At 44.7% G+C, this 70247-nt stretch overlaps 5 protein-coding genes and 1 long non-coding RNA gene across 6 annotated transcripts in view; all 6 read left to right on the top strand.

Annotated features, from left to right (window-relative positions):
- Positions 1-1463, top strand: part of LOC127009746 (pancreatic triacylglycerol lipase-like) — a 5084-nt gene extending 3621 nt beyond the window's left edge. The window contains exons 5-7 of the mRNA XM_050883125.1: positions 287-440; positions 971-1083; positions 1425-1463. Of these exons, the coding sequence (XP_050739082.1) occupies positions 287-440; positions 971-1083; positions 1425-1463 (306 nt within the window). The remainder of the gene's footprint in view (positions 1-286; positions 441-970; positions 1084-1424) is intronic.
- Positions 1464-1626: 163 nt separating this feature from the next.
- LOC127009591 (uncharacterized) lies at positions 1627-4118 on the top strand. Its single transcript, XR_007762088.1, has 5 exons — positions 1627-2091; positions 2251-2343; positions 2503-2568; positions 2728-3045; positions 3364-4118. It is a non-coding gene; the product is annotated as an uncharacterized LOC127009591 (long non-coding RNA).
- A 50-nt stretch (positions 4119-4168) lies between these two features.
- On the top strand, positions 4169-8273 carry LOC127009745 (pancreatic lipase-related protein 3-like). Its single transcript, XM_050883124.1, has 4 exons — positions 4169-4225; positions 6980-7073; positions 7394-7565; positions 8195-8273. The coding sequence occupies exons 1-4, from the start codon at positions 4169-4171 to the stop codon at positions 8250-8252; spliced, it is 381 nt and encodes a 126-aa protein (XP_050739081.1). The 3' UTR covers positions 8253-8273.
- A 7991-nt stretch (positions 8274-16264) lies between these two features.
- On the top strand, positions 16265-23477 carry LOC127009584 (pancreatic lipase-related protein 2-like). Its single transcript, XM_050882790.1, has 9 exons — positions 16265-16389; positions 17968-18052; positions 18864-19012; positions 19628-19725; positions 19871-20024; positions 20463-20575; positions 20832-20940; positions 21746-21908; positions 22774-23477. The coding sequence occupies exons 1-9, from the start codon at positions 16356-16358 to the stop codon at positions 22829-22831; spliced, it is 963 nt and encodes a 320-aa protein (XP_050738747.1). The 5' UTR covers positions 16265-16355; the 3' UTR covers positions 22832-23477.
- Positions 23478-33574: 10097 nt separating this feature from the next.
- Positions 33575-40147, top strand: LOC127009583 (pancreatic lipase-related protein 2-like). Its single transcript, XM_050882789.1, has 9 exons — positions 33575-33735; positions 35316-35400; positions 35984-36132; positions 36716-36813; positions 36981-37134; positions 37605-37717; positions 37968-38076; positions 38747-38906; positions 39637-40147. Exons 1-9 carry the CDS (start codon positions 33702-33704, stop codon positions 39707-39709), a joined length of 975 nt encoding a protein of 324 aa, XP_050738746.1. The 5' UTR covers positions 33575-33701; the 3' UTR covers positions 39710-40147.
- Positions 40148-43122: 2975 nt separating this feature from the next.
- Positions 43123-49284, top strand: LOC127009582 (inactive pancreatic lipase-related protein 1-like). The gene is made up of 9 exons (XM_050882788.1): positions 43123-43290; positions 44138-44234; positions 45158-45306; positions 45793-45890; positions 46048-46201; positions 46617-46729; positions 47271-47379; positions 47695-47857; positions 48399-49284. Exons 1-9 carry the CDS (start codon positions 43257-43259, stop codon positions 48472-48474), a joined length of 993 nt encoding a protein of 330 aa, XP_050738745.1. The 5' UTR covers positions 43123-43256; the 3' UTR covers positions 48475-49284.
- The last annotated feature ends 20963 nt before the right edge of the window (positions 49285-70247 follow it).

The following is a 70247-nucleotide window of genomic DNA, read 5'->3' as shown; positions in this document are numbered from 1 at the left end:
AACTAAAAGTAAAGGGATAACTCATGTGTGACAAATATAATGCAAGTAAAAGGTAGCGAAAACAAGTCTTAGCAGTGGAACCGTGTGACGTCTGCGAGAACTGCCTCACGATTGGACCAGAAGCGGGGCGACAGTGTGTTCCTGGGCTGTGATACAATTTTGTCTGTCCATCCAAGGTGTAAATATTAACTTTTGCAACGGCTCCCAAAGAGTCGATTAATGTGGTGGCTACGGCCGTGCTCTTTGTGAGGTATTAAATATACGAGTCCTCTGTTCTGTCGTGTAGGTCGGGGAGCGCACGGCCCGCCTGCTGGAATGGCTGCAGGAGGAGGCGGGGCTGGACACGACGCTGGTACAGGTAACAGGTCACTCCCTTGGGGCTCATGTGTCCGGGGCCATTGGTCAGCACCTTCAAGGCTTCCGCCTCCAATATATCACGGGCAAGTGTGGCCTCGTTAATACCTTCGTCAGGAGATAGATACATAGATAGATAAAGATATAATGTTGTAGGCTTGTAGCTGTTATTGTTGTTATTGCTGTGGCTGTTTTTTTTTTGTTTTTTTCTACGTCTACACCTATAGCAACGGTAGGCTTTTTTGAGGGGCCTGGATGGTGTTCGGCTCCAGCCCGTCATGGCGCAGGCAAGTGTTTATAGTGGCGCCATCTTCTCTTGGCTCATGCTGCCCCCCGAAACTCGTTCTTGATTCACTTGGACGGTTTCCTCTAGAGTCCGGGTTGATGGGTGGTCTTCAGGACAGCATGTGGGTAGTTTTAAGCCACTCGGCGGTGACTAAAAAATCCGAGGTGGTAGCGTGGGGATTCGAACTCGCTTCGTCCATCACGTGGTGAATGTGGGCCCAGTACGCTACCACTCAGCCACCGCCTACCAATTATTGTTGTTGTTGCTGCTATTGTTGTTAGTATCATTATCATTACTCGCCCCTGACCCCCACCCTGGGTATGGCCGCAGGTCTGGACCCCGCGGGACCGCTCTTCCACAACGTCACCTCGGACTTCCGCCTCGACGCGTCCGATGCTGAGTTCGTGCAAGTGATCCACACCGACGCCTGCTCCATCATCGAGGTGAGTGCGCGCCGCGGCCTGCCGGGGTGGCTCGACGGGAGGGCAGACTATAATGATGTTTGTAGACGTGTACTTAAGTGCAGTCATATTCAACTAGTATGTACCACGTTGTGACTTGCGACAGTTTCTTATTTTATCACTTTAGGTAAAAAAAAAAGGAAAAAAGTGCCTTAAATAACGGCTCCTTGAATCTGGGTGCTGCGGTAACTACATAGGTAAGAGGTAAAGTTGGGGTCTCCGCAATAGCTGCGCGTGGCCTCAGTGCTCACTGGGGAAACCTGCGGAAGGTAAACTGTGGTAAACTGTTAACTAAGGATGCCACTAAATGCTGTAATACTCAGGGCCGGAGACAAACCGGCATTGTGTGTGTACAGTCTTAAAAGAAACATAACTCTCTCGAATCTAAACCGGGGCCGCAATCACCGTGTTCATAAGTGACGTATTTGAATGGTTCACGGTCTCCCAACTTCAATATTTATTTTGATTATGATTTTTTTTCAAAGAAATTGATAAGAGAAACAGCAACACACTATCACTACTCTGTTGTCATTTCCTTCAATACAACAGCAATTCTTGCAACTAATTCTTCTGTTACCACCGCAAGGGTCCTGAACGAGTCACACCTACAAGCTTTCCTTCTCCTAAGCTTTTTAACAACCTTCGGTGGCGTCACAGCAGCTTCCCGTGAAGGTAGTTTTTCTTCTTTCTCTGTTACTGTGATTTCATTCGTTTCATTGGCTGGCAGAATCTCCTTTGTTATCTCTGTTCGTTCTGTTATCAGAGGTCCATCGCCATTTTCGGTAACATTCTTAGTCTCCACAGAAGCCTCCTTAATGGTTTCCTGTGAAGGTAGTTTTTCTTCTTTTTCTGTTACTACAACTTCATTCGTTTTATTGCCGGGCAGGATCTCCTTTGTTATCTCTGTTCGTTCTGTTATCAGAGGTCCATCGACATTTTCTGTAACATTCTTAGTCTCCACAGAAGTCTCCTTAATGGTTTCCTGTGAAGGTAGTCTTTCTTCTTTCTCTGTTACTAAAGTTCCATTCGTTTTATTGCCGGGCAGAATCTCCTTTGTTATCTCTGTTCGTTCTGTTATCAGAGGTCCATCGCCATTTTCTGTAACATTCTTAGTCTCGAGAGAAGTCTCCTTAATGGTTTCCTGTGAAGGTAGTTTTTCTTCTTTTTCTGTTACTACAACTTCATTCGTTTTATTGCCGGGCAGAATCTCCTTTGTTATCTCTGTTCGTTCTGTTATCAGAGGTCCATCGACATTTTCTGTAACATTCTTAGACTCCACAGAAGTCTCCTTAATGGTTTCCTGTGAAGGTAGTTTTTCTTCTTTTTCTGTTACTTCAACTTCATTCGTTTTATTGCCGGGCAGAATCTCCTTTGTTATCTCTGTTCGTTCTGTTATCAGAGGTCCATCGCCATTTTCTGAAACATTCTTAGTCTCGAGAGAAGTCTCCTTAATGGTTTCCTGTGAAGGTAGTTTTTCTTCTTTCTCTGTTACTACAACTTCATTCGTTTTATTGCTGGGCAGAATCTCCTTTGTTATCTCTGTTCGTTCTGTTATCAGAGGTCCATCGCCATTTTCTGTAACATTCTTAGTCTCCACAGAAGTCTCCTTAATGGTTTCCTGTGAAGGTAGTTTTTCTTCTTTTCCTGTTACTACAACTTCATTCGTTTTATTGCCGGGCAGAATCTCCTTTGTTATCTCTGTTCGTTCTGTTATCAGAGGTCCATCGCCATTTTCTGTAACATTCTTAGTCTCCACAGAAGTCTCCTTAATGGTTTCCTGTGAAGGTAGTTTTTCTTCTTTCTCTGTTACTACAACTTCATTCGTTTTATTGCCGGGCAGAATCTCCTTTGTTATCTCTGTTCGTTCTGTTATCAGAGGTCCATCGACATTTTCGGTAACATTCTTAGTCTCGAGAGAAGTCTCCTTAATGGTTTCCTGTGAAGGTAGTTTTTCTTCTTTCTCTGTTACTAAAGTTTCATTCGTTTTATTGCCGGGCAGAATCTCCTTTGTTATCTCTGTTCGTTCTGTTATCAGAGGTCCATCGCCATTTTCTGTAACATTCTTAGTCTCGAGAGAAGTCTCCTTAATGGTTTCCTGTGAAGGTAGTTTTTCTTCTTTTTCTGTTACTTCAACTTCATTCGTTTTATTGCCGGGCAGAATCTCCTTTGTTATCTCTGTTCGTTCTGTTATCAGGGGTCCATCGACATTTTCTGTAACATTCTTAGTCTCGAGAGAAGTCTCCTTAATGGTTTCCTGTGAAGGTAGTTTTTCTTCTTTTTCTGTTACTTCAACTTCATTCGTTTTATTGCCGGGCAGAATCTCCTTTGTTATCTCTGTTCGTTCTGTTATCAGAGGTCCATCGCCATTTTCTGTAACATTCTTAGTCTCCACAGAAGTCTCCTTAATGGTTTCCTGTGAAGGTAGTTTTTCTTCTTTTTCTGTTACTACAACTTCATTCGTTTTATTGCCGGGCAGAATCTCCTTTGTTATCTCTGTTCGTTCTACTTTATGAGGTCCATCGCTCTTTTCTGTTGCGTTCCTCCCCTCCACAAATGTCATCGTAATGCTTTTCTGTGAAGGTAGTCTTTCTTCTTTCTCTGTTACTAAAGTTTCATTCGTTTTATTGCCTGGCAGAATCTCCTTTGTTATCTCTGTTCGTTCTACTTCATGAGATCCATCGCTCTTTTCTGTTGCGTTCCTCCCCTCCACAAATGTCATCGTAATGCTGTTCTGTGAAGGTAGTCTTTCTTCTTTCTCTGTAACGAGAACTTCATTCGTGTTATTCCCTGGCATATTGGGTAAATAGTTGAGTCCCCCCTCGTCAACTTTCTGGCAAGGGTTCATAACGGCCATCTCCACGGTACCGGAGGTCGCCTTGTCGTCCGGGTGCCCTGCGGAGTTCGCTCCGCCGGCCAGCGGCAGGCTGCTGCCGCCCAGATTCCCCAGGCACAAGACGAGCGTGCACACTGCGAAGAGCGTCATAATTGTTGACTGTGAGGATATGAAATTAAAAAGAACTACGGTTTTGTAAAAACCGCTTTCGTCAGCTCAGGGATTGAAAACAGAATGGCCTCCGGGACGCCGACCGACAGAAAGAAAAATCCTCTGGGGTCTTCCTCCGCCGTAGGATGTGTTTTGGTAGAACAGGGAGAGTCGAAGGAAAAGAAAGCACACACACACACACACACACACACACACACACACACACACACACACACACACACACACACACACACACACACACACACACACACACACACACACACACACACACACACACACACACACACACACACACACACACACACACACACACACACACACACAAAACGGCAAGGAATTCTGATGTCAAGTCTGGTGTGTGTGTGTGTGTGTGTGTGTGTGTTTTAAGGAGGATGCGAAGCTCAGGGGTCCGTTACAAGGATGGTTAACGTCACTTCTCTTGGAACTTCCCTCTTTCCCCTTCCCGCTTCATCATTTCATCTCTCTCTCTCTCTCTCTCTCTCTCTCTCTGTTTATTCTCCTTCCTTTCGCTCATTTACTTGCATTTCTTTGCCTTTTTCCTTCTCATAGTTGTGTTTTTATTCATCTTTCACCATTGTTTTACTCATCACACTTACTATATTATTTTTCCCTCTCCTCCCGTCCTACCTATGAAGAGTAATAAAGACAACACATAGGAACAAACGACATAATTGCTCTTCCGCACAAGTACACTGGTAGAGGTTCTGTTCGTCCCAAACTACTTTGTTACCTGGAGTGTTTCAAAGTCCATTTCATAATTTGTGTTCTTCCAATTGCTGCGATTTGCTCTTTGTTTGGAAGCTTCGTGACATGGTCGGAAGGGGAAATGGAAAATCATCTGTATCTACCTATCTATCTATCTGTCTATAACGGGGGCATACGCTGTAGCTGCTCGCTGAAGTTAGGGTTGATTGAAGATCTGGGGTCGCTTCCCGCATCAGGAGGGTCACTACATTGTGCGTGGCGGGTAATGGTGACACGGGGCGCCTTGTATACATGTTCAGACCACTCAGACCCTATGGTCCAGACTACGTAACGTAGTCAGTCCTTGAACCTAAATGAAACTTATAAATGGACACCAAGACTCTGGATTTCTGCCTTAGCGAATATTAAGATGGAGGAAGTGGCGATTGAGTTTGAAAGCGAATCAGTCGTGTTGCACTGAATCAATGAAGGTGAAGTTTGTTCCATTTCCGTATTACGACGTTGGTGAAGAAACAAAATGATGCAGTTTGAGTTTGTTTACATTTAAATGTTGTGCCAGTATGTCTGGCTCGAGAGGTATCGCAGATCATAAACAATTTGGATTTGTCCACAAGTTATTAAGTATTTTGAAACATTCGATCAGTATCCCACTGGAGTGACGTTTCTCTAGCCATAGCATGCATAGAAATGAAAGCCTTTCATCGTATAAGGTTTGATGCGCAATGTAGAGATCATCTCTGTTAACCTATGTGAAACGCCTACTATAGTCTATGTCTTTCGCATAGCGGGGAGACCAACACTATACCGCAAATGGTGAGGTCTGTCTAAACTGTTGGATAATGGTAGTGATATATATATATATATATATATATATATATATATATATATATATATATATATATATATATATATATATATATATATATATATATGTGTTTTTGAATGAAAAAATCCTTTTAATGAAGGCCACCGTTTTTTTTGGGTTTTCGCTGCATCAATGCACAGCTCAAAGAATATGAGAATTTGATACCCAGGTCCTTGTCAAACTATATATACGCTTTTAAGTTTCACACCACACATTTCGTAATCGAACCTACTTTTTTGTCCCACCTTTAAGAATCTAACCTTTATCCAAGTTAAAGGAATTCTCCTTTCCATCAGACCAAGCTGAATTTCTAATTTGAATCATCTTGGAGGCTGTGTCTGTCTAGGTCTGAGAGAACATAGTATTCAGTCTTGTGTCATCAGTAGATTTGTAATGATAGTATTTGTAGTGACACGACTTTCCTGATGGGCGAGCCTCCCATAACCCACTTAGCCAGGGGGGTACCTCTTTGGCCGACTGGTAAAGGAGTGGCTCTCCCGTTACGCTGGTCGCGGGTTCGATCCCCGGCGCCGGTAAACCTTTCCTTGTCTGGATTAATTTATCGTGTGTTTCGTTACACGCAGTGGCTGTGTGGGAGTGTTGTAATGAGAAAAAGTCTGGCATTTCATGTTGAGCCCCACGTCGATGTCACTGATGAATGATTAGGAACAGTATTGGGCCAAGGACTGAACCCTGAGGGACACCATTAGTGAGAGAGAGAGAGAAAGAGAGAGAGAGAGAGAAACACATCGCCGTGATGTCTCAGCACTGGTGGTGTGTCACAAAGCCCAGGCGCAGGGCGTTCCCCACCTCAGCAGCTTGAGGCTCCCTCCCGGTTCACCCGGACTACACTCTCCGGTGACCAGCTCGTGGAGGTGCCTCGATCACACTCCAGGCAGCACCAGCGCACATATACAGCCAGGACCACACGCCTGTGGAACATGTTCACGGCAGCCACTCCCCAAGTGGAGAACATGAGCACGCAGCAGGTGAAGCTGGCTGCTCACAGGTGGCGTGAGGGACACCCAAGTGCGCTAGTGCTATAAACTATAAATATAAAGTGACAAACTGACATTATTCCATATTGTATTTACATGTTTTTCTTTACTTTTTCGTATTTTGTATTTGTATGCGAGGGAGATCATTCACACGCCTTCACCAATGTAAGGGTTACATAAAAAAAAAAAAAAACGATTATTCACTTAATCACTCCAGTTTTATGTCTAAAATATGACACCATCGTGTCGTTCAGGGCCTCCTCGTGAACCCTCTGCTCTCCCTAGAGTTGTCTCGGGCTGGCGGAGCCATGCGGCCACGTGGACTTCTACCCTAACGCTGGAGAATATCAACCAGGCTGCTCTGACCTCTCCAAGCAAGGTATGCGAGTTGTAAACAGGAAAACTCTCCCTACCTACTCAGGGCAGTGACAGTAGCGGCCTTCACTCACCAAATCTTGCCTCATCTTCTCTTGCACAAAAGCTTAAATATATTTGTGAGGATTACTTTTCGTCCGTGTAGTATGACTTACGACGCTGCGGAAATGAAAAACTCCACACAAGTTTTCCAGGAGCATCTTCAGAACACGGCCAAGATGAAGGCAAAATATTGTGGATACATGTGTGTTGTAATAGTCACAGCGGGACAGTCGCGTCAAGCAAACATCAGCAAGTCAGTACTGACATAGTGGTTTCCTGCAGGGGAGACGCGGGGCTGCAGCCACAGCAGAGCTCACGACTACTGGATAGAGAGCATCAACGGCGAGACGCCCTTCCTGGCCCGCCCCTGCAGCGACTGGGACGCCTACGTGGCCGGCGAGTGTGACAGCTGCGGCCAGGGCTGCCTCGAGATGGGCTTCCACGTCCAGAAAGGGTAAGTGCTCCTCACGCCTTGGTAACACTCTCCCCTCCCGTAAAGAAGTGTCGTGATGATTTCTCAGGAGGAGGAGCTGTTCATGTGGAGGCGACAAGGAGAATAAGGCAAATTGATGTGGAAACAGTTCCGAAACATTTTTTTTTAACACGAAGGAAAAGGTACAGGAAAAAAAAAGGTAAATATCCTTGAAGAAGACTGCATGCCCAGTGACATATTGCTCTAGACGAAGACTTATATTACCTTAAAAAAAAAAAACCCAAGGAGCCACTGGCATATGAAAATGTAGTAGTAGTAGTAGTAGTAGTAGTGGTAGTAGTAGTAGTAGCAGTAGCAGCAGCAACAGCATTAGTAAGTAGTAGTTGTATTATTATTATTATTATTATTATTATTATTATTATTATTATTATTATTATTATTATTATTATTATTATTATTAATGATCTACAAAAAAAAGCGAGATATTTTTGTCAAGTGTTAAATGTCGACCACAAATAATGCCTTAGATAAATATATCTGAGTCGCTAAAATTCGGGAAAGGGACAAGTGGGCCTCGGTAAGATGGCCTGATGGTGGAAATATAGGTAAGAACGTTTTCTGATTCCCCTTCTTTTGACTCCTTGTTTCAGCCTCACGGGGAACTACTACCTCAGGACCAACGACGCCCCGCCCTTCGCCATGGGATAGACTGTACAAAAAGAGAGAGAGTCCAAAGTGGGGTCAAAAAGGCAGACCATTAACTTCTAACGTGTCCCTCTGAGTAATGCTGCGTATCTTCATTGGAGCGCGTACCCCACTTTGGACACCCTCTCTCTCTCTCTCTCTCTCTCTCTCTCTCTCTCTTTTCCCATAAAAGTAGGTACAACACGTGCATAACAGAAAACGTCCAAAAGAAAGCAGAAGACTTTAACACCTTTTTTGGAAATGTGGGGAAAAATACACTTATTAAAGTCAATCCAGGAGGAACTGGCGGATCGGGGGGTGAGAGGTGCGGGTCAGCGGACACAGTTCTTGGTGACGGGAATCCCGAGTTGACCGACCTGTTGATGCTTTTCTTAAGAGAGACCTGCTTGATCGACGAGATGTGACCGAAATATATGTATATATTTTTTTGTCTGGATTGATAATTTTCCTTATTATATAAAATAATAAATATTTATCATACAAGGGTACTCTTACCTATAAACTATGTAAACCAATGTATTGTTACTGTTGTGGTCCACGTGATAATCAGCAGGTGATACATATAAAATTGATATATATGTTATCTCATTTTTATATGCGATGTTGGTCTATTGCTGGGCCACACAGCCCCGTGTGTGTGTGTCCCCGCCCACCCCTGCTTAGTTAGCTTTGGTTAGGTACCCCGGATGTAATGAAGAGTGTATGTGCTGAATGAATGACTGTGTGAATGATGATTATAAAAATGACTGTGTGAATGATGATTATAAAAATGACTGTGTGAATGGTGATAATAAAAATGACTGTGTGAATGATGATTATAAAAATGACTGTGTGAATGATGATTATAAAATGACTGTGTGAATGATGATTATAAAATGACTGTGTGAATGATGATTATAAAATGATTGAGTGATTGATGATTATAAAAATGACTGTGTGAATGATGATTATAAAAATGACTGTGTGAATGATGATTGTAAAAATGACTGTGTGAATGATGATTGTAAAAATGACTGTGTGAATGATGATTATAAAAATGACTGTGTGAATGATGATTATAAAAATGACTGTGTGAATGATGATTATAAAAATGACTGTGTGAATGATGATTATAAAAATGACTGTGTGAATGATGATTATAAAAATGACTGTGTGAATGATGATTATAAAAATGACTGTGTGAATGATGATTATAAAAATGATTGAGTGATTGATGATTATAAAAATGACTGTGTGAATGATGATTATAAAAATGACTGTGTGAATGATGATTGTAAAAATGACTGTGTGAATGATGATTGTAAAAATGACTGTGTGAATGATGATTATAAAAATGATTGAGTGATTGATGATTATAAAAATGACTGTGTGAATGATGATTATAAAAATGATTGAGTGATTGATGATTATAAAAATGACTGTGAATGATGATTATAAAAATGACTGTGTGAATGATGATTGTAAAAATGACTGTGTGAATGATGATTGTAAAAATGACTGTGTGAATGATGATTATAAAAATGATTGAGTGATTGATGATTATAAAAATGACTGTGTGAATGATGATTATAAAAATGACTGTGTGAATGATGATTATAAAAATGATTGAGTGATTGATGATTATAAAAATGACTGTGTGAATGATGATTATAAAATGACTGTGAATGATGATTATAAAAATGACTGTGTGAATGATGATTGTAAAAATGACTGTGTGAATGATGATTATAAAAATGACTGTGTGAATGATGATTATAAAAATGACTGTGTGAATGATGATTATAAAAATGACTGTGTGAATGATGATTATAAAAATGACTGTGTGAATGATGATTATAAAAATGACTGTGTGAATGATGATTATAAAAATGACTGTGTGAATGATGATAATAAAAATGACTGTGTGAATGATGATTATAAAAATGACTGTGTGAATGATGATTATAAAAATGACTGTGTGAATGATGATTATAAAAATGACTGTGTGAATGATGATTGTAAAAATGACTGTGTGAATGATGATTATAAAAATGACTGTGTGAATGATGATTATAAAATGATTGAGTGATTGATGATTATAAAATGACTGTGTGAATGATGATTATAAAAATGACTGTGTGAAAGATGATTATAAAAATGACTGTGTGAATGATGATTATAAAAATGACTGTGAATGATGATTATAAAATGACTGTGTGAATGATGATTATAAAAATGACTGTGTGAATGATGATTATAAAAATGACTGTGTGAATGATGATTATAAAAATGACTGTGTGAATGATGATTATAAAAATGACTGTGTGAATGATGATTGTAAAAATGACTGTGTGAATGATGATTATAAAAATGACTGTGTGAATGATGATTATAAAAATGACTGTGTGAATGATGATAATAAAAATGACTGTGTGAATGATGATTATAAAAATGACTGTGTGAATGATGATTATAAAAATGACTGTGTGAATGATGATTATAAAAATGACTGTGTGAATGATGATAATAAAAATAAACAACTACAACAACAAAATAAGCAAAACATACAAAAAAAATAAAAAATGGCCTAATAGCAATATGGAAAAAAAAAAAAAAAAAAAAACCCCCAGGCGCAGGTGACTCGCTCTCGCCCTCCCTCGCCCGTGTGTTTTCCCGACTACTGACCCATGATATAATTCACCCCCGCCCTCCCCCCGCCCCCTCCCGACCCGCCTTCAAAGAGATGACTGGTTAGACAAAGTTCTCCCCATCATAAGTAAGACAAGGAGGAGGTAATGATGATGATGATGATGATGATGATGATGGTGGTGGTGATAATGAGAATAAGAAAAGGGATGATAATGCTGACGGAAATACCGCTAGAAATAAGTTAAAAATATCGTTAAACAAAAACAACAAGAAAAAAATCGACGCCTGCTGCGGGCTCTATTTTTCTACTTTTTACCTGTTTCTTAATTTTGTTTTATTTTTTATTTTTATTGTTTTTTTTGCTATTATTACTGGCATTATTATACCTATCTTGTAATGTTGTCTTGGTATTACTTGCATATAATTAGTGTATTCTATTTTCACGTGAATCGAAAAACAAAACAAAAACGTGTGTGTGTGTGTGTGTGTGTGTGTGTGTGTGTGTGTGACCTTCACCGTAACACCATATCACACCATGTCATCGAGCGGCCTTACGAAACCTTGGGAAATATGTGAGTTTGTTGTTCTCTCTCTCTCTCTCTCTCTCTCTCTCTCTCTCTCTCTCTCTCTCTCTCTCTCTCTCTCTCACAAACACACTCACACACACATCCTCCCTCCCACCCCCAACCCCACACACACACCTACCCACCTCCACCCCCTCATCTACAGTATGATAACCTGCTAATTTTGTAATCTGCATTGCTGTATTTTTCCATTGATATTAATTAACGGGATCCAGAATATACAAGCAATGAAAATTCAAACAACAAAAAAATATGAAGTAACACTCAACATATTTTCTTTTGCATACGGAGCCGAAGATATTTTGAATGTCTTTAATGGTGGAGGGCTTCATTTCGTGCTATATAATGAGGACGTATACATTGTTACATTATAAAAAAAAATCAAAATTATAGTACTTATTTTTGATGCATCAGACTCGGGTTAACCGACTTCTTTTTATAACAGGCTGGGGGTTGCCGAAGAGACCTCCAAGAAAGCCTACCGGCGTTACATACAGCACCTAGACACACACACACACACACACACACACACACACACACACACAAGCTTATCTCTATTGAAGAACTTGAGCTTATCATTTCGTCCCCTACAATAATAAGACAAAAAAAAGAAAAAAAGGGAAATATATCTCAAATTGTATTTCATTTATTATTATTATCATTATTATTATCATTTTTATTGTTATTATTATTATTATTATTATTATTATTATTATTATTATTATTTATAATAATAATAATAATAATAATAATAATAATAATAATAATAATAATAATATCTAGTTTTTTTCTTTTTAACAAACCAAATGCTTTGCTTAAGTTATGAACAACAATCAAAAGAATAAAACATATTGTATGATTCAATAGAATAGATATAAATAAACAAATATAGATAAATGAATAAAGAAATATAGGAATAAATAAGCTTGGATATTAAAGACAAGGGATGTTAATAATAATTTTCTATAACAAAAATAAGCTTTTTTTACGACCTCCAAAAAGGTACGAGTATCTCAACCCCTCAACCTCCTCCTCGGCCCTCACAACCTTCCTCTCGAACTCTACAAACTCCTTTCCCGACCAATAAAGCCTCCAGTTAATCCCCCCTCCAACACCGTTCCGGTAGTTCAGTGGTTAAAGCTCTGTGCTACCAGCCTTCGCGGCCTGGCAGATAGAGGTTCGAGCCCCGCTCAGACCGCGATTTATCCGCTGACAAGGAGAGGTTACTGTTCCCTTTTGGGCAAGGGGGATGTGGTGTGTGGTGTGTGAAGGTCTCGGCAGTACCCAGAAATCGACTAATGAGCTTCGATTTAATCGGCAGGGTACTTGCTGGCGATGACGAGTGCAGCTCGTGACCAAGCTGTAGTGAACTACACACACACACACACACACACAGCCCCACCCCCACGCACGCACTTAATACGTCTCCACATAAAGAGCAGAACAAGAGAAAATCCACGTAAGGAAAACAAAACGTGTGTCGGAGGGGGAACACGCGCGTCGCTATCTTGGCTAAACGAGCAACGCGGCGCGCCCTCCCCCACGTGATAAGCCCAGGAGCAAGTGACTCCCTCTCCCGTGTGTTTTCAAGACGCCTGATCCATGAGGCCATTTACCCCCCCCCCCCGCCCCCCCCGTCCCTACCAAAGCCCAACCACCCGAGACACCCAGCTCCGCCTCGTCCCTTCCCGCCCTCCAAGAGATAACTCGTTTGATAAAGTTCTCCCATCATAAGTAAGATATGGAGTTGTTGATGATAATGAAGATGATGATGATGATGACGACGATGACGAATATGATGATGGTAATGATGATGATGAGGAGGAGGAGAAGGCAGAGAATACTGACGTGGGTGATAATGATGGAATTAATGATAAAAATAATACTTGTAAATTCTATTAAAACAAACAACAAAAGCGACACTTGTTGCAACAATACTATTTTCCCGAATGTTCCTGCGTCTTCACTTTTTATTTTTTTTACCATCACTCCCACAATTATTATTATTATTATTATTATTATTATTATTATTATTATTATTATTATTATTATTATTATTATTATTATTATTATTATTATTGTATATTTTACGATTTCTTTAGCCGCCCGTGCGTGTGTGTGTATGTGTGTGGGAAAGCAAGTGCCCAAGGTGTGTGTGTGTGTGTGTGTGTGTGTGTGTGTGTGTGTGTGTGTGACCTTCACCGTAACATCATAGCTATCGCACCATGTCATAGAACGGCCTTACGCAACCTTGGGAAATATTTGCGTTCGTCTCTCTCTCTCTCTCTCTCTCTCTCTCTCTCTCTCTCTCTCTCTCTCTCTCTCTCTCTCTCTCTCTCTCTCTCAAATCCTCTTAGTGTATGTATGCGGTGGGTGTGAATCGCAGCATTTTGGGGTCGTTGGTGGTTGTTATCAGGTCGTAGGGTCCGTGTGACTCAGGGTAAAGGCATCGACACGTCTCACATAGTCACTGTTCAATGTCCATGTGTCATAGCTATACAGTAAGACAAGGAGCTCCCCTCAACAAGAAATATAACTAAAGTTCAAAGTTTTGCGTGACGCCTCGGACACAAAAATCAAGTGTTTCATGTGGACAGTAGAGGAGAGAAAAAAGAAGCCCTTGGAAATAACAGGACCGGTGAGAAGAAAATAAAACAAAAGAAAAGGTAAACTGTCTTTGATAATAACTGCGCAGTAGTGGGAAGGAAAAATTGGGTAAGCAGTCCTGGGACCACATAGACAAACTGTTTTTTTTATAGTCAGAGTTCCAGGACCCCTTCATATCTTCTAGCGGGCAACAAAAAGTCAATTACTCAGCTTGTCACAAACCAGAAAGACACACGCGTAAAACCACACAAAGGAGATGGGGGGATTCTCTCAATATAAGAAAAGCCATGACCCAGGATGCCACACTTCGCATCACATCCATGACATGCTTGGGGGTTCACACGCGCGTCTTCTGCTCGTCATGCACTTTCAGCAATAGCGTTATCTTCCCGCAGGAGGTACAGCATGCAATGAGGTCATAATTCTAGAATATTATTGATAAACACCAGCTGTGTATCTCCATTTCTGTGCTTGGCTCGGTAGATAAAACGAAGGCACGTATTTCTGTGTTTCATAACATATCTTGTTTATTATTTATGATATCGTAATCTAGAAAATTCTCTCTCTCTCTCTCTCTCTCTCTCTCTCTCTCTCTCTCTCTCTCTCTCTCTCTCTCTCTCTCTCTCTCTCTCTCTCTCTCTCTCTCTCTCTCTCTCTCTCTCTCTCTCTCTCTCTCTCTCTCTCTCTCTCTCTCTCTCTTAGCGCCGTTCAACATCTGAGTAGCTTCCTCAAGACAAACAAAAATGCAGCCCAGGTAAGATACTAACTGGCTAATAAAAAAATAAAAAAATAACCATTGTTCGTTTTTGTTCACTGACACTTAATCATCATCATCATCATCATCATCATCATCAAATAAATAATGTAATAGGTGACATTAAGGACAACCTATGAGGAAAATGCCGCCAGAAATAATGTGCAGAGGCGTTTCCATGAAGCTCGTAATAATTAAGGATACTGCAAAACAAGCACGAGTGGCCGATGAGACTGAACCGTCGATATTAAGGAAGAGAACATATAAATTCCCTACATAAAATGGCACGGCTGAACCTCTTGAATGGTGCCGTCACAACCTCAGAGCTTGAAGGACTCTGCTTGTATTAAAAAAAAAAAAAAAAAAAAAAAAACAGCGGCGCCGACAAGGTGAACCCGAAACCTCCACATTAGAAAGAAAAACAAAGATGGTCTGTTGACGTATGGAAGCGGTGTCTTGGCTTAAAAACACAAGAAATAAGGTCGGGTTTTGAACAGAAACTTTGTGCCCAATGTCTGTGTAACACTGGGGGAGCAGCGCGGTAACGACTTTCCAATTTTTGTTCGTCATTGAGCTTCCTCCTTTACTGTAAAACAACAACTACTACTACTACTAATAATAATAATAATGTTACTACTACTGCAACTACTACTACTACTACTACAACAACTGCTACTACTACTACTACTACTACTACTACTACTACTACTACTACTACTGCAACTACAGAAACCTAGAAACCTTAAGCTAAATACATGTTCCCACTCCACACTGGGTCTGTATGAAGGCTCCAGAGGCGAGTGGTAGCAAAGAAAAAAAATATAAGGTAATACTGCAACATAGGAACACCACGCCCATCACTATTAAGGTTATTATTATCACTATTATTATTATTTTTTTCGTCTTGTTTTTTATGTCCTTGAGCTGCTTCCGATTCTGTAAAAAAACTACCATTGCTACCACTATCATTACTATTGTCATTATTCTTAGCAGTAATTAACCTCGTGCTTTATGAATTGGTAACGAACAACAGAGGCAACAGCAGCAGTATTGTCCTAAAGCCGCTTTCACAGTCACTTTGGTTGTTTTGATCGTTACCAATGGCGGCGATCGACGCTATAGTTTTTTGACGCTATAGTTTTCCACGTGAAACTGGCCTATGGGGTAGTGGCGGCTGCAGAGGAAGCGAGAGGTGGTGAGAGTGTGTGGCAAGGTGCGGGGCTAGGCTAACCCCGCAGCCGCCACTACCCCATCGGCCAGTTTTACGTGAAAATACTATAGCGTCGATCGCCGCCATTGGTAACGATTAAAACAAACAAAACGACTGTGAAAGCGGCCCCTAGGCAGGTTGCAAGGTTCCCAGGTGTCAGATAAGCGGGGCGGGGCCGCGGACAACGCCCAAATTATTTAACGCCGCGGAACACGTCGGGAGCTCACTCAACTCCCCGGGAACACTGGACGAGGCCGAGGAGGTCACCGAGAGGTCGCACTGAATTGTTGACAGTCTCCACACTACCCGAGCCTCGCTTCACCATGGTTCCGTCGACGAGTCTTCTGCTCCTGCTGGGTGGGTGCTGGGGCCGTGTCAAAGGGTGTTTTCCGGGCGAGGGTAACACAGTAAGAGCAGAGCATTAGGGAAGAGAGGAGAGGAATGGGTTGGGTGGGGTGTTCAGCTTAATGAAAGGATTCTTGTCTGCGAGCATTCCGTCCGAGTGCATCCACCCAGTTTTCCCTCAGTAAGAGCAGAGCATTAGGGAAGAGAGGAGTAGGTTGGGTGGGGTGTTCAGCTTAATGAAAGGATTCTTGTCGGCGAGCATTCCGTCCGAGTGCATCCACCCAGTTTTCCCTCAGTAAGAGCAGAGGATTAGGGAAGAGAGGAGAGGAGTGGGTTGGGTGGGGTGTTCAGCTTAATGAAAGGATTCTTGTTTGCAAGCAGTCCGTCTGAGTGCATCCACCCAGTTTTCCCTCAGTAAGAGCAGAGGATTAGGGAAGAGAGGAGAGGAGTGGGTTGGGTGGGGTGTTCAGCTTAATGAAAGGATTCTTGTTTGCGAGCAGTCCGTCTGAGTGCATCCACCCAGTTTTCCCTCAGTAAGAGCAGAGCATTAGGGAAAAGAGGAGAGGAGTGGGTTGGGTGGGGTGTTCAGCTTAATGAGAGGCTTCCTGTCTGCGTGCTTTCCGGCTCAACATGTCCAGTTTTCCCTCTTAAATACTAAACATTCCGTCGCCCAAGTACACATATTTGACAAGGCTTTCGTGGGAGTTTTGGGCATTTCCAAGAGTAGTTTTATGACCCTGGTGGTAGTGTGACCCTTCTTCTGTACCGTGAACCTAAAGAAACACTCATTATAACTCAATCGATCCCCTCTTTGACCTTTAGAAATACTGATGTGAGAAGCGAGTGTATCTTATAATACCGACCATACAATGCAACATGCTGAGATACAATAACGTCTTGATAAGCCAAATTCAACGATACTTTTTCAAATGCACGCAGCTATTTGTCTTTTTCACGTAGAAGGAAATTGATTAAACCGAGACAAAAAATAAAAATCAGCTCTTCCAAAAAGTTGAACAAAAGATGAAAAAAAGAACAAGCCAGATTAACTTACCGCTTTGTGACGAGCAAGAAGAAACAGATGAGTCCAGTTACCGGTAAGAATAATGATAAATAGAACAAAAATGGGGAAGGTTAATTAGGAGATTACGACAAAATGAATGCACCGCGCAAACGCTCCACTAACACACAATTCGGCTTAATGTTACAATAGTTTGAATATTAGTACTTTAATTATTGGTTTTAGTAAATGCAATTCCATATAATACAAAATGCCACGTAATCAAGTATCGCGCCTGAATAATAAAAGAATCACAATTTTGTTCTTCCCTCGATTCTAGATGTGACAGTTTAGGTTTGTGTGTGTGTGTATGTGTGTGTGTGTGTGTGTGTGTGTGTGAAAAGAGAGAGAGAGAGAGAGAGAGAGAGAGAGAGAGAGAGAGAGAGAGAGAGAGAGAGAGAGAGAGAGAGAGAGAGAGAGAGAGAGAGAGAGAGAGAGAGAGAGAGAGAGAGAGAGAGAGAGAAGAGGAGTGGGGGAGAGAGGAGGGATAGGACCAACACCCACCCACACGCCACCTCTATCCTCCACAGTGGGGGTCCTTGGTGCCACGACTGCCGCCCCCCAAGACGCCCCTCGCGCCACCCTGGACGACGTTCGCTTCCTGCTGTGGACGAAGTAAGGACACGCCTACCTCAGCCTATACTAACCTATCATAAACTAACCTGAGCCAACCTAGGGCCGTATTACTAAACATTTCGTCGCCCAAGTACACATATTTGACAAGGCTTTCGTAAGAGTTTTGGGCATTTCCAGGAGTAGTTTTATGGCCCTGGTGGTAGTTTGACCCTTCTTCTGTGCCGTGAATCTAAAGAAACACTCATTAGAACCCGACTGATCCTCTCTTTGACCTTTAGAAACAGCTGATGTGGAAAACGGAAATGTCTTATAATATCGACTTAGTCTTGTCTAGCATGAACTCACTTGGCATCGGAGTAACACATGATCTCACTTTCTTTGTCATAATGTCTCGGATGTTCACAGCGACTTGTAAGTACTGAATATCTCTGAAAAATATCTGCCGTACAAGACAAATGTTGCTTGCCTAAATAAACAACAGTAGCAAAGTGGCGAAATAGCAAGCCCAGTAATACATAGTAACCTCCTGGTACTGTTATTGCCGCTAAAGTAAACAACAATAAGAGAATTAATTATTTTATAACTACCGATAGATAACACCACACGAAGCAACCAGATCGCACGCACCCACCCACCCAGACACACACACACTGAATTACCTAGAAGCCCAGTCATAACAGTAGCTTTCATACCAATGCAATTAACATACTGCCTCTCTCTGGCCAGCACATACACCACAAAGAAACTAACCATGACCACTAAGACCACTCACCACACAACACACGACAACACCTTCTCTCTCACCTTCCGCACCATTCACGCTCCGCCCCAACTTTCGCCCTCCCCGCAGGAGTAACTCAGGGAACAGCCAGTACGTGGAGCTGAAGGAAGGAGACCAAAGCAGCCTGGGCCCCTTCAATAAGGCCAACCCCACGGTGGTGCTCGTGCACGGCTTTGCCAACAGCGGCGATAGCGGCTGGCCGGTGGACGCCAAGACAGGTAAGCGGAGGGGACCTGACTTGATGACTGATTGATTCTTGATATAACATTCGTTTGACAAGGGAATGTGGTACTTCTAAATTCTTTCTGGCCAATTTCGAGCCTTCATTTTGTTAATGCTATCTTTTAAAACTACGGTGTCAACAATAATATTATCACAAGCTACGCGGTGAGCACGCTGTGGTCCCGAGGCAATGAAATGCTGCACGGCAAACAGTCGTCCTCCAACAGACACGTGTGCTGGTTCTCAATTTCGCGTGAGCCCCGAGAACATTATTAGAGGGCAACTTGGAAGTTCTGTGAAATAACATGCACACTTTTTTAATGATTCTGATGATCATAATAATTGATTCAGGTGAAAGAAATGGATCTTAAAGCACCTTTTTTGAGGGGTGGGTGAGGTGGAGGGCATAAAGGCTTGAGAAGCACAGAAGGCGGCACTGTGTACCGGTGGATTCCACGAATTCGCGGAGTTCTTTACTTCAAAATCTGTATATAGCAAATGCTTTTGGGGACGACTATATCACAAAATTCGTGCCTCCTACACTTTTTCCCATCCTTCTCCTCTGCCCAGTCCTTTGTCCCAGCAATAACGCGCCCTCCTTCGCCCCACAGAACTGCTGGCGCACGGCTCCTACAACGTCATCGCGGTGGAGTGGAGCCAGCTGGCCGTGGCGCCCTTGTACCCTGCGGCCGTGGCCTTCGTGCCTCAGGTGAGTGCTGCGCCCTTGTCTGCCGCGGTGGGTGATGATTATAACCGTGACAGGTATTTGGAGTTTCTTCTGTAAGGTTTCATCAGTTTAAGCTGTCCCCCACCACCACATACACACATGGCTCTGACCCCGCCCCCCCCGGCAGGTCGGAGCCCTCACGGCGAGTCTCCTGGACTGGCTGCACAACGCGGCAGGTATGGACGCCTCCGGGGTGCAGGCTGTCGGCCACTCCCTCGGGGCTCATGTCGCGGGAGCCATCGGACAGAACCTGAAGACCTTCCGCCTTCCCTTCCTCACGGGTAAGTCTCCCTTCTCCTTTACCGCCGTAGGGAAGGTCAAGCAGCGCCCCTTCCGTAACTTACCAGTAAGGTCAGCAGTTTCTACTGCCATCATATAACAATTATGTGACCTTAAGACTCCTTAATAAAATTACAGGTTTGTTAAATGGTTGCAATGCGAAATTTCTTTTTCACCACTCATATAGAACAATTACCAATTTGTCACCCCAAAATATATGTAAAAATTTCCACCAACACTTCTGGGTGAAAATACTTTCTCCACCATTGCCACACTTCCATCAGTCACCAACACAAACCCTCCTTCACCCAAAGCTTGTTGCGACATACAACAAGCTTTCTCTGTTACTTCTCTATTAGCCTTCCTGCCCTATGACAGCCACCACATTTCCTCTCTCCTCCCTCTCCCTCACTGTGGCCCCGCTCCCTCCTCCCCTGCAGGCATGGACCCCGCTGGACCGGAGTTCTTCGACGAGCCGGCCTCTAACCGCCTTGACAAGACCGACGCAAACTTTGTCCAGATCATTCACACCAACGGCTGCAATGTTCTGAATGTGAGTGACTTGCGGAGGCCTGGCAGTGAGAGGCGGGGATAAATAGGGAGTGTTGGTGTGGGTGGGTGGCAGGCTGGGTAAATGGACAGTAGGAGGATAGTGCCGATGTAAAAATGATCAGAGATTGTTTTCCATTCTAAAACTATCACGAGGCCACGAGTAGTGTAGGGCTGAATGTTTACTTCCATTGCTTTCGTTACTGTTACGTATAAAAGATTACTCAGATCGTTCATTCCGTTCCCCCGGGCTGCTACAGGCGTGCGTGGGGCTGCCGGACGTGATGGGACACGTGGACTTCTTCCCCAACGGTGGCGAGCACCAGCCGGGCTGTACCATTGGCGGGGACTGGATGGACCTGCTGGTTGGTGAGTTACTGTGCCACATACTACATGACTACTTATCTAGTGTGTATGGTTGTCCACTTGCCTGGCTGTCTAACTCAATGGTCCGTGTTCCTTTGGGCTCTGAGTTTCTGTAACTAAACATAGTCACCAAATTTTCTAACAACTCATTTACCAACAAACCTTTCTTCGCAAGTCAAGCAAGGAAGATAAAGCCCCGTTCACACTGTGCCGACTCTGGGCCACGACAACCCAGCGATTTTTCAATTTGTCAAGTTGGTTGCCACGCTCCAAGAAGGGGGGGGGGGGGGGGGGGGTTTTATTGGGGTCCTGGGTGTCTTGCCGACTGTCTGGGACATTCGGCCAACTAGTTGCCAGCATGTCGTGCTAACCTTCACGACTCCAGACTCCCGTCACGACGTCGGGGCAGCATTCGGCAACAGTCTCAAGACCTCTTTCAAAACATGCCCGACCCTTTCACATCAACACCCAAGACCTCGTGTACCCTAGAGTCGTGGGTAGTCGTGGCCCAGAGTCGGCACAGTGTGAACGGGGCTTAACTCTTGCCTTCATTTTCCTCGTGTTCTTGGGTTTTCCGAAGTCTTGTTGGTGTCAGTGGCGTTTAAAGGAGGATATCCCATTAGCGGGAGGATGGTTAAGTTAACGCCACAGAGTTAAAGACTCTGTGGCTAGGGCCTTGCCCCTGGTGAGGTAATATCATGACACATTAACGTCACAGCACAACAAGGGTACAACCACACCAAACAAACTAACATGAGGAAGGAGGAGGAGGAGGAAGAAAATATTTACATCCGTGTGTTCTCATCAGGTGGGTGCAGTCACGGCAAGTCGATCAAGTACTGGATCGAGAGCATCAACGGGGCGACCCCGTTCAAGTCGCACCCTTGCCAGGACTGGGCATCATATGAAGGCGGCAGCTGCAGCGGCTGTGGGCAGGGATGTCTTAACATGGGCTTCCAAGTGAGCCACAGGTGAGAGTAAGGGAGATACTTTAGTGATCTGGCGAGCATATTCCTGAACTGTAGTTTTGTTAAACATCAGGCCCGATTTAGGTTAGCTTAGTTAAGGTTAGGTTAGGTGAGGCTCAGCGGGTCGGGGAGGTGCCAATCATGCATACGCTTCAGAAACAAGCATCCGGATACGAACGACAGGGGCTGAGGGAGGCAGGGTGGACCAGGGTATTACAGAGGCTGAGGGAGGTAGGGTAGACAAGGGTATTACAGAGGCTGAGGGAGGCAGTCAGAGCTATGGGAGGTGTCGAGGGCCATAAGACACAACAGAGGCTGAACAGGAATCAAGGGGACGAGGCAGCAGCAAGGGATGCGGGGGAAAGTAATGGGACGGTGCAACAGCTTTTCGAGTATGAAAGGAGTGAGACCTGGAGAGGAGGGGGGGTGCCTGGGTGGGAAGGGCACCGATAGTACTAGACATTTTTTTTTTTTGTGTGTGTGGCGGTTGTGGGGAGGGCGGATCATTGAATAAAGGCGATGCTGGGACAGGGCAGGGAATGAAAGTTAGTTTACTCGATATTGCAAATATATATATATATATATATATATATATATATATATATATATATATATATATATATATATATATATATATATATATATATATATATATATATATATCAAGCGAGCTTTATTTCGAGGAGGGGAAACTCATGCCGCTATATGTAAACCACGCAAGATATAAGATAATGTTCCTTTGGCAAACCGAACAAACAAAGATGTCGCTCTAATAAAGTCTATGCCTTAGCTGCAGCAAGAAGTCATGAGCACTGATATACTCCTCTTGGACGAATCACTCACTAATTCTTGTTTCCTCTCTCCGCAGCCTGCAAGGAACTTACTACCTCGAAACTAACACCAATAAGCCGTACGCTCAGGGTTAATTCCGCACACACTCGCACTAAACAACGCTGCAGCGCTGGGAACAAACTCATGTGTTGTGTTTGTCGCCGTCCGCCACGCAACGCCAGTACTCGACACGCCGCCGCCCTGACTGATCGTGCCCCTCCACTCACCACCGTCTACATCTTTTTACGATGCGAAGACACGAGGAGGGCACAGCAAAATGGACCATTTGGTTATATAGAGTGCTTTAGACGGCTCTTTGGAAGGTCTTTTTCCCTCTTCATGTGGGCAGGTGGAGAAGAAGACTTCATCATCCCTTGGAGCGCCTCATTGACTGACTCGAGAAAGCTAATCATCATCATCATCATCATCATCATCATTATCATCATCATCATCATCATTCTGCGAGGATCAACGGGCGACGAAATGACCAGCACGACGGCAATTCTCATTACTCATATTTAGTTAAGTGAAGTCTGCAGCAACAGTTGTAATAAAAAAATAATGCACATGAGTTTTTACTGAATGCCTTGAAACACCACACGCAGACAAACACGGACACAATTGTAATAAAAAGACAATGCACTTGAGTTATTTTTACAGAAGAGTTCGAAACACACCACCAACGCGCGGGCACGCCTCCGTTCACCACCAATTTTGCAGCCGTAGTAGACCCTCTTCCCCCTTCTTACAGCCTCCACCCCTTCAGCGAAATCATCCGGCTGCAGCAACCCCCTCCTCTACTCGCTCTTCTAATGACTTCCCTGCTTGCTCACTTCAAACACAGGTCTCTCTCTCTCTCTCTCTCTCTCTCTCTCTCTCTCTCTCTCTCTCTCTCTCTCTCTCTCTCTCTCTCTCTCTCTCTCTCTCTCTCTCTCTCTCTCTCTCTCTCTCTCTCTCTCTCTCTCTCTCTCTCTCTCTTTCTCAACCAATCCCAAAAGTTTTTCACGTACATCAGAACAAAAAAGAAAGTTAAAACCAACATTGGCCCATTGACGGATGAGACCGGATCACTAACCCAGGACAGTAAACACATGGCCAAAATCCTCAACAGTAACTTTGCGTCCGTATTTACGATTGAAGACAAAGAAGCCATACCCGAATGCCCCGCTCCCCCGAAGGCGATTACGCCCCTGGAAATTGACGCAATATCCGCCCAAGACGTAAAAAAGTACTTGGACAAACTCGACACGAAGAAGTCAACGGGACCTGACAACTTGTCACCGCGGTTGTTGAAAGAACTGAAACAGCAAATACTGCAGCCCCTCACAAGCATATTTAACCGGTCGCTACAACTGAACAAAGTTCCATTCATTCGTCTGTATTTCCTCTTTCCTACAACTCAGGCTTTAAAGAGGGATGCGCCACAAAAAGTAAATTTGAGATGTCTGTTTCTGGAAACCTTTGTCCTTTCTCAAGGAGCAGCACGATGCAAACATGTTTATTCATGACCATTTTTTACAGAGGCCTTGAACGGTATCCAGTTCTCAGAAAATGACAAAGGACATAAAAATATAGTAGTAGTAGTAGTAGTAGTAGTAGTAGTAGTAGTAGTAGTAGCAGCAGCAGCAGCAGCAGCAACAGGAGCAGGATGAGCAGTGGTAGTAGTAGCAATCGAAGTTGTATAGCAGTTATACCAGTATTAATATTTATTATTATTAATCTGTTTAGTGCGCCAGGCAAGGTGCTTGCCCATGCTTGCTCATGCGGATTCGAAACCAGCTCCTGAAGCTGCAGAGACCTGAGCAGTCTGGGTCACGCTTGCGAAGTCGGCAACTGACCGTATCCTAGAGCTTTGCGTACAGGGACGTTCGTTACGTCATTAACGTTGACAGCCATCGTAAAAATAAAATAGAGGGAATCCGGCCTAAACCAGCAACGCGGCGCGCCTCCCTCCCTACCTGCCGACCCCGTGATGAGTCGAGGCGCAGTTGACTCGCCCTTTTATTATTATTATTATTATTATTATTATTATTATTATTATTATTATTATTATTATTATTATTATTATTATTATTATTATTATTATTATTATTATTATTATTATTATCATTACAATTATTACTATTGTTTTTCTTTTTCCTTTTTAACCAACCAAATGCTGTGTTTAGGAGGAGGGAAAATAACAAACATAAGAATATAAAAAAAACGGCTAGATAAAACAGAAGAAAAAAAATAACAATAAATAAATGAATACATGAATTTAATAAACAAATAAACTTGGATAATAAAGACAAGGTATGTGCATTTCATCTATAACCATAAAAAAATCAAAGAGAAGCATCGACATGACCTCCACAACCTTTCCCTAAACCCTCCATAAGCTTTTCTACGACCTCCAAAACCGTAATCTCAACCTCCACAACCTCCTCCCCGACCCTCACACCCTCCCTCTCGAACTCAATAACCTTCTTTCTCGACCTATACAGCTTCAACTTAACCCCCCCCACCCTACCCCCCCCACACACGCAGACACGTACAATAATATATACCAATACACACACACACACACACACACACACACACACACACACACACGAAATAATAATAATACAAATCCATAAAACGAGCAGAATCCTAATACACGTGAGGAAAATAAAACAAAAATACGTGTGTCGATATCTCGCCTAAGCCCCCAATATCTCACGTGACGCCCCTATCTTCCCCCCCTCCCCCCCCACGTGATAAGCTGAGGTGCAGGTGACTCCCCCTCGCCCGTGTGTTTTCCCGACGCCTGATCCATGAGGCCATTCACTCCCCTATCTCCGCGCCGTCTCCCCCCCCCCCCCCGCCCTCAAAGAGATGACTGGTTAGATAAAGCTTTCCCCTCGTGAGTTAGATATGGAGTTGTTGATGATGATTATGATGAAAATACTGAAGGGGTGATATTGATGATGAAAATACTCCATGGGGTGATAAAAATGGTAGTAGGAACAGTGACAAGAGACAATAATAGTTGCATAATTATGTCACTACACACAATAATTCAAACATGGCGTGATAATTTTTTATTCCTTTTTCATTTCTTCTTTTTTCCTTTTTTTTACGATCACCACTATTATTATTATTATTATTATTATTATTATTATTATTATTATTATTATTATTATTATTATTATTATTATTATCATTATTATTATTATTATTATTATTATTATTATTATTATTATTATTATTATTATTATTATTATTATTATTATTATCATTATTATTATGATGATGATGATACTATTTATTTGTCCGCGCGCGTGTGTGTGTGTGTGTGTGTGTGTGTGTGTGACCTTCACCGTGACACCATATCGCACCATGTCATCGAACGGCCTTACGAAACCTTGGGAAATATGTGAGTTTTCTGTTCTCTCTCTCTCTCTCTCTCTCTCTCTCTCTCTCTCTCTCTCTCTCTCTCTCTCTCTCTCTCTCTCTCTCTCTCTCTCTCTCTCTCTCTCTCTCACACACACACACACACACACACACACACACACACACACACACACACACACACACACAAACACACTGTGCAATTTTTTGTTCATTCCTGGGATTTGGATGAAAACAAGTAAATAAAGCATATAAGAATAAAAAAAATATAGTAACCCTGGGATATCGTATGAGTGTGCCCACTTGGAAAACAACTTATAATTCTCAGCTCGTGAATGTTCTTGTACCTTTATCAGCCACATTACGAGCTCTCCCTTTCGACAATACCATTCTGCCAGACCACGTTCCCTGCGAGCTTTTCATGAACCACGCTCAGGGGCTATAACGGCTCTGTCCAAAACAATATTCCTTGGTTAGTAATAGTATGGCGCGAGCATGATGAGAAACAAATCATTGGAAGTGAAGTACTGGGAAATAATTGAAGGCGAAAAGCAGTTTATAAGTTTAGAAGTTTTTTAGAAGTTTAAAAGCTTAGAAGTAGTTTAGAAGTCGTTTATAAGTTGTTTAGAAGTAGTTTATAAGTTATTTAAAAGTTAAGAAGTAGTTTAGAAGTTGTTTAGAAGTAGTTTAGAAGTTTAGAAGTTGTTAAGAAGTTTAGAAGTTGAGAAGTTGTTTAGAAGTTGTTTAGAAGTAGTTTAGAAGTAGTTTAGAAGTAGTTTAGAAGTAGTTTAGAAGTTGTTTAGAAGTTTAGAAGTTGAGAAGTTGTTTAGAAGTAGTTTAGAAGCAGTTTAGAAGTTGTTTAGAAGTTGTTTAGAAGTTGTTTAGAAGTTTAGAAGTTGTTTAGAAGTTTAGAAGTTGTTTAGAAGTTGTTTAGAAGATGTTTAGAAGTTGTTTAGAAGTTTAGAAGTTCTCTAAAAGTAGTTTAGAAATAGTTTAGAAGTTGTTTAGAACTTTAGAAGTTGTTTAGAAGGTTAGAAGTTGTTTAAAAGTAGTTTAGAAGTTGTTTAGAAGTAGTTTAGAAGTTGTTTAGAAGTTTAGAAGTTGTTTAGAAGATGTTTAGAAGTAGTTTAAAAGTTGCCGCTGGTTTCTGAGATGGCAATAACAGACATGTGACATGTGAGCCTGTCTAACTAAGTACGTGCAAAAAATACAGATGTTGGTTGGTGTAGTGGTGGTAATTGTGGCGGCAGCTTCTTAGGAGCTGCCGGGCTTTTTTATTAGCGGGCTTTTTTTATTATTGTAGCGGGCTTTTTATATTATTGTGCCTTTTTTGTGCCCTTGAGCTGTCTCCTTTGTTGTAAAAAATATACAACTTTCGTGATAAAGGTGGACAAGAAAGGCGTGGGAACAGTGTATGGGAGGAAGACACTTGAAAACTTACCAGGAAAAAGTAACAAAAATACCTAAATGGAACTAATTACATTTTCGTGATAAAGAAGGACAGGTGAGGCGTGGGAAAATGTGCTCTAGTCCTCGGCTGTGTGTAGGCCGCGGGGGGCCGGGGAAAGAAGGCAAGGGCGGTGATGTCAACAACTTATATAAAAAAAATGCCCGGCGATAAAGGGTTACGTAAGACAAACAAGTGTCGCAACTAACTCATTACGACGTAGAACGGGCGACACTGGAAGGCGGTCTCAAAAGTCTTATAGGTATTAAAGGTATCAGGACACCTCTCCTCCCGAAATTGACCTCTCTTTCGGCCACATCTTTTGATTCTGTTTTGTAGGAGCAGCGAGTAGCGGGCTTTTTTTTTTATTATTGTTTCCTTTTTTTGTGCCCTTGAGCTGTCTCCTTTGTTGTAAAAAAAAAGTATGAATTTATGTCGAAAGGACGTTATGAGTAGCTTGGTGGCAATGCTTCCAAACCTTCTGTAACTTCATTCTCCTCCTCCTCCTCATCGTCATCATTATCAGCCTTCCCTTCCTTTTCTTAATCAGCATTATCGCCACTCTCCTCCTCCTCCTCATCATCATCATTCGCCTCTTTCTCCTCCTCCTCCTCATCGTCATCATTATCAGCCTTCCCTTCCTTTTCTTAATCAGCATTATCGCCACTCTCCTCCTCCTCCTCATCATCATCATTCGTCTCTTTCTCCTCCTCCTCCTCATCGTCATCATTATCACCCTTCCCCTCCTTTTCTTAAGCAGCATTATCGCCACTCTCCTCCTCCTCCTCATCATTATCATTCGCCTCTTTCTCCTCCTCCTCCTCATCGTCATCATTATCAGCCTTCCCCTCCTTTTCTTAAGCAGCATTATCGCCACTCTCCTCCTCCTCCTCATTATCACCATTCGCCTCTCTCTTCCTCCTCCTCCTTTTCTTCATCATTATCACCGTTCTGCTGCTCCTTCACTTCATCACCATTCTCCTCCTCCTAATCAGTATTATCGCCGTTTTTCTTCTCTTCATTATCATCATTGTACTCCTCCTCCTCCTCATCATCATCATTCTTTTCCCCCCTCTTTATCGGCATCACTACTATTCTTCTCCTCCTCATCATCATCAATTTTCCCCCTCTTTATCAGCATCATTACTATTCTTCTTCTCCTCCTCCTCCTCCTCCTCAACAGCGTCATGGTTTTGGGTAAAGCAAACACTGCGCGGCGTTGTTCTTCATTTCAGTAATTATCTTCTTAGAGACGTTAGGTTTATAAGAACGGCGTCTAGCGGGTACTTTCTTATTTTTCTTTTATATATGTAGTTTGGTCTGTCTTCTGTGACGTCAAAAAATGTTAATTCACGCATGCTTTGCCTGTGGGGGCAGTCACCGTGTAAAAGAAATACCACACATAAAACAAACACCTCTAGAACTCCATCGGCCGTCTTTGACCTATTTAAGTACACGAGAGCGAGACATCCTGAGCGGACTCGCGGTAAAGGAGTAAAAAGAGTTACCTAAGGGAAAGGACCTGTTAAAGAGAGCTGCCACAACGATATTTACCACTCCCTCGGCCGCCTTGAGCCCGTCTATGTACACCAGGAGTGAGGCATCCTGAATGGACTCCCGGTAGAATAAAATTGGTTTTGTTCCCAGGTATAAGGAGATATGGGTGCCCCTTAGAACGAGTCTTGAGGACGTTGGTTATTCTCATCGCCAAGAAATAAAACTCGAGTTAAGGTTTTGCTTGCCGCCTCGGCCACTAAAATCGAGTACGGCAGAGAGGCAGCTGGGAGGTGGTGGCTGAGGGGTCAACGAGCGGACGCGGGATATAGGAAGCCCGTTCGCGTCCCGTCCGGTGCTGCAAATAATTTTTCAGTCATCGCCGAGTGGCCTAAGACTACCCACATGTTGTCCTGAAGGCCATCTATCAGACTGGACTCTAGTCTCTCTCTAAAAGATGATCAAAGATGAGCTTCAGGGGGCAGTATGAGCCAAGCAAGATGGCGCCACTATAACTCCAAATTCACCTCTCTTTTGGCGACTTTACTTTTTTTTAGCAGGAATGTTTAGCGTTTTTGAAAAAAATTGATTTTGCTCTTGAGCTGCTTTTCACGCTGACTGCTCTTCTGAACTTGCTAACTGCATGCCCCTCCCCCTCCCGCGGCCTCACCGCAAGCGACTTTCTACTCAAACTCATCCGTTCACTGTCCAAATTCCTTACGCACAAGTTAACCAGCATTTTCACTCTTTCATCCCTCATGCAGGTAAACTCTGTACCAATCTTCCTTCATCTGTATTTCCTCCTGCCTACAACTTGAACTCTTTCAAGAGGAGGGTATCAGAAGACCTCTCCTCCCGAAGTTGACCTCTTCATCTGTATTTCCTCCTGCCTACAACTTGAACTCTTTCAAGAGGAGGGTATCAGAACACCTCTCCTCCCGAAGTTGACCTCTCTTTTTGGTTTTTTGCCCGTGAGCTGCTGTTAAAAATAAATAAAAAAATGAAATGGATAAACTTTCCTGGAAAACGGCTACGCAGTAGTGGGTGGGAAGGGAACTGGGTAAACTGTTCTGTTTAATAACTGCGCAGTAGTGGATGGGAAAGAAAACTGAGTACATTTTCCTGGGCAACGGCCACACAAACGAACTAGTCAGCGTTCCACGACCCCTTCCCTTTTTCTAACGGGCAACAAAAACTGAATCACTTAGCTTGTCAGAAACTAGAAAGGTAAACGCGTAAAACCACACGAAGGAAAGGCGGTGATTTTCATTTAATCCTTTCATTTAGTATTCTACAGTGTCATTCCTGCACTATAAGCTCACTCGTATGGAATATGCATCTCACGTGTGGGGGGGCTCCACTCACACAGCTCTCTTGGACAGAGTGGAGTCTAAGGCTCTTCGTCTCATCAGCTCTCCTCCTCTTACTGATAGTCTTCTACCTCTTGAATTCCGCCACCATGTTGCCTCTCTTTCTATCTTCTATCGATATTTTCACGCTGATTGCTCTTCTGAACTTGCTAACTGTATGCCTCCTCCCCTCCCGCGGCCCCGCTGCACTCGACTTTCTACTCAAGCTCATCCCTATACTGTCCAAATCCCTTACGCACGAGTCAACCAGCATCTTCACTCTTTCATCCCTCACACAGGTAAATTCTGGAACAATTTTCATTCATCTGTATTTCCTCCTGCCTACGACTTGAACTCTTTCAAGAGGAGGGTATCAGGACACCTCTCCTTCAGAAGTTGACCTCTCTTTTGGCCAATCCACTGAGCGCTTTTTGTGGGAGCAGCGAATAGCGGGCTTTTTTTTTCATTATTGTTTCCTTTTTTTTTTTTGCCCTAGAACTCCTTCCTCTGCTGTATATATATATATATTTATATATATATATATATATATATATATATATATATATATATATATATATATATATATATATATATATAATTCCCTGGTGCCGGATTACAGAAAACCTAACGAAAAGCTGGAACACATATCATTACCTAACGTCACTTTAGGCCCAAATAAATTACATAATAGGTGACATTGTGGACAACCTACAAGGAAAAGCCGCCAGAAATAATGCGCGGAGCAATTGCCATAAGGCGTGTGATAATTAATGATATTACAAAACAAGTACGAGTGACCGTGGAGACTGAACGGTCGATATTAAAGAAGAGAAAAAAATAAGAATTCATGACATTAAATAACACAGCTGAACACCTAGAATAGTACCGTCACAACCTCAGGGTTTGAAGGGCCCTGGTCCAAGGAAGAAACAAACAAACAAACAAACAGCGGCGCAGACAAGATCAATCCAAAACTTCTTTTTATACACTAGAACAAGACAAACAAACATTGATGGTCTGTTGATAGACGGAAGCGGTGTCTTGGCTTAGAACCACAAAAATAGGTCGAGATCTTGAACATAAACTTTGCGCCCAATGTCTGTGTAACACTGGGGGAGCAGCGCGGTGACGACCTTTTAATTATTGTTCGTCCTTGAGCTGCTTCCTATATACTGTAAAAACAACAACTACTACTACTAATGATAATACGGTTACTAATACACTACTACTACTACTACTACTACTACTACTACTACTACTACTACTACATAAATGATACCTCCACCCATGTTTTTTTTCCCGACACATAATCATGGAGGGCTCCATAGCTTGGAGGTAATTAGCCCCAACTCTGTTCGCTAATGACTGTGGCATCCAACCATATCACTAATACTACCTGACACTAAATCCCCTATCATCTATTACGTCTAGATCCCCCTTTCCTTCCCTACTCCAGTCACTCCCGACCCACCCTAATGTCACTCTCCACCACTGTGGCTTCATAGTCCATATTGGAGATGTTGGTGGCTTTTGGGCCAGAGTGTCTGGTGCCCCTGAGACATAGGATGGCCGACCTGAGCAGGGAGAACGAGAGGCGACACCTCATCCAGGCGACAACGTGGCTCCTTGGCTGATGCTTCTTTTCTGAGATTAGTTCCGCGAGGCGTGCGTAGAAGCATTGGGCCCTGGGACCCATCCCGCCGGATGTGGTGAAGACGAGGGGGGTGAAGCTGCCCTGATCCACATGTTGGATTCTTTCACCGTATGCCTTTGTCTTCTCCTGCTCGTTCCTGTGGTGGGCGGCTTGCAGGGGCAGCTCACGGTGACAGGCAGCCATCGGGTCGAATATGCGGATGTCCATGAACGCCCGCTGTCCGCGCACCCAGAATCCGCGGGCACTTACATCAACCCGTGCCTCCTGTGAGGTATTGGCTGTCCTGTACCGAAGGTGTTCGCCATCCAGGGGAAGCAGTGCCGGCTCGGTAGTGACGTCTTGGCATACCTCCCCGAACATGCTGGCTGTCAGATCCCTCACTTCATCGTGTCGAATACAGACGAAGCCTCCTTTTTTACATGTCATGGTGTGGGTGACATCATTTGGTGATCCATATGCACAGAGATCAGGCAGTCCCTCAATCGGCCAGCCATATCTCAGAGCAATGGCGTCGACAAATTCTTGTTTGTTGAGGCTGAAGGCCTTTGCTCTGATTGGTAATGACGGTAGCCAGTTAGAGGCGCCTGCCTCCTGTGCTGTGTGTATTTTTCTACCCATTTCTGTGGACAGGTGGTGTGTAAGACGGTCCAGCTCGTCTTTTTGGGCCTGTTGCCTTTCTTCTGAGATTTTTCTTTTAATATCTCTTATTTCTGTTTGGTCTATCTCGCCCTCTGCCTCCTGAACGATGATCCTGTTGATGAGTGACCTACTACTACTACTACTACTACTACTACTGCTACTACTACTACTACTATTTCTACTACTACTACTACTACTACTACTACTACTACACAAACCATAAGCTAAATACATGTTTCCATTCCACACTGGCTCTGTCTGAAGGCTCCAGTAGTGTGGTAGCAAATATAAAAGCAAAAGGTAATACTGTAACTCACGGACACCCAGCACGTCGCTATTATTTTTTGATAATTATTGTTATTGCCATTATTATCTTTACCCCACTTTCTCCTAATCCTCCTTTTTCTTCTTTTTTTTTACAGTAGAGGAGTCAGTTCAAGGGCATAAAAAAAGGGAAATACATGTTAAAAAAAAGCCCGCTACTCACTGCTCCTAAAAAGAGTTAGAAGAGTGGCCGAAAGATAGGTCAGTTTCGGGAGAAGTGCAATGATACTACTACTACTACTACTACTACTATTACCGCTACTACTACCATTATTATTGCAGTGATGATGGTGATCCGTTTAGGCATAGGCAAGAGAAGATGGCGCCACTATAAACACTTGCCTGCGCCATGACGGGCTGGGGCCGAATACCATCCAGGGCCTTCAAGCATGCCTACCGGCGCAATAGGCGGAGACGTAAAAAAACAAAAACAAAAAAAAAACAAAAAACAAAAAAAAAAAAACAGAGGCAGCAGCAGCGGTGTTGTCCTAGGCCGGCTGCAGCATTCCCAGGTGTCAGATAAGCGGGGCGGGGCCGCGGACGAAATCCAAAATATTTAATGCCGCGGAACACGTCGGGAGCTCACTCACCGACTCGAGAACACTGGACGAGGCCGAGGAGGTCACCGAGAGGTCGCATTAAAGTTGTTGACAGTCTCCACACTACCCGAGCCTTAGGTCACCATGGTTCCGTCGACGAGTCTTCTGCTCCTGTTGGGTGGGTGCTGGGGCCGTATCATTGGGTGTTTTTCGGGGGCGGTCAACACACTCAGCAAAGCATCAGGGAAGAGAGGAGGGGAGTAGCTTTGGCGAGGTGTTCAGCTTAATGAAAGGGTTCTTGTCTGGGTGCATACCGTCCGAGCGCATCCACCCAGTTTTCTTTCTTAAACACGTCAAATGGAGACAAATTCGACAATGCTTTTTCATCCACCCAGTTTTCTTTCTTAAACACGCCAAACGAAGATAAATTCGACAATGCTTTTTCATCCACCCAGTTTTCTTTCTTAAACACGCCAAACGAAGATAAATTCGACAATGCTTTTTCATCCACCCAGTTTTCTTTCTTAAACACGCCAAACGAAGATAAATTCGACAATGCTTTTTCATCCACCCAGTTTTCTTTCTTAAACACGCCAAACGAAGATAAATTCGACAATGCTTTTTCATCCACCCAGTTTTCTTTCTTAAACACGCCAAATGAAGACAAATTCGACAATGCTTTTTCATCCACCCAGTTTTCTTTCTTAAACACGCCAAATGAAGACAAATTCAACAATGCTTTTTCATCCACCCAGTTTTCTTTCTTAAACACGCCAAATGAAGACAAATTCAACAATGCTTTTTCATCCACCCAGTTTTCTTTCTTAAACACGTCAAATGAAGACAAATTCAACAATGCTTTTTCATCCACCCAGTTTTCTTTCTTAAACACGTCAAATGAAGACAAATTCAACAATGCTTTTTCATCCACCCAGTTTTCTTTCTTAAACACGTCAAATGAAGACAAATTCAACAATGCTTTTTCATCCACCCAGTTTTCTTTCTTAAACACGTCAAATGAAGACAAATTCAACAATGCTTTTTCATCCACCCAGTTTTCTTTCTTAAACACGTCAAATGAAGACAAATTCAACAATGCTTTTTCATCCACCCAGTTTTCTTTCTTAAACACGTCAAATGAAGACAAATTCAACAGTGCTTTTTCATATGCTGATACTATTCTTTGTTTAGAGAAAGCTGACTAAAAAAATAAGGTGTAAGAAATGATCGCAACTCCCTGATCCGCAAAGTGAAAAAGAAGATGCTAACTTTAATTTTGCGCTAATTTGTGACCAGAAAGGAGAAACAGATCGGTCTAATTACTGGTAAAAATAATAATAATAATAAAAAAACAATAAGGGAGAAAGCCACTACCAAGATTATGACAGACTTACAACACCGCGCAGACAGTGTAATTAATTAAGCATAACCCAATTTAATATTACAGCATTCTTGATACAATTATTTTCATTATTGGCTTTAGTAAATGCCACTTTATATAAAACGAAATGCCAAGAAAATAAGTGAAGCGGTTGAGTAAAAAAACAAAAAACAAAAAAACAAACAAACAAACAAAAAAAAAAAACAGTAATTTTGTTCTTTCCTCGCTTCTAGATGTGAGCTTAGGAGCGTGTGTGTGTGTGTGTGTGTGTGTGTGAGAGAGAGAGAGAGAGAGAGAGAGAGAGAGAGAGAGAAAGGGGAAGGGGAGAGGCGGGGGAAGACGAACACCCACCCACATGTCACCTCTATCCTCCACAGTGGGAGTCTTTGGCGCCGCGACTGCCGCCCCCCGAGACGCCCCCCGCGCCACCCTGGACGACGTTCACTTCCTGCTGTGGACGAGGTGAGGACACGCTTTCCTCAGCCTATAGTAAACTAAGCTGACCTAACCTTGTCTAGCCTAGCATGAACTCACTTGGCATCAGAGTAACACATGATCTCACTTTCTTTGTTTTAATGTTTCGGATGTTCACAGCAACTTGCAAATGCTGATTATCTCTGAAAAATGTTCAAGGGAAATGTTGCTTATCTAGATCAACAACAGTGGCAACATAATACAGTGTCGAAATGGCAAGACACAGCAGCGCAAAGTAACCTTCTGGTACTGTTATTGCCTATACTGAAAACAACAACAACCTACAAACAAACTATTTTGTAACTAACGACATATAACACCACACGAAGCATCCAGACCCCGCGCACCCACCCACCCACACATACACAGAGTTACCTAGAAGCCCTGTTATCGCCGTAACTTCCATACCAATACAAACTAACGTACTGGCTCTCTCTGACCAGCACATAGGCTACACCACAGACAAACTAACCATGACCACTAACATCACACACTACACAACACACGACAACATCTTCACTCTTACCTTCCTCACTACTCACTCCCGCCCCAACCTTCGCCCTCCCCGCAGGAGTAACTCAGGGGACGACCAGTACGTGGAGCTGACTGAAGGGGACCTCAGCAGCCTGGGCCCCTTCAACAGTGCCGACCCCACGGTGGTGCTCGTGCACGGCTTTGCCAACAGCGGCAACGGAAGCTGGCCGGTGGACGCCAAGACAGGTGAGCGGAGGTGCCCTGACTTAATGATTGATGATTCTTGATTTAGCATTTGTTTGACTAGATGTGTTTACTTATAAATACTCAAGATATGCGGTCTATTTCAAGCCTTCCTTTTGTTATGCTCTTTGTAAGACCACGGTTTCAACAATATCACAAGATACTCGTTGACAGGGCCTTGGTCGCGAGGCAATGTTACAAATCCATTAATCGTCCTCCAACATATGCTGGTTTTCAAATTATCGGGGCGCCCCGCGAACGTTATTTGAAGGCAACATGAAAGTTTCTGGGAAATGACAGGCACACTTTTTTATGATTGTTGATGCTCTGAGCCTTAGAGTCAACATCGGCACCTTAGAGTCTAAGGTGCCGGAGGAGCATCTCAGGCAATTATGATTTGAAAAGCACAGAAGGAGCTTTGCATAGTCGCGGATTTCGCGAATTCGTGGAGTTCTTTGCCTCGAACTCCAGAAAATGCTTTTGAGGACTAATGTATCACATAATTCGTGTCTTCTACACTTTTCTCTGCCTTTACCTTCGCCCAGTCCTTGGTCACAATCATGACGCGCCCTCCTTCGCCCCACAGAGCTGTTGACGCTCGGCTCCTACAACGTCATCGCGGTGGAGTGGAGCCAGCTGGCGGCGGCGCCCTTCTACCCCACGGCCGTGGCCTCCGTGCCTCAGGTGAGTGCCGCACCCACGGCTGCCGCGGTAGGTGATGAATATAACCATGACGGGAGTTTTGACTCTCTTCTATAAGCTTATATCAGTTAAAGCTGATGCCCTCCCCTACACACACACACACACACACACACACACACACATGGCGCTAATTCCGCCCCCCGTGGCAGGTCGGGGCCCTCACGGCGAGTCTCCTAGACTGGCTGCACGACGCGGCAGGCATGGACGCCTCCGGGGTGCAGGCTATCGGCCACTCCCTCGGGGCTCACCTCTCGGGAGCCACCGGGCAGAACTTGAAGAGCTTCCGCCTTCCCTTCATCACGGGTAAGTTTCCCTCTCCCTTCACCGCCGCAGGGAAGGCCAAGCAGCGCCCATTCCCTCAATATTACCAGTAAGGTCAGCAGTTTCTACTTCCATTACATAAAAATCATATGACCTTAAGGCTCCATAATAATATTAGTTTTTTTTTAAATGTTGGCAGTGCGAAATTTCTTTTCCATCACTAATGTAGAACAACAACGATCAATTCAACGTCACCCAAATATATACGTGGAAACTTCCACCAACACCCCTGTATGCAGGTTCTTTTCCAGCCATTGTCACACATCAACATTGCCACACTTCCATCAATCACCAACACAAGCCCTCCTTCACCCAAAGCTTGTTACGATATACAACAAACTACCTCTGTCATTTCTCTCTATAGGCCTCTCTACCATATGACAACCCCACACTTATTCCTCTCTCCTCCCTCTCCCTCACTGTATGTAACCCCGCTCCCTCCTCCCCTGCAGGCATGGACCCCGCTGGACCTTCGTTCTTCAACGAGCCGGCCTCAAGCCGCCTTGACAAGACCGACGCAGACTTTGTCCAGATCATTCACACCAACGGCTGCGGTGTTCTGGATGTGAGTGACTTGCGGATGTAGTGAGAGGCGGGGATAAATAGGGAGTGTTGGTGTGGGTGGGTGGCAGGCTGGGTAGATGGACAGTAGGAGGATAGTGCCGATGAAAAACTGGGCAGAGTTTTTTCCGCTTTTAAACTACAACGAGACAAGAGTAGCGTAGGATATTTTTTTTTACTTTCGCTCCTTTCGTTACTGTTACTTCTAAGAGGTTTGCTCAGACTGTTCATTCCGTTCCCCCGGGCTGCTACAGGCGTGCGTGGGGCTGCCGGATGTGATGGGACACGTGGACTTCTACCCCAACGGTGGCGAGCACCAGCCGGGCTGTACCATTGGCGGGGACTGGATGGACCTGCTGGTTGGTGAGTATTGTGTTACTGTGGCACACACGACCTACCTACTTAGCTAACTTCTTATCTAATTAGATGTGTATGCCTATCCACTTGCCTGCCTGTCTACTTCACTGATCCTTGTAGCTCGTTTGGGCTCTGCGTTATTGTGACCAACCACATAATCACCAATTTTTCTAAACCCATTCGCGCCAGGAAAAAAAATAAATAGAAAACTCTTAGCTTCCACTTTTGTCGTGTTCTTTGGTGTACTGTAGTTTTGGTTTGTGGTGTATGTTGGAGGATATCCCATTAGAGGGAGGATGGTTAGTGTTAACTCTTTGGGTCGTATTATAAGACATTTCGTCACCCAAGAACACATATTTGACAAAGCTTTCATAGGAGTTGTGAGCATTTCCAGGAGTAGTTTTATGACTCTGGTGGTAGTTTGACCCTTTCTCTGCACCATGACCCTGAAGAAACACTCATTAGAACCCGACTGACCCCCTCTTTGACCTTTAGAAATGGGTGATGTGGGAAGCGAAAGTGTCTTATAATACCGATCTTTGTCTCTGGTGAGGTATTCTCAAGACACAAACACCACAACACAAAAAGCCTACAACCAAATCAAAGACACTAACGTCGGCGGCGGCTGTGGAGGAGGAAAAGGAAGAAAATAATAGCATCTGTGTGTCCTCATCAGGTGGGTGCAGTCACGGCAAGGCTTTCAAGTACTGGATGGAGAGCATCAACGGGGAGTACCCATTCACATCGCGCCCTTGCCAGGATTGGGAAACATACTTGGCCGGCGGCTGCGAGTGTAGCCAGGGATGTCTTGAAATGGGCTTCCATGTGGACCGCAGGTGAGAGTAAGGGAGATAATTCAGTGATCTGGGCAGCATATCCCTGGACTGTAGTATTGTTAAACATCAGGCCTCTTTTGATTTTTTTTGTAGGAGCAGCGAGTGGCGGACTTTTTTTTTATTGTTTCCTTTTTTTGTGCCCTTGAGCTGTCTCCTTTGTAATAAAAAAAAAACCCTCTTCGTAAATATGCATCCTGGTACGTACAGCAGGGTAGATCAGGGTGTTGCAGAGGCTGAGGGAGGCAGTCATGTCTATGGGAGGTGTCGAGGGCCATAAGACACAACAGAGGCTGAACAGGAATCAAGGGGACGAGGCAGCAACAAGTAATGAGGGAGGAAGTAACGGGGCGGTGCAATAACTTTTAGAGTATGAAAGGATACCTGGAGAGGGGGGGGGGTGCCAGGGGGGGAAGGGCATTGACAGTACTAGGCATTTTTTTTCGGTTGTGTGTGTGGGGGGGGGGGGGGCAATGAGTAAAGGAGATAGTGGGAGAGGGCAGGGAAATGGAATTGTTGGTCTACTTGATAATGAATGTTGAAATCAGAGGAGCTTATTTCGAGGCCAGGGAACTGATGCTGTCATATGTAGACCACGCAAGAGATATTTTTTTTCTAACAATGCGTAAAAAATGTGTCCCACCGATAAGGTATGTCTCACCTGGTGCAAGATGACAATGATTTGCTTCTCTTGGCCGAATCACTCGCTTATTCTTGTTTCCTCTCCCCGCAGCCTGGAAGGATCTTACTACCTCGAAACTAACATGAATAAACCCTACGCTCAGGGTGCCTTCCGCTCGCACTGACTCTAAGCCACGGTGCAGCGGAGGAGGACAAACTCATGTGTCTTGTTTGTCGCCGTCCGTGTCACGTAATTCCAGTACTCGACGCGCCGCTGCCCTGGCTGATCGTGCTCCTTCCCTCACAACCTTCTGCGTCTTTATCCAATGCGGAGACACAAGGAAGGCACAGTAAAACGGAACAATTGGCAGAATGAAGAGCTTTAGACGGCTCCTTTTTCATGTGGACAAGTGGAGAAGACGATTTCAGGATCCCTTGGACCGCTTGACTGCGCTGAGGGATCATCCTTCGAGACAGGACACTCTAGAAAGCTAATCATCATCATCATCATAATTTTCCGAGGGTCAACGGGCGACGAAATGACCAGCGCGGCGGCAGTTCTCATTACTCATATTTAGTTAAGCGAAGTCTGCAGCAACAGTTGTAATAAAAAAGATAATGCACATGAGGTTTTACTGAATGCCTTGAAACACCACACGCAGACAAACACAGACACGATTATAAAAAAAAATGACAGTGCACATGAGTTGTTTTTACTGTAGGCTTTGAAACACACCACAAATACGCGGACACGCCTACATTCACCACTAACTTTGCAGCCGTAGTGGACCATCTTCCACCTTCTTACAGCCTCCACCTTCACAAGATCATCCCATTGCAGCAACCTCTCCACTATTTTTTTTTTTTTTACGTGTCGGCCTATAGCGTCGGTAACCTTTTTTTTTCTTCTTTTTTTCGGTTCCAGCTCGTTATGGCGCAGGCAAGTGCTTATAGTGGTGCCATCTTGCTTGGCTCATGCTGTCCCTTGGAGCTCATCTTTTATCATAGAATCTAGAGTTCGGGTTGATAGGTGGTCTTCAGGAGAGCATGTGGGTAGTCCTAGGCCTCTCTCTCTCTCTCTCTCTCTCTCTCTCTCTCTCTCTCTCTCTCTCTCTCTCTCTCTCTCTCTCTCTCTCTCTCTCTCTCTCTCTCTCTCTCTCTCTCTCTCTCTCTCTCTCTCTCTCTCTCTCTCTCTCTCTCAGAGAAAACCAGCAATAAGTCGGTAAGATGGCACCACTATAAACACTTGCCTGCGCCACAACGGGCTGGGGCCGACCATCAGGCCTACTATGAAGGCCTACCGGCGCCACAGGCCAAGACGTAAAAACAAAACAAAAAAGCTGACTTTGTTTATAATGCCATATTGTAGGGTTCATCAGGGCTAACAAATGTTATTATACAATGTCATGTCTACAATGCATGGGTAAGCCAGGAAAACAGCTTGAAGAGAACAACAACAACAACACAAAGAAGATGGACAATCCGTTGATCGGCGTCTGCGGCGCCAATAATAACCGACGCAGAATCGCGGGATATTGCATTCTCGGGATATCGTATTCTCAGACGCTTTTGGGTCTCACAACAAATATTTCCAAAGGCCACTTAATCAAGTTCTAATGATTCTTTTTCACGTTCATGATGCAAGCCTTGCCAAACTATTACTAGGCTAATAAAACTATCCATGGGAAAGCCCACAACCTCTACAAAAGCCTTATCAAATGTGGGTGTGTGAGCCCCGAGTTGGTTGAGAGCAACGACCTTAGTGTCTAATCGGCGATTACTCCGTGAGACTGATCTGAGGCCTATTACCGGTAAAGTAACAAAACGAGAACTCCGGCTATACGAGCATGTGGCACGCTAGCCTGAAGCTGTCACTGCTCACCGGGTTGTTTCTTTGAGACTGTAGCAAGCCACCGCTGAAACGGTTGCGTACTCTCCTCCGATGAGACAAGGAAAATGGTGTGGCAGCACAGACTCAATTAGTGAATGTTTTGATGTTCTTGTCTCTCGTCTTATTGTCCGTGTTGCGTCTTTAATGTTTGTCTCTCTTGTTACTCGTTTATCTTCCACTGTCTGTCCTCGTCCTCCTATTGTTAACTCGCACATATTGTTTACTACACACACTAACATTTATATGTCATCTACGCCATACAACATTCATACACACGCATACACACACAAACACCTTTTCTATGTGTTGTGTTTGTCTCAATGACCTTTGTATGTTTGTTCAAATAAATAACCCTGACGGATATGACTTTCACTATCCGTGAACCAATTAGCGCTTAGAACACTTGCTACCGCCAACAAGGCAACTCTGAGTGGAAGACCCAAGAGGATGCCAGCAAAGTTAGTCTCGGGCAAGTCGATAGAGTCTGCCGTGAGGTACTTCGGAAGGGAAGGGACCTGCATGGAGACTTGCTCAGAGGGACCCCAGGGTTGGCAGTGTAGGGTAGCCGAGATGACGAGCTCCCCCGGCGTATGCCCGTATTGAATGATGGATTGGTCATTATCATCATCAGCCAATGCCAGTCCACTGCAGGACAAAGGTCTTTCCCAACGTTCTCCACCACCCTCTGTTTGATGTTAGTGTCCTAAATATGTGTACTCCTCTCCTATCTCAAGTGTTTTGTTCCCGATCAGTATTTGTTTTGCCAGCTGATCATTTAACATTAATTGCCAAGGATGGAGTACACCTGTCACTCCAGGGGGTTGAGGTTTTCGCAGACTCCCTCGAGCGATCACTCAGCACTCTGCAGGATTTTTTAGGATAGGCGAGGGGGGAGGGCCTATCGTCCGTGGATGTGCTTCGCAGACGGTGACTAGGAAGCTTAAGATAAATCAAAAGGCTGCAACAAAGGATGGTCTAACGGCTTATTACACCAACAGTCGGAGTCTCAGGAACAAAATAGATCTACTGAGGGGGAAAGCATGTGTCGAGAAATTCGACATTATAGCAATCACGGAAACATGGTTGGATATGCAAACAAAAACTTCATGTCGGAATTGGAAATAGACGGTTATCAGATGTTTCACAAGGATAGAAAGGGAAGAAGGGGAGGAGGGGTGGCACTCTATGTTAAAGACACACTTAAATGTGCCGCTAAGAATTCTGTTCAAACAAACGGCGACTCCAAGTTGGGTGGACGTCCAGAGGGAAAGACAAACTAACTCTAGGGGTTCTATACAGGCCTACTTTCAGACTTGATAATTCTCGGGAAGCTTTCCTTAACAGGCCTACAGACAGCAGCTGAAGAGAACAAAATTTTCACCCTTAAGCCTCCTCGTCCACAGATCTCTGTAAACCCGATTTCAAACTTTTAATTGTTGTTACACTGTCAATATTACAGCTTAATTAATTATATTCATCCAGTTCGATGCGTACACCAGTTTTTGCGTAAACCTTCAGAAGCCCAAATTTTACCCAACCTATCCAATGCTCCGGGTTCTCATATACTTATTTTTCCATAGTGCGTACTTTAGTAGTATCAACAGCAGTCGCATTAGTGTTTTTCTTATGCCAGGTGCGGAGCTCCCAGGCTTGGAGATAAGGGAGTTATATGGGGTATCCCGTCGCCTTATGTATTCCGCGTCGCCCGCATGATTTAAGCCGAGCAGCGAGGCGAGAAGCTCACTCACAGCTCCGGGTACACAGGACGAGGCCGCGGAGGTTACAGAGAGGTCGCACTGAACTTGTTGACAGTCTCCACGCTACCCGAGCCTCACTTCGTCATGGTTTCGTCGACGAGTCTTCTGCTGCTGCTGGGTGGGTGATACGTCCATAACACGAGTAGGCCTTTTATAGGGACTTGGCTTTGGGTAGGAAGTTGTACTAAAAACCTTATCACGAAGTATTTTTATGTCCCGAAGCAAACACGATATTTAAAGATGATTCTGATTCTTTTTTTGGCATCTTTCTCCCTCTGGCTTTATTGATTATTGCGGAGAGTTTATTTTTACGTTTTGTCTCCCTTGGTCTGTCTTCTTTACTGTCTTATTTCGGCTTTCCTCGTTGAGTTCGACATGGCGGACCAACAGCTTCGATCTCTTCCTGTCTTCGTCCTCTTTACTGTCTTATTTCGGCTTTCCTCGGTGGAGTTCGACATAGCGGACCAACAGCTTCGATCTCTGTCTGTCTTCGTCCTCTTTACTGTCTTATTTCGGCTTTCCTCGTTGAGTTCGACATAGCGGACCAACAGCTTCGATCTCTTCCTGTCTTCTTCCTCTTCCTCCGTCAAGCCAGCCGCCAACATATCCCTCCTCACCGAATCCATAAACCTCTTCTTTGCCTCTCATTTCTTGCTCGGTATTCCATCTCCAGCATCCATTTCCAGATAGATTTAAGCAATGTTTTTTATACATGTCCAAAGCAACTTAATCTCGACTCGGTTAAAGACGTCTTGATTAAGAAAAGCTCATCACTAGACTTTCAAGATGCAAAAAGATCATTAATGGACAGCTAATGATCACGGGAGGCCAAAATTATGGGAACAGAGCCATTGGTAAGGATTTAGATAGATTGATAGATAGATAGATAAGGAGAGATACAGTTGAATAGGGAGGGGGGACTATACACCCACCCATAAGTAACCAACCCTTTCTCATCAACACAGTGGGAGTCATGGGTGCCGTGACTGCCGCCCCCCAGCATGCCCCCCAGCACGCCCCCCGCGCCACCCTGGGGGACGTTCGCTTCCTGCTGTGGACCAGGTGAGATCACGCCCACCTCAGTCTAACCTAATTTGACCTAAACACACACCAGAGAAACACGTAGCGGGATTTCTTTGGGGAGGCTCAAGTATTGGGCACTCAAAACAGGTCGAATACACTCACAAGCACAAGCACACGCACATACACAAGCACACTGCAGCCTGTTACCTCTACAAGCACGGGTTCGCCATCACCTGTAGGTCGAGAGTAGAGTAAACAACCAGCACACTGCGTCTGTCCCAAGCAGTCAACACCAACACATCAACACACTGCATTCAACACTTCACACTAACACACCTACACCACATTGCACACTACTCGTAACACAAGAACCCTGCACTCCAACACACTGCATTCAACACTTCAGACCAACACACTCACATCACACTGCACACTAACACAAGAACCCAGCACTCCAACACACCAACACACTGCATTCAACACTTCACACCAACACACTCACATCACACTGCACACTAACACAAAAGCCCTGCACTCCAACACACCATCACACTGCATTCAACACTTCACACCAACACACTCACATCACACTGCACACTAACACAAGAGCCCTGCACTCCAACACACCAACACACCGCATCCCTTACAAGCGGTCAACACAATCACCATGACAATCACGACACTACACATCTTCCACCTATACCTCCTCTTCACCACGCACCTTCATAGACACCTCCCTACACAGCCTCCTCCTCACCTCCTTATACACCTTCACCACTCACCTGCCTATACACACAGCGAGTTTTGGGAGCAGCGAGTAGCGGGCTTTTTTTTTATTTTTTTTATTATTGTTTCCTTTTTAGTGTGCCCTTGAGCTGTCTCCTTTGTTGTAAAAAAAAAAAAAACTTTCTATACATTTCCCTCACCACTCACGCCACCCCAATCTTTACCCACCACGGCAGGTCTAACTCCGGGGACGAGGACTACCAGGTGGTGAAGGAAGGGGACCTCACCAGTCTGGGTCCCTTCAACGGCGCTGACCCCACCGTGGTGCTCGTGCACGGCTTCTCCGCCCGCGGGGACCATGGCTGGCCGCTGGACGGAAAGACGGGTGAGAACGATGTGACTTTATTTTTTTTTATTATTATTATTTTTTTTTACAGCAGAGGAGACAGTGCAAGGGCGTAAAAAAAAGAAAACAATATGAAAAAAAGCCCGCTACCTACTGCTCCTAAGATAGACTGATTATGATAGACTGATTCTAGTTTTAGTATTCGTGAAGGCTTAAACTATTTTCTATTTTCATATTTTCAAGCGATGTGCTAAAGAATCTGCTTTCTCTAAATTGTCCTTCCTCTTAGGTAAATTTTAATTAGTTTCACAATCTCCGCTACGGTGGTGGAGTGTTTGCTGTCGTCTTCTGTATCGTAGCTACGCAGTGCGATAAGCGAGGCGGGAGACGATTGGTTTTGGTGTTGGTGTGCTGGTTACACGTCGACGCTACTATCGGCACTATCTATTTCAAAATTCATGGCCCTGCCGTCTCTCCTTCCGCCTGTCCCTCTGTTCATGACGCGCCCTTCCTCCTCTCCGACAGAGCTGCTGGCGCACGGCTCCTACAACGTCATCTCAGTGGAGTGGAGCAAGCTGGCGGCGGCGCCCTGGTACCCCACGGCCGTCGACTTTGTGCCGCAGGTGGGTGTCCCGGCCTCGTCAGCCTGAGTGACTTATTATACTGATCGCGACTATTCCTTGAGGCTGACAGAAGAGGTGATTAAGAGTAGTGGGAGGTTCTAAGCTCATTCGAAGAAGGTACAGACACATACGAAGCTAACCCCGCCCCCTGCTCCAGGTCGGGGCCCTCACGGCAAGTCTCCTGGACTGGCTGCACGAGGCGGCGGGCATGGACGCCTCCGGGGTGCAGGCTGTTGGCCACTCCCTCGGGGCTCACCTCGCGGGAGCCATCGGACAGAACCTGAAGACCTTCCGCCTTCCCTTCCTCACGGGTGAGTCTCCCTTCTCCTTTACCGCCACAGGGAAGGCCAATCAGCGCCCCTTCCGTCACTGTTGGCTGTTAGGCGAGTCGGTGCGCTTTTCACCTTACAGTTGGGTCAGTCGATGCCACTTCTCTCACAGAGGACATAGGTCATAGGTTATAAGCCATACGACCATTATCCCCCTTTCAGCTAGCAGGCAATTTGTTTTCCATTACCTCCCCCACCATCCCCACCACCACTAAATACATCAGCCTCCAAACTCCTGCAAAGTTTCGACTAAGAGCCCTGCAGTCTTGTCTTCCTTCCCCGTTCTCACATTCTTCCCTTCTCTCTTTAGGCTCTTCTTCCCCAAGTGTCTTCACCTAACCCTCCGCACTCCCATCATCACCATCACACCTCTATATCCTTTCCCCCCCCCCTGCAGGCATGGACCCGGCTGGCCCAGAGTTCCACCATCAGTCGGAGTCGGGTCGAATTGACAAATCAGACGCAGAGTTTGTGCAGATAATCCACAGCAACGGCGGCGGCATTCTGGAGGTGAGGGCCTTGTATATGTGTGTGTGTGTGTGTGGGTGTGGGGGGGGGAGGAGTGGGGGGGGGATATGCAAGAGTAGGGCAAGGATTAATGAGGAGTGTAGGGAGGGGAGGGAGGGACTGGAAGGTGACTTTGAAATACGACTCAAACTCACAAGACAATTAACGATCAAATATACTTTCCATTACAAAAACTACGAGTCTTTTTTCCGAGTAGCGTGCTGCGTGATATTTACTTGCATCGCTTTCTTTACTCATTAATGTTATGGTTTACCCGGAATCTAAAAAAAAAAGGTTGGTATTACAAGACACTTTCGCTTCTAACATCAACTATTTATAAAGGTCAAAGAAGGAGGCAATCGAGTTCTAGCGAGTGTTTCTTTGGGTTCACGGTACAGAAGAAGGATCAAACTACCACCAGGGTAAAAAAAACTTCTCCTGGAAATGCCCAAAAGTCCTAGGAAAGCCTTGTCAAATAGGCGAACTTAAGCGACAAAATGTTTAGTAATACGCCCCTTAAAAAATCTCTCCTCCCGGGCTGTAGGGCTGCGTGGGGATGGAGGAAGCTAGCGGTCACGTGGACTTCTACCCCAACGGAGGCGAGCACCAGCCGGGCTGCACCATTGGCGGGGACTGGATGGACCTGCTGGTCGGTGAGTACTGGCTGTATAATGTTACTTCACCACCCATTCACAAGCTACACCCGTACACTCCTACCTACCTACCTGTGTAAATGTCAGCCTATCTTCTTATCTACCAAAATAGTCCTAGTATCTTTGGGTTCTGTGCTTTGGTAACTACAGTGGACCTTCGTACCCTGGACTAATGGGAGGGAACCCTTGTGAGAATGTCAGACATCCCGAGTATGCGGTGCGTGTATACATAATGACAGGAACAAAACAACACCGGGCTACTTTGATGGTTTTAGGGAATCTTCATTGAGGTTTCGACTTGTGTGTCCCTACCAGGCGGGTGCAGCCACGGCAAGTGTTACAAGTACTGGATGGAGAGCATCAGAGGGCAGCTTCCCTTCGTGTCACGGCCTTGCCAGGACTGGGAAACCTACACCAGTGACGGCTGCAACACCTGTGGCCAGGGATGCCTCGAGATGGGCTTCCACGTGAACCGCAGGTGAGAACACGGGAGTCAGAGGAGGGGTCCGGGGCACGACCTGGGCTGAGGGAGGTACTGAGGGCCATGGGGACAGTCTAGATGTTGAGCACGGTGCATGACAAGGCAGGTGCCGAGGATCATAGGGAACGCTGGAGGCTGAACAGGAGTTACAATATTGAAGGGGATAGGACAGGATCACGGTCTGGGGGAAGCAGTAATGGGACGGGGCACTCTCCTATAGGGGCTGTGCAAGGTGGTGAGGCTGTTGTGAATCGTTACCATGGAGGCTACAGGAGATAAGACGCGAGGGACGGGACAGGAAAGATGTTGTTATGCTACTCGATAATGCTGATATTGTTATGATGTGTGCTTTATTTGATAACGAGGAAGCTCATGGCGCTATACAACAGACAAGGTTATTTTTAACTAAAACGAAACAGACGCTGCAATGAATATAAGTATGCCTTAACTAAAGAAGGAAGGCACATAATATACTACTTTGCGTCACAGGTGTCTTTCAGTCTAATTCGCGACTTAATCGTGTTTCCTTACCCCACAGCCTGGAGGGGCAGTACTTCCTCGCCACCAACAGGCAGGAGCCGTACGCTCAGGGTGGTGCTGTCCGCGCCCTGTAACACCAGAGTCACGGAGCAGCGAAGGAAGACAAAATATTGATACGTGTTCGTCGCAGTCCTTGTCTATTAACCTCAGTGTTTGACGCGCCGCCGCGCTGCATTGGTGCACGCAGACCTCTCGTCACCGTGATGCTTTTGTAACTACATGTGGGGACAAGAGGAGTACATAATAAAACAACCTGCAGGAGTGGGCAGAAGCACCTCAGACTCAACACAGCGTGTCTTCCCTGTCAACAAAAGAGATAAAGCTATAGTCAGCCTGTGGGAGTCCGAAGGTATTTTCTATCACTGTGCTCCTTCCTTCTGAGAGACAAAGGGAGGACAGACACAACCTGGACCATCACAGCTGAGCCAACACAACACACCTCGCGCCAACACGGTGTCCTGCAGTCTACATGAGGAAACAATACCCCTTTAATGGCGCCCCGCTGAGCCACCCCAACCCGCCCTTCAACAACAACAACAACAACAACAGGAGCAGCGGGAAGCTTGGGATAAAGACTCCTTGGATGGCTCTTTGAATTCTCCCTCCAGCCAAGGGAATGAGAGGAGTGAAACAACCTTCGGCCACTCCGGCGAAGGACAGTTACATCTCGTGGCAGCACATCCATCGACGCTTAGCAGTATCATCATCATCATCAGCAACAACAACAACAACAACAACAACATCAACAGCAGCAGCATCTTCCATGAGGGTGCTCGTGCGAGGCCTTGCTCAGCGCAGCGGCAAATTTATAGACTTTGATTAAGTTTAGTTAAGTCTGACGCAACAGTTATAGAAACAAATAAAAAATAATGCAAGGGAACTAATGCTGACTTGTTATTGAATGCCTTGAAGCGGACCACAAAGACAAACTGATAAAGACAGACAAAATGACACACACACACACACACACACACACACACACACACACACACACACACGAATCATCTGAAAATTGAGTGGAGATAGATAGAGAAAAAAAAAGGACGGAGGGGCCAAACGTACTCATGACAAACATAGACAGACAAACAGACAGACAGACGGGAAAACGAGCATACAGACACTCGAGAAGGTAGACAGACAGGTACAGACAGTGACAGATAATTTTGAGAACACTGGAAAATAAACATCAACAACAACAATAAAAATAATAATAATAACAATACACTAATTCCTCCTTATACATTATTACGTCAAAACACACCTGTAGATACACCTTTCCTTCCCCCTTTCCCCTCCCTCCTTTCCTTCCCCCTTCCCTGTCTCCCCTCCCTCCTCTCCCCTCTTCTCCCCTCCACTTCACCGTCCAGTCGTTTTCCTCATCTTCGCCTCCCACAAACCTTCTTCCTTCTCTCAACTTCTTCCACTTCTCTCTTTTTTTTTTACCTCCCTCTCTTCTATTTTCTCTCCGCGACCTCTATGACCCAATGTGTTCTCCTCCCCTTTCCTCCTTACCTCCTTACCTCTTCTTCTACCACTCCTTTCCTCCATTTTACCTACCTTTACCTCCCCTTTCCTCCTCCTCCTCCTTCTACTTCCCTTTGTTTCCTCCTTTCCTCATTCTTACCTCACTTTACTTTTCCTTGCCTCCCTCTTTCTCCTTATCTCCCTTTCTTTTTCTACCTCCCCTTTCCTCACTTTCTCCCTCTACCTTTTCTTTTCTCCTTCTTACCTCCCTTTACCTTTCCTTGCCTTCCTCTTTCTCCTTACCCCGCCTTCTTTTTCTACCCTCCCTTTTCTCCTTCTATCTCCCCTTTCCTCCCTTTCTCCTTTTACCTCTTCTTTCCATCTTCTTACCTTCATTATCTTACCTAACTCTTCCTATTTCCTACCTTCTTCTGCCTCTTTCTTATCCCATTCTTACCTCCCCCTTACCTGCCCCATTACCTCCCTCGCTCACACCTGACGTGCCATGAAGAAATACCTGTTTTCAGTTTATTAATACTTAAGAGAATGGTCGCTATAAGATTTTTGGCTGAGATGGAGAAGCGAGATGAAGTAAAGGATTCCGGGAAGATGGGGGATAGATAAAAGGGAAAGAAAGGAAAAGGAAAGAAAAGAAATGGGATGGATACGAGGAGAAGAAAAAAGCGAGGAGAAGCAAAGAAAAGCGAGAGATTAAAGGAAAAGAAAAACAAAGGAAAAATAAAGTAGAAACTATAATTATGAGTAAAGAAAAGGGAAAAAAAAGATAAATAGATAGATAGGTGAGTAGATAGATAGATAGATAGACATGGCAAGTAAGAGAGAGAGAGAGAGAGAGAGAGAGAGAGAGAGAGAGAGAGAGAGAGAGAGAGAGAGAGAGAGAGAGAGAGAGAGAGAGAGAGAGAGAGAGAGAGAGAGAGAGAGAGAGAGAGAGAGAGAGAGAGAGAGAGAGAGAGAGAGAGAGAGAGAGAGACAGAGATACAAAAAGAAACAGATAGAGAGAGAGACTTGAAGAAGATATGAAAAAGAATGAAAAAGAGCAGAAAAAAACATGAACTATTGAGAAAAACATTAAAAAAAGTATAAATTTCGTATGGACAGAGTGTGTGAAGGTAAGGAGGAGGAGGAGGAGGAGGAGGCACAGTAGTAAAGGGTTAGAGCAATAAGGAGAGAAAGGAAGGAGGGAGGAGAGGGAGGTGGAGGGAGGGAAGGAAGGAAGGAAGGAAGGAGGAAGGAGGGGGAGGGAGGGAGGGAGGGAAGAAAGGAAGGGTGGGAAGGTCATAATATTATCCCTGGACAAAGCATTCTTAGAGAGAGAGAGAGAGAGAGAGAGAGAGAGAGAGAGAGAGAGAGAGAGAGAGAGAGAGAGAGAGAGAGAGAGAGAGAGAGAGAGAGAGAGAGAGAGAGAGAGAGAGAGAGAGAGAGAGAGAGAGAGAGAGAGAGAGAGAGAGAGAGAGAGAGAGAGAGAGAGAGAGAGAGAGAGAGAGAGAGAGAGAGAATGATGATGATGATGAGGAAGAAAGTTAGGAGGAAGACAAAAAGTAAAAATAGGAGAAAAAAAGGAGACGGATGTAAAAAATGATGATAATGATATTGATGATAATGAGGTGGAGTAGGAGGTGGAGGAGGAGGAGGAGGAGGAGGAGGAGGAGAAAGAGGATGGAGTGGAGGTGGGTGGAGAAGGAGAGAAACGCAATCAGGATAAAGAGGGAAGAAAGAAGGGAGTGAGAGAGGAGGGAGGGGGGGAAGGGGGAGAGAAGGAGGGAGGGATGAAGGGGGGGGGGAGTGGAAGCAGGTGACCCTCAAGAAAGGAGAAAGTCCCAACAAAAGAGAGAAGCACATTTTTTGGTCCTTCTCTCCCTTCTCCCCCTCTCCCCCCTCCCCCCTTTCCTCCTCCTTCACTTCCCTCCCTTGCGTCCTTCTCCTTCCTTGGTGATCCTAATGAAGAGAGGTAGGGAGGAGGGGAGGGGGAGGAAGAGGGGGGAGAGGGGAGGTAAAGGGGGTGGAAGGGGGGTTGAGTTGTATATTTTTTTGTTAGTTTTGATTTACCATGACTCTCTCTCTCTCTCTCTCTCTTACACACACATACACACACACACACACACACACACACAAGGGGTATCAAATGACATTGTTATCAGCGACCAACCAATTTGTTCCTTCAGCAGGTGAGAACGTCTTGCCCAGGTAGATTTGCATAATAAGGGACAGGTATGGGGAGCAGGATTAGGGGGCGGGGAGGTGTGTGTGGGGGTGAGGGGTGACGAGGTAGCACCCACATTTGATCCACCCTTTCAGCTTCTCCTCCTCCTCCTTCTCCTCTTCCTGCCCACGCCCATCTCCTACCACTTACAACCTTAACCCAACCTTAACCCAAGAACCTCGAGAACTCTATTATAGTGTTGCTGTATTGGTGCGCTCCTTATTGTGCATCGCTGCCTGTGTTTGATTCTGTCCGGCAAAGGAAGGAGACAGAAACCAACGGATAGAAAGGACGATTGATTGATGGTTTGTTCATTGGTTCGTCGTGTCTTGGCGCCGCAACATCTCTGGGTCATATGGCGCCGGATCTGCTTCAAAATGGCTTGTATTTTAAAACTATATGAAACCGGTTAAAAGTGTGTGGGGGGGGGAGGGGGAATCTGGAGCTCCCCTGTGCAGGCTATTAGGTCTCTTGCAGTCTCCCTATGTTCTAATGTTCTTACGTGTTTAATTCTGTTCGGCACGTTTGTAAGCTCCCAAACCAAACAGAAAACACGACGAAAATTCCTTGTATAGTGTTTTTTTTTTTTTTTTTTTTTTTTTTTACAGCAGAGGAGTCAGTTCAAGGGCATAAAAAAAAGGTAGCAAATGTGAAGAAAAAAAAACTATACAAGGAATTTTCGTCGTGTTTTGTGTTTGGTTGGGGAGCTTACAAACGTGCTGTACTGGACTGTAAGACTGGCCCAGAGAAACCAAGGGATAAAGAAGGAGAAGACCGGAATATAAAGTTATGATAGTGAATAACAGGTGGCGAAATAGATGAAAAAAAACGAACAAAAATACAAAAAAAGACCGCCCGCAATGTCGTGAGAAAACTAACGCATAAAAAACATGAAAATATCGGAATTATGATGTCTAGGTGAAGAAAATTAATGACAGAGTAGATGAAAAAAACAACAACGGATAAAAAAAATGAAAAGACCGCCTGCAATGTCGTGAGAAAACTAACGCATAAAAAGCATGAAAATATCGGAATTATGATGTCTAGGTGAAGAAAATTAATGACAGTAGACGAAACAAACAACAACGGATGAAAAAAATGAAAAGACCGCCCGCAATGTCATGAGAAAACTAACGCATAAAAAGCATGAAAATATCGGAATTATGATGTCTAGGTGAAGAAAATTAATGACAGAGTAGATGAAAAAAACAACAACGGATAAAAAAAATGAAAAGATCGACCGCAATGTGATCGTAAAACATATATGACAAGACCGCAATATGAAGTTACAGTTAACAATAAAGATGAGAGTAGAGTGATCAAATTGAACCTTAGAGATATATTGATGCTCCCCTTTCTCGCAGCCCCTTCCCCTTACATTACCCATTCCCTGCCCCCCCTCCCCCCCCAGTCTCGCCATACCCTTTCTGCCCTCTCCCTCCTACATCACTCCCTCCCTCCCTGCCCCCCACCCCCACAGCCAAACAGTTCTCACCCCTATACTGATGATTATTAATTCTTGATCCTCCTCCCTCCTCACCTCCCCCCTGGACCAGCACCCCAGACTGCACCCTAAAGACTAACATCCCCTCCCCCCTTCCTCCTGCAACTCAGCCTCCCACCCACTTACATCCACCCACATAGCCGACTCAACCGCTACCGAGGGCCATCACACTCTAACTAACGACATAATTTGGTCATCGTGTGTGTGTGTGTGTGTGTGTGTGTGTGTGTGTGTGTGTGTGTGAGTGTTGTCCCCGCGGTCCACCGTGCCCCGCGCCCCAAGGCCCCGCGCCCCGTGACCCACATGGAGAGGCGTGCCGCATCCCGCCCTCCGGAGCATGCTAGCGCTCCTTTTTATTCCCCGCTCCCAATGTTAGGACAGACAAGCCCAACACGGCGCGGTAATGTGCGTGTCAGCGGCGGGGCGAGGCCTTGAGACGGCACTTACTGGCAGGCGTGGCCAATCCAGCTTCCCTGTGCGTGTATATATGTGTGTGCGAACCATGACACACGAGATAAAACTATGAGGTCAGGTAAATGGCAACAAGAGAATAATATAAAAATGTGGAGTTCTGGATGTGCTGCCGTGAAGGTTAGCGACGACGTGTTAGCGATGACGATACTGAAAGACGACGAAGAGAAAAGAAATAAGGAAAGCGATTTTAGAAAAGCACCTTAACACGAGAAACGAAGTAATGACAGTAGATTTAGAAACGTACCTTAACACGAGAAACGAAATAGAGAAAGTGAATTTAGAAACACAACTTGAATATGAGAAACCAAACAAAGAAAGCAAATTTAAAGACATATAATAACGCGTGAAACTAAATAAAGAGAAAACAGATTTAGAAACATAATAACACGAAAAACGCAACGAAGAATACAGACTTAGAGAGAAAGCGAATTTAAAAACACAACTTAAATATGAGAAACCAAACAAAGAAAGCAAATTTAAAGACATATAATAACGCGTGAAACTAAATAAAGAGAAAACAGATTTAGAAACATAATAACACGAAAAACGCAACGAAGAATACAGACTTAGAGAGAAAGCGAATTTAAAAACACAACTTAAATATGAGAAACCAAACAAAGAAAGCAAATTTAAAGACATATAATAACGCGTGAAACGAAATAAAGAGAACAGATTTAGAAACATAATAACACGAAAAACGCAACGAAGAATACAGACTTAGAGAGAAAGTGAATTTAAAAACACAACTTAAATATGAGAAACCAAACAAAGAAAGCAGATTTAAAGACATATAATAACACGAGAAACGAAATAAAGAGAACAGATTTAGAAACATAATAACACGAGAAACGCAACGAAGAAAGCGGACTTAGAGAGAGAGCGGATTTAAAGACCTGCAGTTAAGACATTTCGCATGGCTACAATACTACATGCTAAACAAATGAGGGAACCACTAACCTGTGAAGAGGAGGAGGAGGTGGAACGTGCCGGAGGAGGGAGGGCTTCTGCTGCTGGTATGTGTGTATGGGGCTGGGGTGAGGCACTTCAGGGCGTTAGTAAGTCGGACAGGAGATCTTATGATGGTACGGGAGGCTCCACCACCACCACCTGTGAAGAAGAGGAGGAGGTGGAGAGCGTTGGGCGAGGGAGGGCTTCTGCTGCTGGTATATGTGTGTATGGGGCGGGGGTGAGGCACTGTAGGGCGTTAGTAAGATATCCTGGAGCTCTTAAGATGATATGGGAGGGTCCACCACCACCACCACCACCACCACCTGTGAAGAAGAGGAGGAGGTGGAGAGCGTTGGGCGAGGAAGGGCTTCTGCTGCTGGTATGTGTGTATGGGGCTGGGGTGAGGCACTGTAGGGCGTTAGTAAGATATCCTGGAGCTCTTAAGATGATATGGGAAGGTCCACCACCACCACCACCACCTGTGAAGAAAAGAGGAAGTGGACAGGAAGGGCTGCTGCTGTTTTTTTTTTTTGGGGGAGGGGGGGGGCACTGCAGGACATTAGTAAGACGGACAGGAATTTTAGATCATACGGGAAGGTCAACCCCCCACCGCCACCATCACCACCACAACCACCACCATCACCGCCGCCGCCGTCCTGACGGAGACACGTGGGGCCGCCAGACACGGGGCAGACGCTCACCTGTACCCGGAGAGAGGTAATCTGTCGCCGCACAAAACAATGGTACGAAGGTGAGGGTGTCCGTAGCCTTGCCTCCACGCCTACACGACGGGCTGGGGGCGGGGAGGGGTCTGAGGGGCGGGGGATGAGAGGGAGTCTGGGGGAGGGGATTTCTGGGGGGAAGGGGGGTCTGGGGGGCGGGGGAGTGCGATTGTCTTACTATTGGGAACACACACAATACTTCCTGTTGTGATCACCTGAACCGCATTGCTTTCTCTAGCTATTTTACTTGTACAGAAAAGGAACCTCAAGGGCAAGAGAAAAGGAGGGAAGAAAAAGCCCGCTGGTGCTGCTCCTGCAAATAGTGTATGGCAGAGGAATCCCAAAACAGAGAGACATGATCGTTGAGAAAAGGGTCTTAATACTAAATAAAGAAGTGCGTGAGTGCGTCCATATACTATTTTGGTGGTTCTGTTGTATCTGAAAACTGGCTCACGTAAGGTTGTGTTATGTTGATCTTGACATTTTGAACATAGGTTGCATACATGACGTGTCCGAACTACAAAAGACAAGACCGGATGAAACAGCTTGTTCACGGTTCTTTTACAAACAATCTTTTTTTTGTAAAAGTACCACCACAACCACCACCATCACCGCCGCCGCCGCCCTGACGGAGACACGTGGGGCCGCCAGACACGGGGCAGACGCTCACCTGTACCCGGAGAGAAGTAATCTGTCGCCGCACAAAACAATGGTACGAAGGTGGGGGTACAAAAATGACGGAAAAGGATGATCAGACAAGCTTCGATCACTGCCACGACTTGAGAAGAAAAAAAATCCCACAAAATATCACTTTGGAAGTCTCTCAATGAACCTGACGAAACACACCTGAGCAGCACACAGCATCACGTCTTAACCCCGTAGCAGCGACGGGCCAAATTTGTGGCTTTACCGTGTACCAGCGACAGGCCAAATTTCTGCCATGATATAAACCCCCAAAAATAGATGATGCATAAACAGATCACAAATGCGTTGATATATATTATGAAATGGTTTGCGTGAGTGATGATTTTTTTTCATTAATTCGCTTAGAGGGGCCTTTAAGAAACGTGATCCTCGCAGCTACCGGGTTAACTCTCCGCTTCCTTGTAATTAAAGAAGGAGAAAATTTACTCACAAAAACATTCATTTCTTAAAAAAAAAAGTCAGCTACGTTTGCTCAATCAACAAGAAGTAATCAGAAGAAACTGTCTTCACCAGGAAATTAAATGAACGAAAAGATAATTATAAAAAAAAAGACATAACCCAGGAGCTATATATTGAATCTTTATGTCTATATGTTTACGTACTTATTGTTATTTTATTATAACAATTTTTCTTTATTTTCATTTTTTTATTTTTCTTATTAGAAAATAAGAACGTAAGGAGTCTGCAAGAGGCCGGTTGGTCTATACAAGGCAGCTCCTGTAATCCTAACCCCACCTTACCGGTTGGTCTATACAAGGCAGCTCCTGTAATCCTATCCCCACCTTACCGGTTGGTCTATACAAGGCAGCTCCTGTAATCCTATCCCCACCTTACCGGTTGGTCTATACAAGGCAGCTCCCGTAATCCTAACCCCACCTTACCGGTTGGTCTATACAAGGCAGCTCCTGTAATCCTATCCCCACCTTACCGGTTGGTCTATACAAGGCAGCTCCTGTAATCCTATCCCCACCTTACCGGTTGGTCTATACAAGGCAGCTCCCGTAATCCTATCCCCACCTTACCGGTTGGTCTATACAAGGCAGCTCCCGTAATCCTAACCCCACCTTACCGGTTGGTCTATACAAGGCAGCTCCTGTAATCCTATCCCCACCTTACCGGTTGGTCTATAAGGCAGCTCGGGTATTCCTATCGCCACCTTTCCGGTTGGTCTATACAAGGCAGCTCCCGTAATCCTATCCCCACCTTACCGGTTGGTCTATACAAGGCAGCTCCTGTAATCCTAACCCCACCTTACCGGTTGGTCTATACAAGGCAGCTCCTGTAATCCCACCCCACCTTACCGGTTGGTCTATACAAGGCAGCTCCTGTAATCCTATCCCCACCTTACCGGTTGGTCTATACAAGGCAGCTCCTGTAATCCTATCCCCACCTTACCGGTTGGTCTATACAAGGCAGCTCCCGTAATCCTATCCCCACCTTACCGGTTGGTCTATACAAGGCAGCTCCCGTAATCCTAACCCCACCTTACCGGTTGGTCTATACAAGGCAGCTCCTGTAATCCTAACCCCACCTTACCGGTTGGTCTATACAAGGCAGCTCCTGTAATCCTATCCCCACCTTACCGGTTGGTCTATACAAGGCAGCTCCTGTAATCCTAACCCCACCTTACCTCACTATCCATGAATTTACCCAACCTCTTCTTGAATATATCAGTGGTTTTGATTTCTACGACTTTATTACTTTATTTATCCATTAACTTCTTTCACTATCTTTTCTATTCTCTTCACGACATTCTCACTCTTACTTGTCCTCCTCCCCCTCATTCCTCTTCCTGCTCGTCCTCCCTCTCACTCGTACTCCTGCTAGCTCTCCTCCTCCCCCTCATTCCTCTTCCTGCTCGTCCTCCCTGTCACTCGTACTCCTGCTAGCTCTCCTCCTCCCCCTCATTCCTCTTCCTGCTCGTCCTCCCTCTCACTCGTACTCCTGCTAGCTCTCCTCCTCCCCCTCATTCCTCTTCCTGCTCGTCCTCCCTCTCACTCGTACTCCTGCTAGCTCTCCTCCTCCCCTCATTCCTCTTCCTGCTCGTCCTCCCTCTCACTCTCCTGCACTTGTCCCCACCGACCCACAGCCCTCCCACGGACACCTCGGGACCTTGGCACACACACACACACACACACACACTGTACCACCACACGTAGGGCAAACAATCAGACGCGGGGTGGGGGGGTGGGGGTGGGGGGGGGGGCGAGGGGGAAAGGTGAAACGAAAGTGAAAAATGTTAAGCTTGGTATTGCCCCCCCTGAGACCTGATGGGGGGTGGGGGGGGAGAGAGAGAGAGAGAGAGAGAGAGAGAGAGAGAGAGAGAGAGAGAGAGAGAGAGAGAGAGAGAGAGAGAGAGAGAGAGAGAGAGAGAGAGAGAGAGACAAAACCAAACCCAGTCCATTTAGCCTAGTCTCCAATACTCCCCCCCCCCCCCAAAAAAAAAAAAAGACCTACAAACCTACAAGCAGTTAAGTAGATAGCGCTGCATGTAACACTGACCATAATTACACGGACATAAGTAGCAGGCACAGTAGTATAAGCAGGGACAATAGCAGCAGGAAAAAACCAAGCAGATGAATAGCAGGCGAGTTAAAACGTGAAAAAGAAGCGAGGAGGAGACAGCAGTAACAGGAGAGGCAGATGGACAGGTGTAGTGGGAATCCAAAGAAGAGAAATAGAGAGACGTAAAGACAGCAGTGGTGGGAAAAGCAGAGAAACAGATGAAATGCAAATAAAAATAAAATAAAATAAAAAAATACACGAGGAGACAGCAGGAGACGGAGAGGCATGGAGAAGAATGGTGAGTAGAAGTTGAATAGTTGAAGTTGGATAGATGGAAAGAGAAAAAAATGAAAGAAGAAAGACAGAGAGCGAAAAATAGTAAGAAGAAAACAGATAAAAGAAAGATAGAAAAAGATAAGAGGGATAGAAAATTGATAAAAGAAAGATAGGAAAAGATAAGAGAGATAGGAAAAAAGATAAAAGAAAGATAGAAAAAAGAGAAAAGAAAGAAAAAAAGGAAAGAATAATGGAGAAAAGAATTAAATATAGGAGAGAAAGAAAAAAAAAAGATGGAAGAAAGACAGCTGAGAGAAGAAAGAAGACAGGAAGAAATGAAAAACAACAACAAAAAAAAGAGATGATTAAAGAAACAAAGACAGAGTAAAAGAGCGAAGAAAGGGAGACAAAAAAAGGAGAAAAACAAAGAGAAAAGAAAGATAGAAAAAGGACAGCTGAGGAAAAAAGAAAAGGAAAAAAACAGAGCAAAGAAAGGGACACACACACACACACACACACACACACACAGCAGAAGCAACACGCAAAAGCACCACCATCATCTAACAGCGACAGACAGACAGACAGACGGGCAGAGAGCGGCCAAGAACCAGAATGCAAGTCATGGGTTTCACTATACACTCTTCAGCAGGTCGAGTCTTAAGCATCACCAAGCACAAACACATGTATTAAGGGGACAACTTGCTTCGTCCTGTTCCTGTATAATGTTGTGGTTAATATATATATACTCTTTCATGATCTCGTCTTTAAAAATGGTGAAGGAAAAATGGTGGAGTCTTTGAGGAATGAAGGATATCTCAGGCAATGCAGATTATATAAGAATAGTTGAATAGAATGAAAATATTGAATGAATGAATATATAGAATGGAAATATTGTGAAGAGTGGATTCCTATTATCTTTTAAGTGTTTTGCTGTCTGTTACGAGGAGGCGGAGTGGTGGGTAAGAGAATGGAGGGAGAAGCAAAATTAGATATAGAGAAGGAGAAAAATAATACCGAAGACAGACAGAGAAAGAGAAGTAAAAGGAGATAAAAGACAGGAGAGAGGGAAGAAAGACAGAGAAGAAGGAAAAGGAGATGAAAGACAGAAGAGAAAGAAATAAGACAGAGAAGAAGGAAGAGAAAAGGAGATAAAAGGAGGAAAAATATATAGCCACAGAGACAAGAAAAAGGGAAAAGAGGAGATAAGAGACAAACAGAAAGAAAGAAGAAAGAAGAAAAATGAGAGAAAGTAGAGAGATACAGACAGAAGAAGAAAAAAGGAGATATAAAACAGACAGAAAATAAAGAAGAAGAAAAAGAAGGAAAGAATGAGAAAACAGAGAAATAGGCAGAAGAATGATGGTCAAATGAAAAGAGTAGATAGATATAAAGAGAAAAAAAGGATACAAGAAAAGACAGAGATGAAAGAAGAAAAATAAATAAAAGAAACAGAAAACGAAGGAAGAAAAAGAGAAGGAAGAGAAGTATTGTGGGCATGGTAAAAGAGTAGATTGAGATAGAGAGAAAAAGAAAGAAAGGAAAAAGACGCATAGAGAAAGAAGAAATAAGAAAAAAATGAGATGAAAGACAGAAAAAAGAAAGAAATAAAGAAGAAATACATAGGAAACAAGAAAAAAGAAAGGAGATAAGAGACAGGCATAAAAAAGAAAGAAAAAGAAGAAAGACGCAGAAGAACGAAAATGAGACAAAAAAGAAAAAAGAAAATAGAGCGAGATAAAAAAAAGAGAAAAAGAAAACAAAGAAAGAAAAAGGAGATAGAAGAAGGAAAACCAGAGAAAAATAAAGAAGAAAAAGAGGGAAAAAAAAAGGCAGAGAGGAGAACAGAAGTTAGGTGGTACAAAAACAAAAGAGATAAATATATAGAGAAAAAGAAAAGAAAGAAAAGAAACAGAGAAAAAAAAAGACAGAAAAAGAGGAAAAAAAAAGACAGGAAAGAAAGTAAAGCAGAAGGTAGGAGGTGGAAAATAAAAAAAAAAGAATAGATAAAATGGGAGAAAGAAAAGACCAAAAAAAAAAACATGTTAAAAGAAAGCAAACAAGAAAAAAAGGGAGATAAGAAACAAAAAAAGAAAAGAAAAGGAAAGAGATGAGACCAAGACGTGATGCATTATGTGGTGAAAGCGAGAGAAAAGAAACACGCAAGCAAAACAAATGGCACGTCAGGCTAATGATGATGATGATGGTGAGACCGTGAGGTATTAATGAGAGGAGGAGGAGGAGGAGGAGGAGGAAGAGGAGGGGAAATAAATTAGATAAGCTTACAAAACCACACGAAAAAAAGTTCAGGTTAGTCTCTCTCTCTCTCTCTCTCTCTCTCTCTAACATGCTGGGAAAACAGAGATGGAATTCACTAAATTTTACTGCCTCACTTTCACTCTTTGGCCTTGATCAGAAGGAGGAGGAGGAGGAGGAGGAGGAGGAGGAGGAGAAGAACAAGGGAAGATTGGGATATAGTAGCAGCAGGTAACAGAAACCCCGGGAGGAGGAGGAGGAGGAGGAGGAGGAGGAGGAGAAGTCGTGAATCGAGAATTGGGAAGACATGCGTTAGGATAGGGTAGTCAGTGTGTGTGTGTGTGTGTGTGTGTGTGTGTGTGTGTGTTGTTTGTCTGACGTATAACCTATTACAACAACAACAACAACAACAACAACAACAAAACATACTCCCTAATAGGCCTAAGGAAGGATTATTATTTCAAGGTCACTCCCATTTTTGCTTTCTTTCTTTCATGCAATTTTTCACTTACTTTTTTTTTCACATTCTGACACTAATCTGCAAAATCTGTTAATTCGACCACTTCATATTTTCTTTTTTTCCTCCATGATCTCTTTTTCTTCCGTCTAGTATTTTTTTTTAATCTTCTCTCTCTCTCTCTCTCTCTCTCTCTCTCTCTTGCATCTTCTTCCCTTCGTCTCCGCCATCTGTATCTGTGACCTCCCCTTTTTATCATCTCTGTACACCTTTTCCCTCTTTTTCAAGTCTTCCTCTATATTGACGTTTCATTCCCTTCTTTCTCTTTGTACCTTTCCTCCTTTCTTTTCTTTCCAAGTGATTCTGTAACTTTTCCTTTCATTTGCTTTCTATTAATTCTTTCCTGGTGGCTTTATCTAATGGTCCTGTAAATTCTCCTTTCCTTATTTCTCTTTATCGCTTTTTCATTGTCTTTTTCTGTTTATTTCAAATGTTCCTGTAATTTTTCTTTTTCATGAACTCTTTATTTGTCCTCTTCCATGTAATTTTGTATCGCCTCTTTTCATTACCTCCCAGTTCACCTTTTCCTCCCCTTTCTTTTCAATCCATTTCCAGTAATAACAGTGTCCTCCCCTTTCTATTCACTCGTTTTCCAGTAATCACATTGTCCTCCTCTTTCTTTTCTCTCCTCTTCCCAGCAATCTCTATCCCTTCTTCACTTATAACAACCTCTTCTTCTTTCCATCTTTTTTCCCAGTAATCTCAAACACTTCTTCAATTATCTACGCACCCTTTCTCCTCCGTTCCTTTGCCTCCCTTCTCTCTCTTCACGCAGGACTTCCAACTAACTAACTAACAGCCCCCCGCAAAAAAAAGACGGAGATGGGAAATTTACATAAAGGTCAAATCACTTCTCTGTGCTGACCGGCCGCCCGCTAGCTCACCCTGTCGTCTGCCCGCTCGCCGCCCGCCAGCTGGTAATCTTCGGCGAGCGAGGTGGTGGTGGTGGTGGTGGTAATGGTGGTGGTGGTGGTGGTGGTGGTGGTGGTAATGGTGGTGGTGGTGGTGGTGGTGGTGGTGGTGGTAATGGTGGTGGTGGTGGTGGTGGTGGTGGTGGTAATGGTGGTGGTGGTGGTGGTGGTGGTAATGGTGGTGGTGGTGGTGGTGGTGGTAATGGTGGTGGTGGTGGTGGTGGTGGTGGTGGTGGTGGTGGTGGTAATGGTGGTGGTGGTAATGGTGGTGGTGGTGGTGGTAATGGTGGTGGTGGTGGTGGTAATGGTGGTGGTGGTGGTGGTGGTGGTGGTGGTGGTGGTGGTGGTGGTGGTGGTGGTAATGGTGGTGGTGGTGGTGGTAATGGTGGTGGTGGTGGTGGTGGTGGTGGTGGTGGTGGTGGTGGTGGTGGTGGTGGTGGTGGTGGTAATGGTGGTGGTGGTGGTGGTGGTGGTGGTGGTGGTAATGGTGGTGGTGGTGGTGGTAATGGTGGTGGTGGTGGTGGTGGTGGTAATGGTGGTGGTGGTGGTGGTGGTAATGGTGGTGGTGGTGGTGGTGGTAATGGTGGTGGTGGTGGTGGTGGTGGTGGTGGTGGTGGTGGTAATGGTGGTGGTGGTGGTGGTAATGGTGGTGGTAATGGTGGTGGTGGTGGTGGTGGTAATGGTGGTGGTGGTGGTGGTAATGGTGGTGGTGGTGGTGGTAATGGTGGTGGTGGTGGTGGTGGTAATGGTGGTGGTGGTGGTGGTAATGGTGGTGGTGGTGGTAATGGTGGTAATGGTGGTGGTGGTGGTGGTGGTGGTGGTGGTGGTGGTGGTGGTGGTAATGGTGGTGGTGGTGGTGGTAATGGTGGTGGTGGTGGTAATGGTGGTGGTAATGGTGGTGGTGGTGGTGGTAATGGTGGTGGTGGTGGTGGTAATGGTGGTGGTGGTGGTAATGGTGGTGGTAATGGTGGTGGTGGTGGTGGAGGTGGTCATGGTGGTGGTGGTGGTTGGCTGCGCGGGGCTCACAGCGGCAGACTCGTGCACCTTGCCATCAAATTAACTTCAAACGACCTCTATATCTCTTTGCGCTTGCCCCCCCATTTACCCCCTTCCTTCCCTGCCCCCTTCTCCCCACCTCCCCGCTGCTCCTCGTCTGATCAGCCCCTCCTTCTGCCCTTCCCCCATTCGTTCCCAAGCACCTCTCCTCGTCTCGTCTCTATCCTGCTGGTAACACCCTCTCCCCTTATCCTTCAGTATCCTTCACCAAGCACCTTCTTCAAGCACTTCTATCCTGTATCTGAAATCACCCCCTCTCCTTTTGCATATCCTATCCAGAAACCGTTTTCAAAGCCTAACTTCACTCCCTATCCTTCAGTATCCTTCACCAAGCACCTTCTTCAAGCACTTCTATCCTTTATCTGAAATCACTCCCTCTCCTGCATATCCTATCCAGAAACCGTTTTTAAAGCCTAACTTCACTCCTTATCCTTCAGGTCCTTCACCCCCTTCAAGCACTCCTATCCTATATATCATATCCAAATCCGTTTCCAAGTCATCTTTATCAAGCTTTTTCTGTTATCTTTCCTTCAGCATACTCAATCCTTTACCATACAAGTCCTCTCCTGCAAAACCTATTTCCAACTTTTTCCTCTCCAGCTTCGATTCTATTGCCTCCTTCATGCGCAATCTTGTAGCCTAAAATCCTCTCCTTTTGCATAACCCATTCAGAACCCTCTTCCAAGCCATCTTCATTCAGCTTCTCCTTTTCCTCCATATTCCTCCTATTATTTTTCCTCCAACATACGCAGCCCTCTTTCGGCCACCTCTTTGGATTCTTTTTAGGAGCAGCGAGTAGCGGGCTTTTTTTTATTTATTATTGTTTCCTTTTTTGTGTGCCCTTGAGCTGTCTCCTCTGTTGTAAAAAAAAAAAAAAAAATCTTCTATCTATTCATCGTCCCAATCCATCTGTTGATACTATTCTGTTTTCATTTTTTATCCATCGTCCCAATCCATCTGTTGTTAATATTGTTTCCTCCATCAGTCCCTCCAGAATATCCTTACCCATACATCCCCTATTCGGTCCTCTTGGGTTTCTGTAGTCGTTCTCTATCCTCCTGCAGCTCTTTTCCAAGTACAGCCAGTCTCTATCCAGCTTTTATCATCCTTCTCTTTCCTCTGGCATTATTTCCCCAGTAATGCCCCCACGCCCTTCCACAGTCATGAATCTTTCCGCAGCCTCAGACACTCTAATCCTTTCCTTTCAGCTCGTTATTCAGCCTTTTTCATTCTTCAGTTATCCTTCCATATCCTACCTTAGTTAATCTTATCCTTACATCCTACTCTCATCCTTCCCTCTCTGCTCCTTGTCCAACCTAACTCATGCTTTCATTTCCTCAGGTAGTCTTTCTTCAGCAATCCCTCCATGCCCTTCCTTAGTTATTCTTCTACCAACAGTCTTAATCAGTCGCTCTCATCCTTCCTCTTCAGCTCCTATCCACCCAGAAGGTTTCAAGCACTCCACATCACTTGAACATCTGGGCATATTGGTTTTGAAGGCACGTCTCACTTTATCTCCCCTCTGAGGCTTGCAAGGTCACGCCAGCATTCATCATCGCTATTACTACTCTTTTAACTTCTTTAACTTCCTCTTCGCACTATTCTTGTTCGCCCTGACACGCTTGAACCTCTACGAAGGCCTATTGGTACTGCCTTTACAACTACTACTACTTTTACTACTACTAATGTCTTTGCTACAACTACTAACTTTGCATATTACCTTCATCCTTCCTCTCTTTCATCTCTTACTTCACACCTAAACACCATTCTATTTCTCCCTCCAGTCCACCTTAACACCATTACCACCTGCAACCCTTCAGTCAGTACCTAACTATCCCCGCAAAGGCATCCGGTAACCTTTTCGACCCTTTGGCATTTAGGCAGTTCATTTCTCTCTTTCTCCCGTCGCTCCCTGCCTCAACGCACCCTCCTATAGCCACCCCAACACACCTTTAGTAAATATTTTCAAACATTTCGGAACTTACACCCACCCACATATGGTAAGGCTTTCGTAGAGGTTGTGGGTACTTTTAAGGGTAGTTTTTATGAGCCTAGGGTGAGTTGGACAAGGCTTCTGCACCATGGATGTGAAAAAACACTAATGAGAAACAGATTAAGTTCGTTTGTGACTTGTGGAAATATTTGTTGTTGAAAGCCTAAACCAGCACCACAAGCCACGATCTCTTTAGAGCTTTATAATATAAGATCTTACCTCTTTTAGCTGTCATCCACTTCATTCCCTCCTCTTTCACCCATCACAGAATGCTCAAACACACCTTTCTATGGCCTCAACAGTACAAAATCCCTTCAGAGGCTTGCAATAGACTACCTAAACCCATTTACCTACTAGCCTATTCGTTCCCTTTCGTTTTACCGGTCATTTCACTTCTCACTACGGTTCTACATCGCCCCCAGTACACCCAAGCACCTACAAGCAACCCTACAGCACTTAACAGCCTTTCTCTCCACTTTCCCTCCAAACCGTGACCCCGAGGCGAAGGTACATATACACAGAACATCCTTCAGGGCGTTCTCCTGAGTATCTGTGAGAGTCCGAATGGTATGTTGGGGCCAGTGGGACATCTCTCTTTAGTTGTTTATTTTATGGGGGACTAAAGTAATAAAAGAGATGGAGTATATATTGATAAGGCTGCCGAGAGAGAGAGAGAGAGAGAGAGAGAGAGAGAGAGAGAGAGAGAGAGAGAGAGAGAGAGAGAGAGAGAGAGAGAGAGAGAGAGAGAGAGAGAGAATAAGGTAGGGAGAAAAATAACAAAAAAAGTAAACAGCGCGAAAAAAAAAGAGAAAACGGAAACAAAAAGAAAAAAAGAAAAGGAAAAAAAAAAAATAAACATACAACCCCACAACTAAGGCCGCATTCAGTAGGGCATTAGGGAGTTATTATCAAGGTTATTATCAAACGAAATGATATGGCCCTAGACGCAAACGTATGGCACGGTGGCAAGGTAGTAATGATCTGTAGACGAGCGCCGCCTCCGGTTTTCGCTCACTCGCTCTTCACTTCGCTCGTGGGACGTCTGATACTTATTTTTTTTATTCGTTAATTTATTTTTATTTTACTGTATCACTTTTTACAGTTTACATTCTTATCTCCTACAGTAGCATCTTCTTGAATGCTCCTTTTTTTCTTTCGCTATATTCTTTCATTATAAAAAAAAGAGGAATTAAAGGAAAAGGAGGAGGACGAGGACACGAGGACACGAAGAAGAGGAACTCAGGAAGACAAGATCAAGAACAAGGATGGGAAGGAGTAAATTAAGGAGGAAGTGGAGGAGGAGGAGGAAGGGAAGTGAGGACGAAGTTACTATTAAGGAAGACCAAACCTAGAACAAGGATGAGAAGGAGTAAGAGGAGGAGGAGGAGGAGGAGAAGGGAATGAGGACAAGGATACGAGGAGGAGGAAAGGAAGACCAAACTCAGAGCGAGGATACGAAGGGATGATGATGATGATGATGATGATGATGATGAGGAGGAGGAGGAGGAAGAAGAGGAAGAGGAGGACGAAACAAAACAAACAAGAACGAGCAGGAAACCGATAGCCTGTTAGTATATGATGAAGGTGCCTGCTTCAATAAATCAATACATTTGTCAAACACATCAATGACCTTCAGAACAGATTAAAGCACTTGTTGAACGTACGGACGGGAACGTTCAAAACTCATGTCGCGGTACAGTAACAGGTCAGTGCAATTTTTAAAGAATTTGCACTATAAATGATTCTGCAGGAAGGTTGTTTCAATGGCGGAGAACTTCAACGCAAAAAAAAAAAAAGCATATGTCTGTATTGCATCGTCTCGGCATGAAGTGGATAGGAGAGAAGATATTAGAGAAGAGAAGAGAGTAGAGAAGAGGAATCAAGAATGTGGGTGAGGAAAAAAATGATATATATGAGAAAGAGGAAGATGAGGATACAGCTGAAAAAGAACAGGAAAAGGAAACCAATATATTATAGAAAACAGCACAAGGCCTTACCCCCAAACCTACCCCTCCTTCTCCCTATCTCTCACACACACACGACCCCCTTCCCAGCTTCCCCTCCCCCTCCCCCCTTCCTCCCCTGACGAAACAAATCACACGGAGCTAAATGAAGAACGGCGGAGGTGATATGCAGGTGAGCGCGCCTCGGAGGAAAGAGAGAGAGAGAAAAAAAATAAACACAAGAGGAGATGAAAATTTACGAGGTGGAGAGGTCTACAATTTTACTCTTAGGCCGGCAAAGATGGAGGGAGAGATGGTGGAAGATTGGGGGGCAAGGGGGGGGGGCGAGGGAGGGAGGGGGAGGATAATGGAGGTGGAAGGATTAAATAGGGGGTGGATTGGGGACGAGGGGGGTAGGGGGGGATCAGAGAGGTGACTTTCTTCATCCCAACATGGGGGGGGGGGGGAGAGAGAGAGAGAGAGAGAGAGAGAGAGAGAGAGAGAGAATAAGGCTTCGGGAGGGGTTAAAGAAAGGATGCTTGGACCGGCCGCTTGCGTGTTCCCTCCTCCTCCTCCTCCTCCTCCTCCTCCTCCTCCTCCTTATACAATTCTTGCCCTTTGATGTGTCATTTTTAGGGGCTTGGTCGTGACGATTGGAGAGGAGAAGAGAGGAGAGAAGGGGAGAGACGAGATGAAGAAAGGAGAAGATAGAAGGAAGAGGATAGGAGAGGATGTAAAAGAGGAGAGACAAAATGAGGAGAGGAGGCATTAGAAGAGAGTAATGGAGAGAAGATATCAGAGAGAAGAAGGAAAAGAGAAGAGTAGACAGTAGAAGAGAAGAGGAAAGGAGAGGAGAAGATATTAGAGAAGAGAAGAGAGTAGAAAAGAGGAAAGGGGAAGAGAGGAGACGAGTGAGGAATGGAGGGAAGAAACGAAGGAGGGAAGATCAAAACACGAAGGCGGCGAAGAGAGTCGAGAGGTGAGGGGAGAATGGGAAGAGAATGGAGTGGAGAGAGGAAAGGAAAATAAAATAAAGGTAAGGAAAATAAAGAAGAGGAAGAGAAGAAGTGGAGAGAGGTAGAGGTTGAAGGGGAAGAACAAAGGGAGGGAAAGAGAGGAAGAATAAAAAAAAAAAACTCGTTCCCTTTTAAAAATCGTATCGCCCATCATACTGATAAAAAAAGAAAGATTTTGAAGATGGCCGCTGTCATTCATTACGACACGCCCACCCCTCTCTCTCTCTCTCTCTCTCTCTCTCTCTCTGCTCCCCCCCCCTGGTCGTAAGGGTGATGGACGGCACACGCCTCGGGGTCTGTTATCGCGCCTCGGCCCCGGCCCGGCACCCCTCAGCCCCGTCAGGAGAGAGTGGGAGATCTTACGCTGACCCTTCACGCGTTACTCAAGACCAACACAACACAGCACAACACAGCGCAGCACTCAAGCAAACATCGCCGCCCTTGACTAATACAGCTTTCGCGTGCAAAAGCCTCTGACATCAACGATAAGACTGTCTCCTCGCCGCAATGCTTAAGATCAGGGGGAAGAAAATATCGCAGCTCTTCACCACTAAAGCTTAAACGCGCGGTGCTGTCAGCCGTGGAAGTTCCGTGCCGTGCCGTTCCTCCTTCCTGCCTGGAAAGGGGTTGGTTGTCCCTTTCTGGAAAAGGAAAGGGAATCAACAGGACTGCAACAATTACCGTAGTATTAAACTGCTCAGTGTGCCGGCAAAGTGCTCGCTCATCTGCGGCTGATGTGAATTCGATCTCATCTGCTAAAGTTTCAGAGGCGTGAGCAATCCGGGTTCACCCTCGGCAAGTCGACAATTGACCGGATGAAGAGCTTCGCGTCCTTGTGGAGCGCCAACACTGAGTTTCGACAAGGGTTGATCGCAGCCTACATCGATCTCAAGAAGGCTTTTGATTCAATTCATCGTGAGGCACTTAGGGATATTCTGCGGATCCATGGGATTCCTATAAGGATTCCTAACCTGATGACTGGCCTTTACTCTGGGACTGAAAGTACTACGAAGTGTGGAGGACGCGTTTCAGACTTCTTCCCTGCTAATTCAGGAGTGGGGCAGGGGTGCTTCCTTGATCCATCACTTTTCAACACTTGCATGGACTGATTATTAGGCAAAGTTGCTGATCACAGTCGTTGCAGGTCGTCTGTTGGCGACATTAACTTCACTGACCTTGTTTTTGCTGCTGGTGCTGTACTTCTCGAGAAATCGCTGGCAGTCCTGGTGATGGCTCTGGAAGTTCTGCATGAGGAGGCGAAGCCTCTGGGACTGAAGGTCTCCTGGGTCGAAACCAAGGTCCAGTCGTTTGCAGGCTTGCTGGCTGACACACTTCAGTC

The sequence above is a fragment of the Eriocheir sinensis genome, chromosome 41, assembly GCF_024679095.1.
Source record: "Eriocheir sinensis breed Jianghai 21 chromosome 41, ASM2467909v1, whole genome shotgun sequence".
In the NCBI taxonomy this organism is placed as follows: Eukaryota; Metazoa; Arthropoda; class Malacostraca; order Decapoda; family Varunidae; genus Eriocheir; species Eriocheir sinensis.
Note: the sequence above shows the minus strand (reverse complement) of the source record. Positions and strands in the feature narration are given on the sequence as shown.

What these genes read in the sequence shown, in the direction of transcription:
- LOC127009583 (XM_050882789.1), top strand. Translation starts at nt 33,702, where the DNA reads ATGGTTCCGTCGACGAGTCTTCTGCTCCTGTTGG. An exon ending in CACTTCCTGCTGTGGACGAG is followed by an intron (nt 35,401 to 35,983) that starts GTGAGGACACGC and finishes CCCTCCCCGCAG; the next exon opens with GAGTAACTCAGGGGACGACC. An exon ending in CCGCCTTCCCTTCATCACGG is followed by an intron (nt 37,135 to 37,604) that starts GTAAGTTTCCCT and finishes CCTCCCCTGCAG; the next exon opens with GCATGGACCCCGCTGGACCT.
- LOC127009745 (XM_050883124.1), top strand. Translation starts at nt 4,169, where the DNA reads ATGGCCTCCGGGACGCCGACCGACAGAAAGAAAAATCCTCTGGGGTCT. An exon ending in CTCTGACCTCTCCAAGCAAG is followed by an intron (nt 7,074 to 7,393) that starts GTATGCGAGTTG and finishes GGTTTCCTGCAG; the next exon opens with GGGAGACGCGGGGCTGCAGC. An exon ending in GGCTTCCACGTCCAGAAAGG is followed by an intron (nt 7,566 to 8,194) that starts GTAAGTGCTCCT and finishes TCCTTGTTTCAG; the next exon opens with CCTCACGGGGAACTACTACC.
- LOC127009582 (XM_050882788.1), top strand. Translation starts at nt 43,257, where the DNA reads ATGGTTTCGTCGACGAGTCTTCTGCTGCTGCTGG. An exon ending in CCGTCGACTTTGTGCCGCAG is followed by an intron (nt 45,891 to 46,047) that starts GTGGGTGTCCCG and finishes CCCCTGCTCCAG; the next exon opens with GTCGGGGCCCTCACGGCAAG. An exon ending in CTGGATGGACCTGCTGGTCG is followed by an intron (nt 47,380 to 47,694) that starts GTGAGTACTGGC and finishes TGTCCCTACCAG; the next exon opens with GCGGGTGCAGCCACGGCAAG.
- LOC127009584 (XM_050882790.1), top strand. Translation starts at nt 16,356, where the DNA reads ATGGTTCCGTCGACGAGTCTTCTGCTCCTGCTGG. An exon ending in GCCGGTGGACGCCAAGACAG is followed by an intron (nt 19,013 to 19,627) that starts GTAAGCGGAGGG and finishes TTCGCCCCACAG; the next exon opens with AACTGCTGGCGCACGGCTCC. An exon ending in CCGTGGCCTTCGTGCCTCAG is followed by an intron (nt 19,726 to 19,870) that starts GTGAGTGCTGCG and finishes CCCCCCCGGCAG; the next exon opens with GTCGGAGCCCTCACGGCGAG.